The following is a 71,798-nucleotide window of genomic DNA, read 5'->3' as shown; positions in this document are numbered from 1 at the left end:
TCTGCAGGTTGTGTTATTGGAAGGTCAGTAGAGATGCTGACGATTGGTTTCTGCAGGTTGTGTTATTGGGAGGTGAGCGGAGATGCTGAGGATGGGTTTCTACAGGTTGTGTCATTGGAAGGTCAGTAGAGATGCTGAGAATGGGGTTCTGCAGGTTGTGTAATTGGGAGATGAGTGGAGATGCTGAGGATGGGTTTCTGCAGGTTGTGTTATTGGGAGATGAGTGACGATTCTGAGGATGGGTTTCTGCAGGTTGTGTTATTGGGAGATGAGTGACGATTCTGAGGATGGGTTTCTGCAGGTTGTGTTATTGGGAGGTTAGTGAAGATGCTGAGGATGCGTTTCTGCAGGTTGTGTTCTTGGGAGGTGAGTGGAGATGCAGAGGATGGGTTTCTGCAGGTTGTGGTATTGGGAGGTCAGTGCAGATGCTGAGGATGGATTTCTGTAGGTTGTGTTATTGGAATGTGAGTGGAGATGCTGAGGATGGGTTCTGCAGGTGTGTTACTGGGGGGTGAGTGGAGATGCTGAGGATGGGTTTCTGCAGGTTGTGTTATTGGAAGGTGAGTGGAGATGCTGTGGATGGGTTTCTGCAGTTTGTGTTATTGGGAGGTGAGTGGAGATGCTGAGGATGGGTTTCTGCAAGTTGTGTTATTGGGGGGTGAGTGGAGATGCTGACGATGGATTTCTGCAGGTTGTGTTATTGGGAGATGAGTGGAATTGCTGAGAATGGGTATCTGCAGGTTGTGTTATTGGGAGGTTAGGGAAGATGCTGAGAATGGGTTTCTGCAGGTTGTGTTATTGGGAGGTGAGTGGAGATGCTGAGGATGGATTTCTGCAGGTTCTGTTACTGGGAGGTGAGTGGAGATGCTGAGGATGGGTTTCAGCAGGTTGTGTTATATGGAGGTGAGTGAAGATGCTGAGGATGGGTTCCTACAGTTTGTGTTATTGGGAGGTGTGTGGAGATGCTGACGATGGGTTTCTGCAGGTAGTGTTATTGGGAGGTGAGTGGAGATGCTGAGGATGGGTTTCTGCAGGTTGCGTTATTGGGAGGTGAGTGGAGATGCTGAGGATGGGTTTCTGCAGGTTATGTTATTGGAAGGAGATGGAGATGCTGAGGCTGGGTTTCTGCAGGTTGTGTTATTGGGAGGTGAGTGGAGATGCTGAGGATGGGTTTCTGTAGGTTGTGTTATTGGGAGGTGAGTGGAGATGTGGAGGATGGGTTTCTGCAGGTTGTGTTCTTGGAAGGTGAGTGGAGATGCTGAGAATGGGTTTCTGCAGGTTGTGTTATTGGAAGGTGAGTGGAGATGCTGAGGATGGGTTTCTGCAGGTTGTTTTATTGGGAGGTTAGTGAAGATGCTGAGGGTGGGATTCTGCAGATTGTGTTATTGGGAGGTGAGTGGAGATGCTGAGGATGGGCTCTGCAGGTTGTGTTATTGGGAGGTGAGTGAAGATGCTGAGGATGGGTTTCTGCAAGTTGTGTTATTGGGGGGTGAGTGGAGATGCTGACGATGGGTTTCTGCAAGTTGTGTTATTGGGGGGTGAGTGGAGATGCTGACGATGGGTTTGTGCAGGTTGTGTTATTGGGAGATGAGTGGAAATGCTGAGAATGGGTATCTGCAGGTTGTGTTATTGGGAGGTTAGGTAAGATGCTGAGAATGGGTTTCTGCAGGTTGTGTTATTGGGAGGTGAGTGGAGATGCTGAGGATGGGTTTCTGCAGGTTGTGTTATTGGGAGGTGAGGGAAGATGCTGAGAATGGGTTTCTGCAGGTTGTGTTATTGGGAGGTGAGTGGAGATGCTGAGGTTGGATTTCTGCAGGTTCTGTTACTGGGAGGTGAGTGGAGATGCTGAGGATGGGTTTCTGCAGGTTGTGTTATTGGGAGGTGAGTGAAGATGCTGAGGATGGGTTCCTACAGTATGTGCTATTGGGAGGTGTGTGGAGGTGCTGAGGATGGGTTTCTGCAGGTCGTGTTATTGGAAGGTTAGTGAATATGTTTTAGATGGGTTTCTGCAGGTTGTGTTATTGGGTGGTGAGTGGAAATGCTGAGGATGGGTTTCTGCAGGTTGTGTTATTGGGAGGCGAGTGAAGATGCTGAGAATGGGTTCCTGCAGGTTCTGTTATTTGAAGATGAGTGGAGATGCTGAGGATGGGTTTCTGCAGGTTATGTTATTGGGAGGTGAGTGAAGATGCTGAGGATGGGTTTCTGCAGGTTGTGTTATTGGAAGGTGAGTGGAGATGCTGAGGATGGTTTTCTGCAGGTTGTGTTATTGGAAGATTAGTTAAGGGTCTGAGGATGGGTTTCTGCAGGTCGTGTTATTGGGAGGTGAGTGGAGATGCTGAGGATGGGTTTCTGCAGGTTGTGTAATTGGGAGGTGAGTGGAGATGCTGTGGATGGGTTTCTGCAGGTTGTGTTACTGGGAGGTGAGTGGAGATGCTGAGGATGGGTTTCTGCAGGTTGTGTTATTGGGAGGTGAGTGGAGATGCTGAGGATTGGTTTCTGCAGGTTGTGTTATTGGGAGGTGAGTGGAGATGCTGAGGATTGGTTTCTGCAGGTTGTGTTATTGGAAGGTTAGTGAAGATGCTGAGGATGGGATTCTGCAGGTTGTGTTATTGGGAGGTGAGTGGAGATGCTGAGGATGGGTTTCTGCAGGTTGTGTTATTGGAAGGTTAGTGAAGATGCTGAGGATGGGATTCTGCAGGTTGTGTTATTGGGAGGTGAGTGGAGATGCTGAGGAGGGTTTCTGCAGGTTGTGTTATTGGGAGGTGAGTGGAGATGCTGTGGATGGGTTTCTGCAGTTTGTGTTATTGGGAGGTGAGTGGAGATGCTGAGGATGAGTTTCTGCAGGTTGTGTTATTGGGAGGTGAGTGGAGATGCTGAGGATAGGATTCTGCAGGCTGTGTTATTGGGAGGTGAGTGGAGATGCTGAGGATGGGATTCTGGAGGTTGTGTTATTGGGAGGTTAGGGAAGATGCTGAGGATGGGATTCTGCTGGTTGTGTTATTGGGAGGTGAGTGGGGATGCTGTGGATGGGTTTCTGCAGTTTGTGTTATTGGGAGGTGAGTGGAGATGCTGTGGATGGGTTTCTGCAGTTTGTGTTATTGGAATGTTAGTGAAGATGCTGAGGATGGGTTCTGCAGGTGTGTTACTGGGGCGTGAGTGGAGATGCTGAGGATGGGTTTCTGCAGGTTGTGTTATTGGAAGGTGAGTGGAGATGCTGTGGATGGGTTTCTGCAGTTTGTGTTATTGGGAGGTGAGTGGAGATGCTGAGGATGGGTTTCTGCAAGTTGTGTTATTGGGGGGTGAGTGGAGATGCTGACGATGGGTTTCTGCAGGTTGTGTTATTGGGAGGTTAGGGAAGAGGCTAAGAATGGGTTTCTGCAGGTTGTGTTATTGGGAGTTGAGTGGAGATGCTGAGGATGGATTTCTGCAGGTTCTGTTACTGGGAGGTGAGTGGAGATGCTGAGGATGGGTTTCTGCAGGTTGTGTTATATGGTGGTGAGTGAAGATGCTGAGGATGGGTTCCTACAGTTTGTGTTATTGGGAGGTGTCTGGAGATGCTGAGGATGGGTTTCTGCAGGTTATGTTATTGGAAGGAGATGGAGATGCTGAGGCTGGGTTTCTGCAGGTTGTGTTATTGGGAGGTGAGTGGAGATGCTGAGGATGGGATTCTGCAGGTTGTGTTATTGGGAGGTTAGGGAAGATGCTGAGGATGGGATTCTGCTGGTTGTGTTATTGGGAGGTGAGTGGGGAAGCTGTGGATGGGTTTCTGCAGTTTGTGTTATTGGGAGGTGAGTGGAGATGCTGTGGATGGGTATCTGCATTTTGTGTTATTGGAATGTTAGTGAAGATGCTGAGGATGGGTTCTGCAGGTGTGTTACTGGGGGGTGAGTGGAGATGCTGAGGATGGGTTTCTGCAGGTTGTGTTATTGGGAGGTGAGTGGAGATGCTGAGGATGGGTTTCTGCAAGTTGTGTTATTGGGGGGTGAGTGGAGATGCTGAGGATGGGTTTCTGCAGGTTGTGTTATTGGGAGATGAGTGGAAATGCTGAGAATGGGTATCTGCAGGTTGTGTTATTGGGAGGTGAGGGAAGATGCTGAGAATGGGTTCTGCAGGTTGTGTTATTGGGAGGTGAGTGGAGATGCTGAGGATGGATTTCTGCAGGTTCTGTTACTGGGAGGTGAGTGGAGATGCTGAGGATGGGTTTCTGCAGGTTGTGTTATTGGGAGGTGAGTGAAGATGCTGAGGATGGGTTCCTACAGTTTGTGTTATTGGGAGGTGTGTGGAGATGCTGAGGATGGGTTTCTGCAGGTTATGTTATTGGAAGGAGATGGAGATGCTGAGGCTGGCTTTCTGCAGGTTGTGTTATTGGGAGGTGAGTGGAGATGCTGAGGATGGGTTTCTGCAGGTTGTGTTATTGGAGGTGAGTGGAGATACTGAGGATGGGTTTCTGTAGGTTGTGTTATTGGAAGGTGAGTGAAGATGCTGAGGATGGGTTTCTGCAGGTTGTGTTATTGGAAGGTGAGTGGAGATGCTGTTGATGGGTTTCTGCAGGTTGTGTTATTGGGATATTAGTGAAGATGCTGAGGATGGGTTTCTGCAGGTTGTGTTATTCGAAGGTGAGTGGAGATGCTGAGGATGGGTTTCTGCAGGTTGTGTTATTGGAAGGTGAGTGGAGACGCTGAGGATGGGTTTCTGCAGGTTGTGTTATTGGAAGGTTAGTGGAGATGCTGAGGATGGGTTTCTGCAGGTTGTGTTATGGGAAGGTGAGTGGAGATGCTGAGGATAGGTTTCTGCAGGTTGTGTTATTGGAAGGTGAGTGGAGATGCTGAGGGTAGGTTTATAGAACATAGAACATAGAACAATACAGCGCAGTACAGGCCCTTCGGCCCACGATGTTGCACCGAAACAAAAGTCATCTAACCTACACTATGCCATTATCATCCATATGTTTATCCAATAAACTTTTAAATGCCCTCAATGTTGACGAGTTCACTACTGTAGCAGGGAGGGCATTCCACGGCCTCACTACACTTTGCGTAAAGAATCTACCTCTGACCTCTGTCCTATATCTATTACCCCTCAGTTTAAAGTTATGTCCCCTCGTGCTAGCCATTTCCATCCGTGGGAGAAGGCTCTCACTGTCCACCCTATCCAACCCCCTGATCATTTTGTATGCCTCTATTAAGTCTCCTCTCAACCTTCTTCTCTCCAACGAAAATAACCTCAAGTCCATCAGCCTTTCCTCATAAGATTTTCCCTCCATACCAGGCAACATCCTGGTAAATCTCCTCTGCAGCCGCTCCAAAGCCTCCACGTCCTTCCTATAATGCGGTGACCAGAACTGTACGCAATACTCCATATGCGGCCGAGCAAGAGTTCTGTACAGCTGCAACATGACCTCCTGACTCCGGAACTCAATCCCTCTACCAATAAAGATCAACACTCCATAGGCCTTCTTCACAACCCTATCAACCAGGGTGGCAACTTTCAGGGATCTATGTACATGGACACCTAGATCCCTCTGCTCATCCACACTTTCAAGTTCTTTACCATTAGCCAAATATTCCGCATTCCTGTTATTCCTTCCAAAGTGAATCACCTCACACTTCTCTACATTAAACTCCATTTGCCACCTCTCAGCCCAGCTCTGCAGCTTATCTATATCCCTCTGTAACATGCTACATCCTTCCACACGATTGACAACACCACCGACTTTAGTATCGTCTGCAAATTTACTCACCCACCCTTCTGCGCCTTCCTCTAGGTTATTGATAAAAATGACAAACAGCAACGGCCCCAGAACAGATCCTTGTGGTACTCCACTTGTGACTGAACTCCATTCTGAACATTTCCCATCAACCGCCACACTCTGGTTGTGTTATTGGAAGGTTAGTGGAGATGCTGAGGATGGGTTTCTACAGGTTGTGTTATTGGAAGGTTAGTGAAGATGCTGAGGATGGGTTTCTACAGGTTGTGTTATTGGAAGGTGATTGGAGATGCTGAGGATGGGTTTCTGCAGGTTGTGTTATTGGGAGGTGAGTGGAGATGCTGAGGATGGGTTTCTGCAGGTTGTGTTATTGGAAGGTGAGTGGAGTTGCTGAGGATGGGTTTCTGCAGGTTGTGTTATTGGGAGGTGAGTGGAGATGCTGAGGATGGGTTTCTGCAGGTTGTGTTACTGGAAGGTGAGTGAAGATGCTGAGGATGGGTTTCTGCACGTTGTGTTATTAGGGGGTGAGTGGAGATGCTGAGGATGGGTTTCTGCAGGTTGTGTTATTGGGAGGTGAGTGAAGACGCTGAGGATGGGTTTCTGCAGGTTGTGTTATTGGGAAGGTGAGTGGAGATGCTGAGGATGGATTTCTGCAGGTTGTGTTATTGGGAGGCGAGTGGAGATGCTGCGGATCGGTATCTGCAGGTTGTGCTATTGTTAGATTAGAGGAGATGCACAGGATGGGTTTCTGCAGGTTGTGTTATTGGAAGGTGAGTGGAGATGCTGAGGATGGGTTTCTGCAGGTTGTGTTATTGGGAGGTGAGTGGAGATGCTGAGGATGGGTTTCTGCAGGTTGTGTTATTGGGAGGTGTGGAGATGCTGAGGATGGGTTTCTGCAGGTTGTGTTTTTGGGGGGTGAGTGGAGATGCTGAGGATGCGTTTCTGCAGGTTGTGTTATTGGGAGGTGAGTGGAGATGCTGTGGATGGGTTTCTGCAGGTTGTGTTATTGGGGGGTGAGTGGAGATGCTGAGGATGGGTTTCTGCAGGTTGTGTTATTGGGAGGTGAGTGAAGACGCTGTGGATGGGTTTCTGCAGGTTGTGTTATTGGACGATGAATGGAGATGCTGAGGATGGATTTCAACAGGTTGTGTTACTGGAAGGTGAGTGGAGATGCTATGGATGGGTTTTTTCAGGTTGTGTTATTGGGGGGTGAGTGGAGATGCTGAGGATGGGTTTCTGCAGGTTGTGTTATTGGGAGGTGAGTGAAGACGCTGAGGATGGGTTTCTGCAGGTTGTGTTATTGGACGGTGAGTGGAGATGCTGAGGATGGGTTTCTGCAGGTTGATATTGGGAGGCGAGTGGAGAGGCTGCGGATGGGTTTCTGCAGGTTGTGTTATTGGGAGGTGAGTTGAGATGCTGAGGATGGGTTTCTGCAGGTTGTGTTATTGGGAGGTGAGTAGAGATGCTGAGGATGGGTTTCTGCAGGTTGTGTTATTGGGAGGTGAGTGGAGATGCTGAGGATGGGTTTCTGCAGGTTGTGTTATTGGACGGTGAGGGGAGATGCTGAGGATGGATTTATGCAGGTTGTGTTATTGGGAGGTGAGTGGAGATGATGAGGATGGGTTTCTGCAGGTTGTGTTATTGTAAGGTGAGTGGACATGCTGAGGATGGGTTTCTGCGGGTTGTGGTATTGGGAGGTTAGTGAAGATGCTGAGGATGGGTTTCTGCAGGTTGTGTTATTGGGAGGTGAGTAAAGATGCTGAGGATGGGTTTCTGCACGTTGTGTTATTAGGGGGTGAGTGGAGATGCTGAGGATGGGTTTCTGCAGGTTGTGTTATTGGGAGGTGAGTGAAGACGCTGAGGATGGGTTTCTGCAGGTTGTGTTATTGGGAAGGTGAGTGGAGATGCTGAGGATGGATTTCTGCAGGTTGTGTTATTGGGAGGCGAGTGGAGATGCTGAGGATGGGTTTCTGCAGGTTGTGTTATTGGGAGATGAGTGGAGATGCTGAGGATGGGTTTCTGCAGGTTGTGTTATTGGGAGGTGTGGAGATGCTGAGGATGGGTTTCTGCAGGTTGTGTTTTTGGGGGGTGAGTGGAGATGCTGAGGATGCGTTTCTGCAGGTTGTGTTATTGGGAGTTGTGTGGAGATGCTGTGGATGGGTTTCTGCAGGTTGTGTTATTGGGGGGTGAGTGGAGATGCTGAGGATGGGTTTCTGCAGGTTGTGTTATTGGGAGGTGAGTGAAGACGCTGAGGATGGGTTTCTGCAGGTTGTGTTATTGGACGATGAATGGAGATGCTGAGGATGGATTTCAACAGGTTGTGTTACTGGAAGGTGAGTGGAGATGCTATGGATGGGTTTTTTCAGGTTGTGTTATTGGGGGGTGAGTGGAGATGCTGAGGATGGGTTTCTGCAGGTTGTGTTATTGGGAGGTGAGTGAAGACGCTGAGGATGGGTTTCTGCAGGTTGTGTTATTGGACGGTGAGTGTAGATGCTGAGGATGGATTTCTGCAGGTTGTGTTATTGGGAGGCGAGTGGAGAGGCTGCGGATGGGTTTCTGCAGGTTGTGTTATTGGGAGGTGAGTTGAGATGCTGAGGATGGGTTTCTGCAGGTTGTGTTATTGGGAGGTGAGTAGAGATGCTGAGGATGGGTTTCTGCAGGTTGTGTTATTGGGAGGTGAGTGGAGATGCTGAGGATGGGTTTCTGCAGGTTGTGTTATTGGACGGTGAGTGGAGATGCTGAGGATGGATTTATGCAGGTTGTGTTATTGGGAGGTGAGTGGAGATGCTGAGGATGGGTTTCTGCAGGTTTTGTTATTGTAAGGTGAGTGGAGATGCTGAGGATGGGTTTCTGCGGGTTGTGGTATTGGGAGGTTAGTGAAGATGCTGAGGATGGGTTTCTGCAGGTTGTGTTATTGGGAGGTGAGTAAAGATGCTGAGGATGGGTTTCTGCAGGTTGTGTTATTGGGAGGTGAGTGGAGATGCTGAGGATGGGTTTCTGCAGGTTGTGTTATTGGGAGGTGAGTGACGATGCTGAGGATGGGTTTCTGCAGGTTGTGTTATTGGGAGGTTAGTGAAGATGCTGAGGATGGGTTTCTGCAGGTTGTGTTATTGGGAGGTTAGTGAAGATGCTGAGGATGGGTTTCTGCAGGTTGTGTTATTGGGAGGTGAGTGGAGATGCTGCGGATGAGTTTCTGCAATTTGTGTGATTGGGAGGTTAGTGGAGTTGCTGAGGATGGGTTTCTGCAGGTTGTGTTTTTGGGAGGTTAGTGGAGTTGCTGAGGATGGGTTTCTGCAGGTTGTGTTATTGGAAGGTGAGTGGAGATGCTGAGGATGGGTTTCTGCAGGTTGTGTTATTGGAAGGTGAGTGAAGATGCTGAGGACGGGTTTCTGCAGGTTGTGTTATTGGGAGGTGAGTGAAGATGCTGAGGATGGGTTTCTGCAGGTTGTGTTATTGGAAGGTGAGTGAAGATGTGGAGGGTGGGTTTCTGCAAGTTGCGTTATTGGGAGGTGAGTGGAGATGTGGAGGGTGGGTTTCTGCAGGTTGCGTTATTGGGAGGTGAGTGGAAATGCTGAGGATGGGTTTCTGCAGTTTGTGTTATTGGGAGGTGAGTGAAGATGCTGAGGATGAGTTTCTGCAGTTTGTGTTATTGGGAAGTTAGTGAAGATGCTGAGGATGGGTTTCTGCAGGTTGTGTTATTCGAAGGTGAGTGGAGATGCTGAGGATGGGTTTCTGCAGGTTGTGGTATTGGGAGGTCAGTGGAGATGCTGAGGATGGGTTTCTGCAAGTTGCGTTATTGGGAGGTGAGTGGAGATGCTGAGGATGGGTTTCTGCAGTTTGTGTTATTGGGAGGTGAGTGAAGATGCTGAGGATGAGTTTCTGCAGGTTGTGTTATTGGGATATTAGTGAAGATGCTGAGGATGGGTTTCTGCAGGTTGTGTTATTCGAAGGTGAGTGGAGATGCTGAGGATGGGTTTCTGCAGGTTGTGATATTGGAAGGTGAGTGGAGATGCTGAGGATGGGTTTCTGCAGGTTGTGTTATTGGAAGGTTAGTGGAGATGCTGAGGATGGGTTTCTGCAGGTTGTGTTATGGGAAGGTGAGTGGAGATGCTGAGGATGGGTTTCTGCAGGTTGTGATATTGGAAGGTGAGTGGAGATGCTGAGGATGGGTTTCTGCAGGTTGTGTTATTGGAAGGTTAGTGGAGATGCTGAGGATGGGTTTCTGCAGGTTGTGTTATGGGAAGGTGAGTGGAGATGCTGAGGATAGGTTTCTGCAGGTTGTGTTATTGGAAGGTGAGTGGAGATGCTGAGGGTAGGTTTATAGAACATAGAACAATACAGCGCAGTACAGGCCCTTCGGCCCACGATGTTCCACCGAAACAAACGCCATCTAACCTACACTATGCCATTATCATCCATATGTTTCTCCAATAAACTTTTAAATGCCCTCAATGTTGGCGAGTTCACTACTGTAGCAGGTAGGGCATTACACGGCCTCACTACACTTTGCGTAAAGAACCTACCTCTGACCTCTGTCCTATATCTATTACCCCTCAGTTTAAAGTTATGTCCCCTCGTGCCAGCCATTTCCATCCGTGGGAGAAGGCTCTCACTGTCCTCCCTATCCAACCCCCTGATCATTTTGCATGCCTCTATTAAGTCTCCTCTCAACCTTCTTCTCTCCAACGAAAACAACCTCAAGTCCATCAGCCTTTCCTCATAAGATTTTCCCTCCATACCAGGCAACATCCTGGTAAATCTCCTCTGCACCCGCTCCAAAGCCTCCACGTTCTTCTTATAATGCGGTGACCAGAACTGTACGCAATACTCCATATGCGGCCGAGCAAAAGTTCTGTACAGCTGCAACATGACCTCCTGACTCCGGAACTCAATCCCTCTACCAATAAAGGTCAACACTCCATAGGCCTTCTTCACAACCCTATCAACCAGGGTGGCAACTTTCAGGGATCTATGTACATGGACACCTAGATCCCTCTGCTCATCCACACTTTCAAGTTCTGTACCATTAGCCAAATATTCCGCATTCCTGTTATTCCTTCCAAATTGAATCACCTCATACTTCTCTACATTAAACTCCATTTGCCACCTCTCAGCCCAGCTCTGCAGCTTATCTATATCCCTCTGTAACCTGCTACATCCTTCCACACTATCGACAACACCACCGACTTTAGTATCGTCTGCAAATTTACTCACCCACCCTTCTGCGCCTTCCTCTAGGTTATTGATAAAAATGACAAACAGCAACGGCCCCAGAACAGATCCTTGTGGTACTCCACTTGTGACTGAACTCCATTCTGAACATTTCCCATCAACCGCCACCCTCTGGTTGTGTTATTGGAAGGTTAGGGGAGATGCTGAGGATGGGTTTCTACAGGTTGTGTTATTTTAAGGTGATTGGAGATGCTGAGGATGGGTTTCTGCAGGTTGTGTTATTGGGAGGTGAGTGGAGATGCTGAGGATGGGTTTCTGCAGGTTGTGTTATTGGAAGGTGAGTGGAGTTGCTGAGGATGGGTTTCTGCAGGTTGTGTTATTGGGAGGTGAGTGGAGATGCTGAGGATGGGTTTCTGCAGGTTGTGTTACTGGAAGGTGAGTGAAGATGCTGAGGATGGGTTTCTGCAGGTTGTGTTATTAGGGGGTGAGTGGAGATGCTGAGGATGGGTTTCTGCAGGTTGTGTTATTGGGAGGCGAGTGGAGATGCTGAGGATGGGTTTCTGCAGGTTGTGTTATTGGGAGGTGGGGAGATGCTGAGGATGGGTTTCTGCAGGTTGTGTTATTGTGGGGTGAGTGGAGATGCTGAGGATGCGTTTCTGCAGGTTGTGTTATTGGGAGGTAAGTGGAGATGCTGTGGATGGGTTTCTGCAGGTTGTGTTATTGGGAGGTGTGGAGATGCTGAGGATGGGTTTCTGCAGGTTGTGTTATTGGGGGGTGAGTGGAGATGCTGAGGATGGGTTTCTGCAGGTTGTGTTATTGGGAGGTGAGTGAAGACGCTGACGATGGGTTTCTGCAGGTTGTGTTATTGGGAGGTGAGTTGAGATGCTGAGGATGGGTTTCTGCAGGTTGTGTTATTGGGAGGTGAGTAGAGATGCTGAGGATGGGTTTCTGCAGGTTGTGTTATTGGGAGGTGAGTGGAGATGCTGAGGATGGGTTTCTGCAGGTTGTGTTATTGGAAGGTGAGTGGAGATGCTGAGGATGGGTTTCTGCAGGTTGTGTTATTGGAAGGTGGGTGAAGATGCTGAGGATGGGTTTCTGCAGGTTGTGTTATTGGGAGGTGAGTGAAGATGCTGAGGATGGGTTTCTGCAGGTTGTGTTATTGGGAGCTGAGTGAAGATGCTGAGGATGGGTTTCTGCAGGTTGTGTTATTGGAAGGTGAGTGGAGATGCTGAGGATGGGTTTCTGCAGGTTGTGATATTGGGAGGTGAGTGAAGATGCTGAGGATGGGTTTCTGCAGGTTGTGTTATTGGGAGGTGAGTGAAGATGCTGAGGATGGGTTTCTGCAGGTTGTGTTATTGGGAGCTGAGTAAAGATGCTGAGGATGGGTTTCTGCAGGTTGTGTTATGGGAAGGTGAGTGGAGTTGCTGAGGATGTGTTTCTGCAGGTTGTGTTATTGGGAGATGAGTGGAGATGCTGACGATGGGTTTCTGCAGGTTGTGTTACTGGGAGGTGAGTGAAGATGCTGAGGATGGGTTTCTGCAGGTTGTGTTATTGGGAGGTGAGTGGCGATGCTGAGGATGGGTTTCTGCAGGTTGTGTTATTGGGAGGAGAGTGGAGATGCTGAGGATGGGTTTCTGCAGGTTGTGTTATTGGGAGGTGAGTGAAGATGCTGAGGATGGGTTTTCTGCAGGTTGTGTTATTGGGGGGTGAGTGGAGATGCTGAGGATGGGTTTCTGCAAGTTGCGTTATTGGGAGGTGAGTGGAGATGCTGAGAATGGATTTCTGCAGGTTGTGTTATTGGGAGGTGAGTGAAGATGCTGAGGATGGGTTTTCTGCAGGTTGTGTTATTGGGGGGTGAGTGGAGATGCTGAGGATGGGTTTCTGCAGGTTGTGTTATTGGGAGGTAAGTGGAGATGCTGAGGATGGGTTTCTGCAGGTTGTGTTATTGGGAGGTGAGTGGAGATGCTGAGGATGGGTTTCTGCAGGTTGTGTTATTGGGAGGTGAGTGAAGATGCTGAGGATGGGTTTTTGCAGGTTGTGTTATTGGAAGGTGAGTATGAGATGCTGAGGATGGGTTTCTGCAGGTTGTGTTATTGGGAGGTGAGTGGAGATGCTGAGGATGGGTTCCTGCAGGTTGTGTTATTGGGAGGTGAGTGGAGATGCTGAGGATGCGTTTCTGCAGGTTGTGTTATTGGAAGGTTGGTGAAGATGCTGAGGATGGGTTTCTGCAGTTTGTGTTATTGGGAGGTGAGTGAAGATGCTGAGGATGTGTTTCTGCAGGTTGTGTTATTGGGAGGTGAGTGAAGATGCTGAGGATGGGTTTCTGCAGGTTGTGTTATTGGGAGGTGAGTGTAGATGCTGAGGATGGGTTTCTGCAGTTTGTGTTATTGGGAGGTGTGTGGAGATGCTGAGGATGGGTTTCTGCAGGTTGTGTTATTGGGAGGTGAGTGGAGATTCTGAGGATGGGTTTCTGCAGGTTGTGTTATTGGAAGGTGAGTGGAGATGCTGTGGATGGGTTTCTGCATGTTGTGTTATTGGGAGGTGATTGGAGATGCTGAGGATGGGTTCCTACAGTTTGTGTTATTGGGAGGTGTGTGGAGATGCTGAGGATGGGTTTCTGCAGGTTATGTTATTGGAAGGAGATGGAGATGCTGAGGCTGGGTTTCTGCAGGTTGTGTTATTGGGAGGTAAGTGGAGATGCTGAGGATGGGTTTCTGCAGGTTGTGTTATTGGAGGTGAGTGGAGATACTGAGGATGGGTTTCTGTAGGTTGTGTTATTGGAAGGTGAGTGAAGATGCTGAGGATGGGTTTCTGCAGGTTGTGTTATTGGAAGGTGAGTGGAGATGCTGTTGATGGGTTTCTGCAGGTTGTGTTATTGGGATATTAGTGAAGATGCTGAGGATGGGTTTCTGCAGGTTGTGTTATTCGAAGGTGAGTGGAGATGCTGAGGATGGGTTTCTGCAGGTTGTGTTGTTGGAAGGTTAGTGAAGATTCTGAGGATGGGTTTCTGCAGGTTGTGTTATTAGGAGGTGAGTGGAGATGGGGAGGATGGGGTTCTGCAGGTTGTGTTGTTGGAAGGTTAGTGAAGATTCTGAGGGTGGGTTCTGCAGGTTTTATTATTGGAAGGTTAGTGGAGATGCTGAGGATGGTTTTCTGCAGACTGTGTTATTGGAAGGTTGGTGAAGATGCTGAGGATGGGTTTCTGCAGGTTGTGTTATTGGGAGGTGAGTGAAGATGCTGAGGATGTGTTTCTGCAGGTTGTGTTATTGGGAGCTGAGTGAAGATGCTGAGGATGGGTTTCTGCATGTTGTCTTATTGGAAGGTGAGTGGAGATGCTGAGGATGGGTTTCTGCAGGTTGTGTTATTGGGAGGTGAGTGAAGATGCTGAGGATGGGTTTCTGCAGGTTGTGTTATTGGGAGGTGAGTGAAGATGCTCAGGATGGGTTTCTGCAGGTTGTGTTATTGGGAGCTGAGTGAAGATGCTGAGGATGGGTTTCTGCAGGTTGTGTTATGGGAAGGTGAGTGGAGTTGCTGAGGATGTGTTTCTGCAGGTTGTGTTATTGGGAGATGAGTGGAGATGCTGACGATGGGCTTCTGCAGGTTGTGTTACTGGGAGGTGAGTGAAGATTCTGAGGATGGGTTTTCTGCAGGTTGTGTTATTGGGGGGTGAGTGGAGATGCTGAGGATGGGTTTCTGCAGGTTGTGTTATTGGGAGGTAAGTGGAGATGCTGAGGATGGGTTTCTGCAGGTTGTGTTATTGGGAGGTGAGTGGAGATGCTGAGGATGGGTTTCTGCAGGTTGTGTTATTGGGAGGTGAGTGAAGATGCTGAGGATGGGTTTCTGCAGGTTGTGTTATTGGAAGGTGAGTATGAGATGCTGAGGATGGGTTTCTGCAGGTTGTGTTATTGGGAGGTGAGTGGAGATGCTGAGGATGCGTTTGTGCAGGTTGTGTTATTGGAAGGTTGGTGAAGATGCTGAGGATGGGTTTCTGCAGTTTGTGTTATTGGGAGGTGAGTGAAGATGCTGAGGATGTGTTTCTGCAGGTTGTGTTATTGGGAGGTGAGTGAAGATGCTGAGGATGGGTTTCTGCAGGTTGTGTTATTGGGAGGTGAGTGTAGATGCTGAGGATGGGTTTCTGCAGTTTGTGTTATTGGGAGGTGTGTGGAGATGCTGAGGATGGGTTTCTGCAGGTTGTGTTATTGGGAGGTGAGTGGAGATTCTGAGGATGGGTTTCTGCAGGTTGTGTTATTGGAAGGTGAGTGGAGATGCTGTGGATGGGTTTCTGCATGTTGTGTTATTGGGAGGTGATTGGAGATGCTGAGGATGGGTTCCTACAGTTTGTGTTATTGGGAGGTGTGTGGAGATGCTGAGGATGGGTTTCTGCAGGTTATGTTATTGGAAGGAGATGGAGATGCTGAGGCTGGGTTTCTGCAGGATGTGTTATTGGGAGGTGAGTGAAGATGCTGAGGATGGGTTTCTGCAGGTTGTGTTATTGGGAGCTGAGTGAAGATGCTGAGGATGGGTTTCTGCAGGTTGTGTTATGGGAAGGTGAGTGGAGTTGCTGAGGATGTGTTTCTGCAGGTTGTGTTATTGGGAGATGAGTGGAGATGCTGACGATGGGTTTCTGCAGGTTGTGTTACTGGGAGGTGAGTGAAGATGCTGAGGATGGGTTTTCTGCAGGTTGTGTTATTGGGGGGTGAGTGGAGATGCTGAGGATGGGTTTCTGCAGGTTGTGTTATTGGGAGGTAAGTGGAGATGCTGAGGATGGGTTTCTGCAGGTTGTGTTATTGGGAGGTGAGTGGAGATGCTGAGGATGGGTTTCTGCAGGTTGTGTTATTGGGAGGTGAGTGAAGATGCTGAGGATGGGTTTCTGCAGGTTGTGTTATTGGAAGGTGAGTATGAGATGCTGAGGATGGGTTTCTGCAGGTTGTGTTATTGGGAGGTGAGTGGAGATGCTGAGGATGGGTTCCTGCAGGTTGTGTTATTGGGAGGTGAGTGGAGATGCTGAGGATGCGTTTGTGCAGGTTGTGTTATTGGAAGGTTGGTGAAGATGCTGAGGATGGGTTTCTGCAGATGTGTTATTGGGAGGTGAGTGAAGATGCTGAGGATGTGTTTCTGCAGGTTGTGTTATTGGGAGGTGAGTGAAGATGCTGAGGATGGGTTTCTGCAGGTTGTGTTATTGGGAGGTGAGTGTAGATGCTGAGGATGGGTTTCTGCAGTTTGTATTATTGGGAGGTGTGTGGAGATGCTGAGGATGGGTTTCTGCAGGTTGTGTTATTGGGAGGTGAGTGGAGATTCTGAGGATGGGTTTCTGCAGGTTGTGTTATTGGAAGGTGAGTGGAGATGCTGTGGATGGGTTTCTGCATGTTGTGTTATTGGGAGGTGATTGGAGATGCTGAGGATGGGTTCCTACAGTTTGTGTTATTGGGAGGTGTGTGGAGATGCTGAGGATGGGTTTCTGCAGGTTATGTTATTGGAAGGAGATGGAGATGCTGAGGCTGGGTTTCTGCAGGTTGTGTTATTGGGAGGTGAGTGGAGATGCTGAGGATGGGTTTCTGCAGGTTGTGTTATTGGAGGTGAGTGGAGATCCTGAGGATGGGTTTCTGTAGGTTGTGTTATTGGAAGGTGAGTGAAGATGCTGAGGATGGGTTACTGCAGGTTGTGTTATTGGAAGGTGAGTGGAGATGCTGTTGATGGGTTTCTGCAGGTTGTGTTATTGGGATATTAGTGAAGATGCTGAGGATGGGTTTCTGCAGGTTGTGTTATTCGAAGGTGAGTGGAGATGCTGAGGATGGGTTTCTGCAGGTTGTGTTGTTGGAAGGTTAGTGAAGATTCTGAGGATGGGTTTCTGCAGGTTGTGTTATTAGGAGGTGAGTGGAGATGCTGAGGATGGGGTTCTGCAGGTTGTGTTGTTGGAAGGTTAGTGAAGATTCTGAGGGTGGGTTCTGCAGGTTTTATTATTGGAAGGTTAGTGGAGATGCTGAGGATAGTTTTCTGCAGACTGTGTTATTGGAAGGTTGGTGAAGATGCTGAGGATGGCTTTCTGCAGGTTGTGTTATTGGGAGGTGAGTGAAGATGCTGAGGATGGGTTTCTGCAGGTTGTTTTATTGGGAGCTGAGTGAAGATGCTGAGGATGGGTTTCTGCAGGTTGTGTTATGGGAAGGTGAGTGGAGTTGCTGAGGATGTGTTTCTGCAGGTTGTGTTATTGGGAGATGAGTGGAGATGCTGACGATGGGTTTCTGCAGGTTGTGTTACTGGGAGGTGAGTGAAGATGCTGAGGATGGGTTTCTGCAGGTTGTGTTATTGGGAGGTGAGTGGCGATGCTGAGGATGGGTTTCTGCAGGTTGTGTTATTGGGAGGAGAGTGGAGATGCTGAGGATGGGTTTCTGCAGGTTGTGTTATTGGGAGGTGAGTGAAGATGCTGAGGATGGGTTTTCTGCAGGTTGTGTTATTGGGGGGTGAGTGGAGATGCTGAGGATGGGTTTCTGCAAGTCGTGTTATTGGGAGGTGAGTGGAGATGCTGAGGATGGATTTCTGCAGGTTGTGTTATTGGGAGGTGAGTGAAGATGCTGAAGATGGGTTTTCTGCAGGTTGTGTTATTGGGGGGTGAGTGGAGATGCTGAGGATGGGTTTCTGCAGGTTGTGTTATTGGGAGGTAAGTGGAGATGCTGAGGATGGGTTTCTGCAGGTTGTGTTATTGGGAGGTGAGTGGAGATGCTGAGGATGGGTTTCTGCAGGTTGTGTTACTGGGAGGTGAGTGGAGATGCTGAGGATGGGTTTCTGCAGGTTGTGTTATTGGAAGGTGAGTGGAGTTGCTGAGGATGGGTTTCTGCAGGTTGTGTTATTGGGAGGTGAGTGAAGATGCTGAGGATGGGTTTATGCAGGTTGTGTTATTGGGAGGTGAGTGGAGATGCTGAGAATGGGTTTCTGCAGGTTGTGTTATTGGGAGGTGAGTGGAGATGCTGAGGATGGGTTTCTGCAGGTTGTGTTATTGGGAGGTTAGTGGAGATGCTGAGGATGGGTTTCTGCAGGTTGTGTTATTGGGAGGTGAGTGGAGATGCTGAGGATGGGTTTCTGCAGGTTGTGTTACTGGGAGGTGAGTGGAGATGCTGAGGATGGGTTTCTGCAGTTTGTGTTATTGGGAGGTGAGTGAAGATGCTGAGGATGTGTTTCTGCAGGTTGTGTTATTGGGAGGTGAGTGAAGATGCTGAGGATGGGTTTCTGCAGGTTGTGTTATTGGGAGGTGAGTGTAGATGCTGAGGATGGGTTTCTGCAGTTTGTGTTATTGGGAGGTGTGTGGAGATGCTGAGGATGGGTTTCTGCAGGTTGTGTTATTGGGAGGTGAGTGGAGATTCTGAGGATGGGTTTCTGCAGGTTGTGTTATTGGAAGGTGAGTGGAGATGCTGTGGATGGGTTTCTGCATGTTGTGTTATTGGGAGGTGATTGGAGATGCTGAGGATGGGTTCCTACTGTTTGTGTTATTGGGAGGTGTGTGGAGATGCTGAGGATGGGTTTCTGCAGGTTATGTTATTGGAAGGAGATGGAGAAGCTGAGGCTGGGTTTCTGCAGGTTGTGTTATTGGGAGGTGAGTGGAGATGCTGAGGATGGTTTTCTGCAGGTTGTGTTATTGGAGGTGAGTGGAGATACTGAGGATGGGTTTCTGTAGGTTGTGTTATTGGAAGGTGAGTGAAGATGCTGAGGATGGGTTTCTGCAGGTTGTGTTATTGGAAGGTGAGTGGAGATGCTGTTGATGGGTTTCTGCAGGTTGTGTTATTGGGATATTAGTGAAGATGCTGAGGATGGGTTTCTGCAGGTTGTGTTATTCGAAGGTGAGTGGAGATGCTGAGGATGGGTTTCTGCAGGTTGTGTTGTTGGAAGGTTAGTGAAGATTCTGAGGATGGGTTTCTGCAGGTTGTGTTATTAGGAGGTGAGTGGAGATGCTGAGGATGGGGTTCTGCAGGTTGTGTTGTTGGAAGGTTAGTGAAGATTCTGAGGGTGGGTTCTGCAGGTTTTATTATTGGAAGGTTAGTGGAGATGCTGAGGATGGTTTTCTGCAGACTGTGTTATTGGAAGGTTGGTGAAGATGCTGAGGATGGGTTTCTACAGGTTGTGTTATTGGGAGGTGAGTGAAGATGCTGAGGATGTGTTTCTGCAGGTTGTGTTATTGGGAGCTGAGTGAAGATGCTGAGGATGGGTTTCTGCAGGTTGTGTTATTGGAAGGTGAGTGGAGATGCTGAGGATGGGTTTCTGCAGGTTGTGTTATTGGGAGGTGAGTGAAGATGCTGAGGATGGGTTTCTGCAGGTTGTGTTATTGGGAGGTGAGTGAAGATGCAGAGGATGGGTTTCTGCAGGTTGTGTTATTGGGAGCTGAGTGAAGATGCTGAGGATGGGTTTCTGCAGGTTGTGTTATGGGAAGGTGAGTGGAGTTGCTGAGGATGTGTTTCTGCAGATTGTGTTATTGGGAGATGAGTGGAGATGCTGACGATGGGTTTCTGCAGGTTGTGTTACTGGGAGGTGAGTGAAGATGCTGAGGATGGGTTTCTGCAGGTTGTGTTATTGGGAGGTGAGTGGCGATGCTGAGGATGGGTTTCTGCAGGTTGTGTTATTGGGAGGAGAGTGGAGATGCTGAGGATGGGTTTCTGCAGGTTGTGTTATTGGGAGGTGAGTGAAGATGCTGAGGATGGGTTTTCTGCAGGTTGTGTTATTGGGGGGTGAGTGGAGATGCTGAGGATGGGTTTCTGCAAGTCGTGTTATTTGGAGGTGAGTGGAGATGCTGAGGATAGATTTCTGCACGTTGTGTTATTGGGAGGTGAGTGAAGATGCTGAAGATGGGTTTTCTGCAGGTTGTGTTATTGGGGGGTGAGTGGAGATGCTGAGGATGGGTTTCTGCAGGTTGTGTTATTGGGAGGTAAGTGGAGATGCTGAGGATGGGTTTCTGCAGGTTGTGTTATTGGGAGGTGAGTGGAGATGCTGAGGATGGGTTTCTGCAGGTTGTGTTACTGGGTGGTGACTGGAGATGCTGAGGATGGGTTTCTGCAGGTTGTGTTATTGGAAGGTGAGTGGAGTTGCTGTGGATGGGTTTCTGCAGGTTGTGTTATTGGGAGGTGAGTGAAGATGCTGAGGATGGGTTTATGCAGGTTGTGTTATTGGGAGGTGAGTGGAGATGCTGAGAATGGGTTTCTGCAGGTTGTGTTATTGGGAGGTGAGTGGAGATGCTGAGGATGGGTTTCTGCAGGTTGTGATATTGGGAGGTTAGTGGAGATGCTGAGGATGGGTTTCTGCAGGTTGTGTTATTGGGAGGTGAGTGGAGATGCTGAGGATGGGTTTCTGCAGGTTGTGTTATTGGGAGGTGAGTGAAGATGCTGAGGATGGGTTTCTGCAGGTTGTGCTATTGGGAGGTGAGTGGAGATGCTGAGGATGGGTTTCTGCAGGTTGTGTTATTGGGAGGTGAGTGGAGATGCTGAGGATGGGTTTCTGCAGGTTGTAATATTGGGAGGTTAGTGGAGATGCTGAGGATGGGTTTCTGCAGGTTCTGTTATTGGGAGGTGAGTGAAGATGCTGAGGATGGGTTTCTGCAGGTTGTGTTATTGGGAGGTGAATGGAGATGTTGAGGATGGGTTTCTGCAAGTTGTGTTGTTGGGAGGTTAGTGGAGATGCTGAGGATGGTTTTCTGCAGACTGTGTTATTGGAAGGTTAGTGAAGATGCTGAGGATGGGTTTCTGCAGGTTGTGTTATTGGGAGGTGAGTGAAGATGCTGAGGATGGGTTTCTGCAGGTTGTGTTATTGGGAGCTGAGTGAAGATGCTGAGGATGGGTTTCTGCAGTTTGTGTTATTGGGAGGTGATTGGAGATGCTGAGAATGGGTTTCTGCGGGTTGTGTTATGGGAAGGTGAGTGGAGTTGCTGAGGATGGGTTTCTGCAGGTTGTGTTATTGAAAGGTGGGTGAAGATGCTGAGGATGGGTTTCAGCAGGTTGTGTTGTTGGAAGGTTAGTGAAGATTCTGAGGATGGGTTTCTGCAGGTTGTGTTATTGGGAGCTGAGTGAAGACGCTGAGGATGGGTTTCTGCAGGTTGTGTCATTGGAAGGTGAGTGAAGATGCTGAGGATGGGTTTCTGCAGGTTGTGCTATTGGGAGGTGAGTGGAGATGCTGAGGATGGGTTTCTGCAGGTTGTGTTATTGGGAGGTGAGTGGAGATGCTGAGGATGGGTTTCTGCAGGTTGTGATATTGGGAGGTTAGTGGAGATGCTGAGGATGGGGTTCTGCAGGTTGTGTTATTGGGAGGTGAGTGAAGATGCTGAGGATGGGTTTCTGCAGGTTGTGTTATTGGGAGGTGAGTGGAGATGTTGAGGATGGGTTTCTGCAGGTTGTGTTGTTGGGAGGTTAGTGGAGATGCTGAGGATGGGTTTCTGCAGGTTGTGTTATTGGGAGCTGAGTGAAGATGCTGAGGATGGGTTTCTGCAGGTTGTGTTATTGGAAGGTGAGTGAAGATGCTGAGGATGGGTTTCTGCAGGTTGTGCTATTGGGAGGTGAGTGGAGATGCTGAGGATGGGTTTCTGCAGGTTGTGTTATTGGGAGGTGAGTGGAGATGCTGAGGATGGGTTTCTGCAGGTTGTGATATTGGGAGGTGAGTGAAGATGCTGAGGATGGGTTTCTGCAGGTTGTGTTGTTGGGAGGTTAGTGGAGATGCTGAGGATGGTTTTCTGCAGACTGTGTTATTGGAAGGTTAGTGAAGATGCTGAGGATGGGTTTCTGCAGGTTGTGTTATTGGGGGGTGAGTGGAGATGCTGAGGATGGGTTTCTGCAGGTTGTGTTATTGGGAGGTGAGTGAAGATGCTGAGGATGGGTTTCTGCAGGTTGTGTTATTGGGAGCTGAGTGAAGATGCTGAGGATGGGTTACTGCAGGTTGTGTTATTGGGGGGTGAGTGGAGATGCTGAGGATGGGTTTCTGCAGGTTGTGTTATTGGGAGGTGAGTGAAGATGCTGAGGATGGGTTTCTGCAGGTTGTGTTATTGGGAGCTGAGTGAAGATGCTGAGGATGGGTTTCTGCAGGTTGTGTTATTGGGAGGTGATTGGAGATGCTGAGAATGGGTTTCTGCAGGTTGTGTTATGGGAAGGTGAATGGAGTTGCTGAGGATGGGTTTCTGCAGGTTGTGTTATTGGAAGGTGGGTGAAGATGCTGAGGATGGGTTTCTGCAGGTTGTGTTATTGAGAGGTGAGTGAAGATGCTGAGGATGGGTTTCTGCAGGTTGTGTTATTGGGAGCTGAGTGAAGATGCTGAGGATGGGTTTCTGCAGGTTGTGTTTTTGGAAGGTGAGTGTAGATGCTGAGGATGGGTTTCTGCAGGTTGTGTTATTGGGAGGTGAGTGAAGATGCTGAGGATGGGTTTCTGCAGGTTGTGTTATTGGGAGGTGAGTGAAGATGCTGAGGATGGGTTTCTGCAGGTTGTGTTATTGGGAGCTGAGTGAAGATGCTGAGGATGGGTTTCTGCAGGTTGTGTTATGGGAAGGTGAGTGGAGTTGCTGAGGATGTGTTTCTGCAGGTTGTGTTATTGGGAGATGAGTGGAGATGCTGACGATGGGTTTCTGCAGGTTTTTTAACTGGGAGGTGAGTGAAGATGCTGAGGATGGGTTTCTGCAGGTTGTGTTATTGGGGGGTGAGTGGAGATGCTGAGGATGGGTTTCTGCAGGTTGTGTTATTGGGAGGTAAGTGGAGATGCTGAGGATGCGTTTCTGCAGGTTGTGTTATTGGGAGGTGCGTGGAGATGCTGAGGCCGGGTTTCTGCAGGTTGTGTTATTGGGAGGCGAGAGAAGATGTTGAGGATGTGTTTCTGAAGGTTGTGTTATTGGGAGGTGAGTGGAGATGCTGAGGATGGGTTTCTGCAGGTTGTGTTATTGGAAGGTTAGTGGAGATGCTGAGGATGGGTTTCTGCAGGTTGTGTTATTGGGAGGTGAGTGAAGATGCTGAGGATGTGTTTCTGAAGGTTGTGTTATTGGGAGGTGAGTGAAGATGCTGAGGATGGGTTTCTGCAGGTTGTGTTATTGGGAGGTGAGTGGCGATGCTGAGGATGGGTTTCTGCAGATTGTGTTATTGGGAGGTGAGTGAAGATGCTGAGGATGGGTTTCTGCAGGTTGTGCTATTGGGAGGTTAGTGGAGATGCTGAGGATGGGTTTTTGCCGGTTGTGTTGTGAGCTGTTGCAGACATTAAGGGAGAATAGATAATTTGGTGACCCAGATCTGAACGAGATCTGGGGACTGTAGTTACCGTGAATGTGGGTCCGGAACATGACCAACAAATGGAGCAAACGCTGCAATGAGGGAAGAGCCGAACAGATAGAGGAGAATGGTCTCTGTTTTTCAAGGGAATTTCAAGGAGACTTTACCAACCTGCTCCTAACCCAGAAGCAAATTGTGAGGCAAATCTGATAGAACAAGGAGCTGGTTACAGAACGGTGTCGCCTCCTTCAGCACGGCCTGGAGCCTGACACCAGGCTGTGGATGGTCCTGTGAAATCTGATATAACAAGGTGCTGGTTACAGAACGGTGTCGCCTCCTTCAGCACGGCCTGGAGCCTGACACCAGGCTGTTGATGGTCCTGTCAAATCTGATATAACAAGGAGCTGGTTACAGAACGGTGTCGCCTCCTTCAGCACGGCCTGGAGCCTGACACCAGCCTGTGGATGGTCCTGTCAAATCTGATATAACAAGGTGCTGGTTACAGAAAGGTGTCGCCTCCTTCAGCACGGCCTGGAGCCTGACACCAGTCTGTGGATGGTCCTGTCAAATCTGATACAAGAAGGAGCTGGTTACAGAACGGTGTCGCCTCCTTCAGCACGGCCTGGAGCCTGACACCAGGCTGTGGATGGTCCTGTCAAATCTGATATAACAAGGAGCTGGTTACAGAACGGTGTCGCCTCCTTCAGCACGGCCTGGAGTCTGACACCAGGCTGTGGATGGTCCTGTCAAATCTGATATAACAGGAGCTGGTTACAGAACGGTGTCGCCTCCTTCAGCACGGCCTGGAGCCTGACACCAGGCTGTGGATGGTCCTGTCAAATCTGATATAACAAGGAGCTGGTTACAGAACGGTGTCGCCTCCTTCAGCACGGCCTGCAGCCTGACACCAGGCTGTGGATGGTCCTGTCAAATCTGATATAACAAGGAGCTGGTTACAGAACGGTGACACCTCCTTCAGCACGGCCTGGAGCCTGACACCAGGCTGTGGATGGTCCTGTCAAATCTCATCTTTCAAGGAGCTGGTAACAGAACGGTGTCGCCTCCTTCAGCACGGCTTGGAGCCTGACACCAGGCTGTGGATGGCCTGTCAAATCTGATACAACAAGGTGCTGGTTACAGAACGGTGTCGCCTCCTTCAGCACGGCCTGGAGCCTGACACCAGGCTGTGGATTGTCCTGTTAAATCTGATATAACAAGGAGCTGGTTACATAACGGTGTCACCTCCTTCAGCACGGCCTGGAGCCTGACACCAGGCTGTGGATGGTCCTATCAAATCTGATATAACAAGGAGCTGGTTACAGAATGGTGTCGCCTCCTTCAGCACGGCCTGGAGCCTGACACCAGGCTGTGGATGGTCCTGTCAAATCTGATATAACAAGGAGCTGGTTACAGAACGGTGTCGCCTCCTTCAGCACGGCCTGGAGCCTGACACCAGGCTGTGGATGGTCCTGTTAAATCTGATATAACAAGGTGCTGGTTACAGAACGGTGTCACCTCCTTCAGCACGGCCTGGAGCCTGACACCAGGCTGTGGATGCTCCTGTCAAATCTGATATAACAAGGAGCTGGTTACAGAACGGTGTCGCCTCCTTCAGCACGGCCTGGAGCCTGACACCAGGCTGTGGATGGTCCTGTCAAATCTAATATATAAAGGTGCTGATTACAGAACGGTGTCGCCTCCTTCAGCACGGCCTGGAGCCTGACACCAGGCTGTGGATGGTCCTGTCAAATCTGATATAACAAGGAGCTGGTTACAGAACGGTGTCGCCTCCTTCAGCACGGCCTGGAGCCTGACACCAGGCTGTGAATGGTCCTGACAAACTGATACAACAAGGAGCTGCTTACAGAACGGTGTCGCCTCCTTCAGCACGGCCGGCAGCCTGACACCAGGCTGTGGATGCTCCTGTCAAATCTGATACAACAAGGAGCTGGTTACAGAACGGTGTCGCCTCCTTCAGCACGGCCTGGAGCCTGACACCAGACTGTGGATGGTCCTGTCAAATCTGATATAACAAGGAGCTGGTTACAGAACGGTGTCGCCTCCTTCAGCACGGCCGGGAGCCTGACACCAGGCTGTGGATGCTCCTGTCAAATCTGATACAACAAGGAGCTGGTTACAGAACCGTGTCGCCTCCTTCAGCACGGCCTGGAGCCTGACACCAGACTGTGGATGGTCCTGTCAAACCTGATATAACAAGGAGCTGGTTACAGAACGGTGACGCCTCCTTCAGCACGGCCTGGAGCCTGACACCAGGCTGTGGATGGTCCTGTCAAATCTGATATAACAAGGAGCTGGTTACAGAACGGTGTCGCCTCCTTCAGCACGGCCTGGAGCCTGACACCAGGCTGTGGATGGTCCTGTCAAATCTGATATAACAAGGAGCTGGTTACAGAACGGTGTCGCCTCCTTCAGCACGGCCTGGAGCCTGACACCAGGCTGTGGATGGTCCTGTCAAATCTGATATAACAAGGAGCTGGTTACAGAACGGTGTCGCCTCCTTCAGCACGGCCTGGAGCCTGACACCAGGCTGTGGATGGTCCTGTCAAATCTGATATAACAAGGAGCTGGTTACAGAACGGTGTCACATCCTTCAGCACGGCCTGGAGCCTGACACCAGGCTGTGGATGGTCCTGTCAAATCTGATATAACAAGGAGCTGGTTACAGAACGGTGTCGCCTCCTTCAGCACGGCCTGGAGCCTGACACCAGGCTGTGGATGGTCCTGTCAAATCTGATATAACAAGGTGCTGGTTACAGAACGGTATCGCCTCCTTCAGCACGGCTTGGAGCCTGACACCAGGCTGTGGATGGTCCTGTCAAACCTGATACAACAAGGAGCTGGTTACAGAACGGTGACGCCTCCTTCAGCACGGCCTGGAGCCTGACACCAGGCTGTGGATGGTCCTGTCAAATCTGATATAACAAGGAGCTGGTTACAGAACGGTGTCGCCTCCTTCAGCACGGCCTGGAGCCTGACACCAGGCTGTGGATGGTCCTGTCAAATTTGATATAACAAGGAGCTGGTTACAGAACGGTGTCGCCTCCTTCAGCACGGCCTGGAGCCTGACACCAGGCTGTGGATGGTCCTGTCAAATCTGATATAACAAGGAGCTGGTTACAGAACGGTGTCGCCTCCTTCAGCACGGCCTGGAGCCTGACACCAGGCTGTGGATGCTCCTGTCAAATCTGATATAACAAGGAGCTGGTTACAGAACGGTGTCGCCTCCTTCAGCACGGCCTGGAGCCTGACACCAGGCTGTGGATGGTCCTGCCAAATCTAATATATAAATGTGCTGATTACAGAACGGTGTCGCCTCCTTCAGCACGGCCTGGAGCCTGACACCAGGCTGTGGATGGTCCTGTCAAATCTGATATAACAAGGAGCTGGTTACAGAACGGTGTCGCCTCCTTCAGCACGGCCTGGAGCCTGACACCAGGCTGTGGATGGTCCTGTCAAATCTGATATAACAAGGAGCTGGTTACAGAACGGTGTCGCCTCCTTCAGCACGGCCTGGAGCCTGACACCAGGCTGTGGATGGTCCTGTCAAATCTGATATAACAAGGAGCTGGTTACAGAACGGTGTCGCCTCCTTCAGCACGGCCTGGAGCCTGACACCAGGCTGTGGATGGTCCTGTCAAATCTGATATAACAAGGTGCTGGTTACAGAACGGTGTCACCTCCTTCAGCACGGCCTGGAGCCTGACACCAGGCTGTGGATGGTCCTGTCAAATCTGATATAACAAGGAGCTGGTTACAGATCGGTGTCACATCCTTCAGCACGGCCTGGAGCCTGACACCAGGCTGTGGATGGTCCTGTCAAATCTGATATAACAAGGAGCTGGTTACAGAACGGTGTCGCCCCCTTCAGCACGGCCTGGAGCCTGACACCAGGCTGTGGATGGTCCTGTCAAATCTGATATATCAAGGAGCTGGTTACAGAACGGTGTCGCCTCCTTCAGCACGGCCTGGAGCCTGACACCAGGCTGTGGATGGTCCTGTCAAATCTGATATAACAAGGAGCTGGTTACAGAACGGTGTAGCCTCCTTCAGCACGGCCTGGAGCCTGACACCAGGCTGTGGATGCTCCTGTCAAATCTGATATAACAAGGAGCTGGTTACAGAACGGTGTCGCCTCCTTCAGCACGGCCTGGAGCCTGACACCAGGCTGTGGATGGTCCTGCCAAATCTAATATATAAAGGTGCTGATTACAGAACGGTGTCGCCTCCTTCAGCACGGCCTGCAGCCTGACACCAGGCTGTGGATGGTCCTGTCAAATCTGATATAACAAGGAGCTGGTTACAGAACGGTGTCGCCTCCTTCAGCACGGCCTGGAGCCTGACACCAGGCTGTGGATGGTCCTGTCAAATCTGATATAACAAGGAGCTGGTTACAGAACGGTGTCGCCCCCTTCAGCACGGCCTGGAGCCTGACACCAGGCTGTGGATGGTCCTGTCAAATCTGATATATCAAGGAGCTGGTTACAGAACGGTGTCGCCTCCTTCAGCACGGCCTGGAGCCTGACACCAGGCTGTGGATGGTCCTGTCAAATCTGATATAACAAGGAGCTGGTTACAGAACGGTGTAGCCTCCTTCAGCACGGCCTGGAGCCTGACACCTGGCTGTGGATGCTCCTGTCAAATCTGATATAACAAGGAGCTGGTTACAGAACGGTGTCGCCTCCTTCAGCACGGCCTGGAGCCTGACACCAGGCTCTGGATGGTCCTGCCAAATCTAATATATAAAGGTGCTGATTACAGAACGGTGTCGCCTCCTTCAGCACGGCCTGCAGCCTGACACCAGGCTGTGGATGGTCCTGTCAAATCTGATATAACAAGGAGCTGGTTACAGAACGGTGTCGCCTCCTTCAGCACGGCCTGGAGCCTGACACCAGGCTGTGGATGGTCCTGTCAAATCTGATATAACAAGGAGCTGGTTACAGAACGGTGTCGCCTCCTTCAGCACGGCCTGGAGCCTGACACCAGGCTGTGGATGGTCCTGTCAAATCTGATATAACAAGGAGCTGGTTACAGAACGGTGTCGCCTCCTTCAGCACGGCCGGGAGCCTGACACCAGGCTGTGGATGCTCCTGTCAAATCTGATACAACAAGGAGCTGGTTACAGAACGGTGTCGCCTCCTTCAGCACTGACTGGAGCCTGAAACCAGACTGTGGATGGTCCTGTCAAATCTGATATATCAAGGAGCTGGTTACAGAACGCTGTCGCCTCCTTCAGCACGGCCTGGAGCCTGACACCAGGCTGTGGATGGTCCTGTCAAATCTGATATAACAAGGAGCTGGTTACAGAACGGTGTCGCCTCCTTCAGCACGGCCGGGAGCCTGACACAAGGCTGTGGATGCTCCTGTCAAATCTGATACAACAAGGAGCTGTTACAGAACGGTGTCGCCTCCTTCAGCACGGCCTGGAGCCTGACACCAGACTGTGGATGGTCCTGTCAAACCTGATATAACAAGGAGCTGGTTACAGAACGGTGTCGCCTCCTTCAGCATGGCCTGGAGCCTGACACCAGGCTGTGGATGGTCCTGTCAAACCTGATATAACAAGGAGCTGGTTACAGAACGGTGTCGCCTCCTTCAGCATGGCCTGGAGCCTGACACCAGGCTGTGGATGGTCCTGTCAAATCTGATATAACAAGGAGCTGGTTACAGAACGGTGTTGCCTCCTTCAGCACGGCCTGGAGCCTGACACCAGGCTGTGGATGGTCCTGTCAAATCTGATATAACAAGGTGCTGGTTACAGAACGGTGTCACCTCCTTCAGCACGGCCTGGAGCCTGACACCAGGCTGTGGATGGTCCTGACAAACTGATACAACAAGGAGCTGCTTACAGAACGGTGTCGCCTCCTTCAGCACGGCCGGCAGCCTGACACCAGGCTGTGGATGCTCCTGTCAAATCTGATACAACAAGGAGCTGGTTACAGAACGGTGTCGCCTCCTTCAGCACGGCCTGGAGCCTGACACCAGGCTGTGGATGGTCCTGTCAAATCTGATATAACAAGGTGCTGGTTACAGAACGGTATCGCCTCCTTCAGCACGGCTTGGAGCCTGACACCAGGCTGTGGATGGTCCTGTCAAACCTGATACAACAAGGAGCTGGTTACAGAACGGTGACGCCTCCTTCAGCACGGCCTGGAGCCTGACACCAGGCTGTGGATGGTCCTGTCAAATCTGATATAACAAGGAGCTGGTTACAGAACGGTGTCGCCTCCTTCAGCACGGCCTGGAGCCTGACACCAGGCTGTGGATGGTCCTGTCAAATTTGATATAACAAGGAGCTGGTTACAGAACGGTGTCGCCTCCTTCAGCACGGCCTGGAGCCTGACACCAGGCTGTGGATGGTCCTGTCAAATCTGATATAACAAGGAGCTGGTTACAGAACGGTGTCGCCTCCTTCAGCACGGCCTGGAGCCTGACACCAGGCTGTGGATGCTCCTGTCAAATCTGATATAACAAGGAGCTGGTTACAGAACGGTGTCGCCTCCTTCAGCACGGCCTGGAGCCTGAAACCAGGCTGTGGATGGTCCTGCCAAATCTAATATATAAATGTGCTGATTACAGAACGGTGTCGCCTCCTTCAGCACGGCCTGGAGCCTGACACCAGGCTGTGGATGGTCCTGTCAAATCTGATATAACAAGGAGCTGGTTACAGAACGGTGTCGCCTCCTTCAGCACGGCCTGGAGCCTGACACCAGGCTGTGGATGGTCCTGTCAAATCTGATATAACAAGGAGCTGGTTACAGAACGGTGTCGCCTCCTTCAGCACGGCCTGGAGCCTGACACCAGGCTGTGGATGGTCCTGTCAAATCTGATATAACAAGGAGCTGGTTACAGAACGGTGTCGCCTCCTTCAGCACGGCCTGGAGCCTGACACCAGGCTGTGGATGGTCCTGTCACATCTGATATAACAAGGTGCTGGTTACAGAACGGTGTCACCTCCTTCAGCACGGCCTGGAGCCTGACACCAGGCTGTGGATGGTCCTGTCAAATCTGATATAACAAGGAGCTGGTTACAGATCGGTGTCACATCCTTCAGCACGGCCTGGAGCCTGACACCAGGCTGTGGATGGTCCTGTCAAATCTGATATAACAAGGAGCTGGTTACAGAACGGTGTCGCCCCCTTCAGCACGGCCTGGAGCCTGACACCAGGCTGTGGATGGTCCTGTCAAATCTGATATATCAAGGAGCTGGTTACAGAACGGTGTCGCCTCCTTCAGCACGGCCTGGAGCCTTACACCAGGCTGTGGATGGTCCTGTCAAATCTGATATAACAAGGAGCTGGTTACAGAACGGTGTAGCCTCCTTCAGCACGGCCTGGAGCCTGACACCAGGCTGTGGATGCTCCTGTCAAATCTGATATAACAAGGAGCTGGTTACAGAACGGTGTCGCCTCCTTCAGCACGGCCTGGAGCCTGACACCAGGCTGTGGATGGTCCTGCCAAATCTAATATATAAAGGTGCTGATTACAGAACGGTGTCGCCTCCTTCAGCACGGCCTGCAGCCTGACACCAGGCTGTGGATGGTCCTGTCAAATCTGATATAACAAGGAGCTGGTTACAGAACGGTGTCGCCTCCTTCAGCACGGCCTGGAGCCTGACACCAGGCTGTGGATGGTCCTGTCAAATCTGATATAACAAGGAGCTGGTTACAGAACGGTGTCGCCTCCTTCAGCACGGCCTGGAGCCTGACACCAGGCTGTGGATGGTCCTGTCAAATCTGATATAACAAGGAGCTGGTTACAGAACGGTGTCGCCTCCTTCAGCACGGCCGGGAGCCTGACACCAGGCTGTGGATGCTCCTGTCAAATCTGATACAACAAGGAGCTGGTTACAGAACGGTGTCGCCTCCTTCAGGACTGACTGGAGCCTGACACCAGACTGTGGATGGTCCTGTCAAATCTGATATATCAAGGAGCTGGTTACAGAACGCTGTCGCCTCCTTCAGCACGGCCTGGAGCCTGACACCAGGCTGTGGATGGTCCTGTCAAATCTGATATAACAAGGAGCTGGTTACAGAACGGTGTCGCCTCCTTCAGCACGGCCGGGAGCCTGACACAAGGCTGTGGATGCTCCTGTCAAATCTGATACAACAAGGAGCTGTTACAGAACGGTGTCGCCTCCTTCAGCACGGCCTGGAGCCTGACACCAGACTGTGGATGGTCCTGTCAAACCTGATATAACAAGGAGCTGGTTACAGAACGGTGTCGCCTCCTTCAGCATGGCCTGGAGCCTGACACCAGGCTGTGGATGGTCCTGTCAAACCTGATATAACAAGGAGCTGGTTACAGAACGGTGTCGCCTCCTTCAGCATGGCCTGGAGCCTGACACCAGGCTGTGGATGGTCCTGTCAAATCTGATATAACAAGGAGCTGGTTACAGAACGGTGTTGCCTCCTTCAGCACGGCCTGGAGCCTGACACCAGGCTGTGGATGGTCCTGTCAAATCTGATATAACAAGGTGCTGGTTACAGAACGGTGTCACCTCCTTCAGCACGGCCTGGAGCCTGACACCAGACTGTGGATGGTCCTGTCAAATCTGATATAACAAGGAGCTGGTTACAGAACGGTGTCACCTCCTTCAGCACGGCCTGGAGCCTGACACCAGGCTGTGGATGGTCCTGTCAAATCTGATATAACAAGGAGCTGGTTACAGAACGGTGTCGCCTCCTTCAGCACGGCCTGGAGCCTGACACCAGGCTGTGGATGGTCCTGTCAAATCTGATATAACAAGGAGCTGGTTACAGAACGGTGTCGCCTCCTTCAGCACGGCCTGGAGCCTGACACCAGGCTGTGGATGGTCCTGTCAAATTTGATATAACAAGGAGCTGGTTACAGAACGGTGTCGCCTCCTTCAGAACGGCCTGGAGCCTGACACCAGGCTGTGGATGGTCCTGTCAAATCTGATATATCAAGGAGCTGGTTACAGAACGGTGTCGCCTCCTTCAGCACGGCCTGGAGCCTGACACCAGGCTGTGGATGGTCCTGTCAAATCTGATATAACAAGGAGCTGGTTACAGAACGGTGTCGCCTCCTTCAGCACGGCCTGGAGCCTGTCACCAGGCTGTGGATGGTCCTGTCAAATCTGCAACAACAAGGAGCTGGTTACAGAACGGTGTCGCCTCCTTCAGCACGGCCTGGAGCATGACACCAGGCTATGGATGGTCCTGTCAAATCTGAACAACAAGGAGCTGGTTACAGAACCGTGTCGCCTCCTTCAGCACGGCCTGGAGCCTGACACCCGGCTGTGGATGGTCCTGTCAAATCTGATATAACAAGGAGCTGGTTACAGAACGGTGTCGCCTCCTTCAGCACGGCCTGGAGCCTGACACCAGGCTGTGGATGGTCCTGTCAAATCTGCTACAACAAGGAGCTGGTTACAGAACGGTGTCCCCTCCTTCAGCACGGGCTGGAGCCTGATACCAGGCTGTGGATGGTCCTGTCAAACCTGATATAACAAGGTGCTGGTTACAGAACAATGTCGCCTCCTTCAGCACGGCCTGGAGCCTGACACCAGGCTGTGGATGGTCCTGTCAAATCTGATATAACAAGGTGCTGGTTACAGAACGGAGTCGCCTCCTTCAGCACGGCCTGGAGCCTGACACCAGGCTGTGGATGGGCCTGTCAAATCTGATATAACAAGGTCCTGGTTACAGAACGGTGTTGCCTCCTTGAGCATGGCCTGGAGCCTGACACCAAGCTGTGAATGGTCCTGTCAAATCTGATATAACAAGGTCCTGGTTACAGAACGGTGTCACCTCCTTCAGCACGGCCTGGAGCCTGACACCAGGCTGTGGATGGTCCTGTCAAATCTGATATAACAAGGAGCTGGTTACAGAACGGTGTCGCCTCCTTCAGCACGGCCTGGAGCCTGACACCAGGCTGTGGATGGTCCTGACAAATCTGATATAACAAGATGCTGGTTACAGAACGGTGTCACCTCCTTCAGCACGGCCTGGAGCCTGACACCAGGCAGTGGATGGTCCTGTCAAATCTGATACAACAAGGTGCTGGTTACAGAACGGTGTCACCTCCTTCAGCACGGCCTGGAGCCTGACACCAGGCTGTGGATGGTCCTGTGAAATCTGATACAACAAGGTGCTGGTTACAGAACGGTGTCGCCTCCTTCAGCACGGCCTGGAGCCGGACACCAGGCTGTGGATGGTCCTGTCAAATCTGATATAACAAGGAGCTGGTAATAGAACAGTGTCGCCTCCTTCAGCACGGCCTGGAGCCTGACACCAGGCTGTGGATTGTCCTGTCACATCTGATATAACAAGGAGCTGGTTACAGAACGGTGTCGCCTCCTTCAGCACGGCCTGGAGCCTGACACCAGGCTGTGGATGGTCCTGTCAAATCTGCTACAACAAGGAGCTGGTTACAGAACGGTGTCCCCTCCTTCAGCACGGGCTGGAGCCTGATACCAGGCTGTGGATGGTCCAGTCAAACCTGATATAACAAGGTGCTGGTTACAGAACAATGTCGCCTCCTTCAGCACGGCTGGAGCCTGACACCAGGCTGTGGATGGTCCTGTCAAATCTGATATAACAAGGTGCTGGTTACAGAAAGGAGTCGCCTCCTTCAGCACGGCCTGGAGCCTGACACCAGGCTGTGGTTGGGCCTGTCAAATCTGATATAACAAGGTCCTGGTTACAGAACGGTGTCGCCTCCTTGAGCATGGCCTGGAGCCTGACACCAAGCTGTGAATGGTCCTGTCAAATCTGATATAACAAGGTCCTGGTTACAGAACGGTGTCACCTCCTGCAGCACGGCCTGGAGCCTGACACCAGGCTGTGGATGGTCCTATCAAATCTGATATAACAAGGAGCTGGTTACAGAACGGTGTCGCCTCCTTCAGCACGGCCTGGAGCCTGACACCAGGCTGTGGATGGTCCTGACAAATCTGATATAACAAGATGCTGGTTACAGAACAGTGTCACCTCCTTCAGCACGGCCTGGAGCCTGACACCAGGCTGTGGATGGTCCTGTCAAATCTGATACAACAAGGTGCTGGTTACAGAGCGGTGTTACCTCCTTCAGCACGGCCTGGAGCCTGACACCAGGCTGTGGATGGTCCTGTGAAATCTGATACAACAAGGTGCTGGTTACAGAACGGTGTCGCCTCCTTCAGCACGGCCTGGAGCCTGACACCAGGCTGTGGATGGTCCTGTCAAATCTGATATAACAAGGAGCTGGTAACAGAACAGTGTCGCCTCCTTCAGCACGGCCTGGAGCCTGACACCAGGCTGTGGATGGTCCTGTCAAATCTGATATAACAAGGAGCTGGTTACAGAACGATGTCGCCTCCTTCAGCACGGCCGGGAGCCTGACACCAGGCTGTGGATGGTCCTGTCAAATCTGAGATAACAAGGAGCTGGTTACAGAACGGTGTCGCCTCCTTCAGCACGGCCTGGAGCCTGACACCAGGCTGTGGAAAGTCCTGTCAAATCTGATATAACAAGGAGCTGGTTACAGAACGGTGTCGTCTCCTTCAGCACGGCCTGGAGCCTGACACCAGGCTGTGGATGGTCCTGTCAAATCTGATATAACAAGGAGCTGGTTACAGAACGGTGTCGCCTCCTGAAGCACGGCCTGGAGCCTGACACCAGGCTGTTGATGGTCCTGTCAAATCTGATATAACAAGGAGCTGGTTACAGAACGGTGACGCCTCCTTCAGCACGGCCTGGAGCCTGACACCAGGCTGTGGAAAGTCCTGTCAAATCTGATATAACAAGGAGCTGGTTACAGAACGGTGTCGCCTCCTTCAGCACGGCCTGGAGCCTGACACCAGGCTGTGGATGGTCCTGTCAAATCTGATATAACAAGGAGCTGGTTACAGAACGGTGTCGCCTCCTTCAGCACGGCCTGGAGCCTGACACCAGACTGTGGATGGTCCTGTCAAACCTGATATAACAAGGAGATGGTTACAGAACGGTGACGCCTCCTTCAGCACGGCCTGGAGCCTGACACCAGGCTGTGGATGGTCCTGTCAAATCTGATATAACAAGGAGCTGGTTACAGAACGGTGTCGCCTCCTTCAGCACGGCCTGGAGCCTGACACCAGGCTGTGGATGGTCCTGTCAAATCTGATATAACAAGGAGCTGGTTACAGAACGGTGTCGCCTCCTTCAGCACGGCCTGGAGCCTGACACCAGGCTGTGGATGGTCCTGTCAAATCTGATATAACAAGGAGCTGGTTACAGAACGGTGTCGCCTCCTTCAGCACGGCCTGGAGCCTGACACCAGGCTGTGGATGGTCCTGTCAAATCTGATATAACTAGGAGCTGGTTACAGAACGGTCACATCCTTCAGCACGGCCTGGAGCCTGACACCAGGCTGTGGATGGTCCTGTCAAATCTGATATAACAAGGAGCTGGTTACAGAACGGTGTCGCCTCCTTCAGCACGGCCTGGAGCCTGACACCAGGCTGTGGATGGTCATGTCAAATCTGATATAACAAGGTGCTGGTTACAGAACGGTATCGCCTCCTTCAGCACGGCTTGGAGCCTGACACCAGGCTGTGGATGGTCCTGTCAAACCTGATACAACAAGGAGCTGGTTACAGAACGGTGACGCCTCCTTCAGCACGGCCTGGAGCCTGACACCAGGCTGTGGATGGTCCTGTCAAATCTGATATAACAAGGAGCTGGTTACAGAACGGTGTCGCCTCCTTCAGCACGGCCTGGAGCCTGACACCAGGCTGTGGATGGTCCTGTCAAATTTGATATAACAAGGAGCTGGTTACAGAACGGTGTCGCCTCCTTCAGCACGGCCTGGAGCCTGACACCAGGCTGTTGATGGTCCTGTCAAATCTGATATAACAAGGAGCTGGTTACAGAACGGTGTCGCCTCCTTCAGCACGGCCTGGAGCCTGACACCAGGCTGTGGATGCTCCTGTCAAATCTGATATAACAAGGAGCTGGTTACAGAACGGTGTCGCCTCCTTCAGCACGGCCTGGAGCCTGACACCAGGCTGTGGATGGTCCTGTCAAATGTGATATAACAAGGAGCTGGTTACAGAACGGTGTCGCCTCCTTCAGCACGGCCTGGAGCCTGACACCAGGCTGTGGATGGTCCTGCCAAATCTAATATATAAAGGTGCTGATTACAGAACGGTGTTGCCTCCTTCAGCACGGCCTGGAGCCTGACACCAGGCTGTGGATGGTCCTGTCAAATCTGATATAACAAGGTGCTGGTTACAGAACGGTGTCACCTCCTTCAGCACGGCCTGGAGCCTGACACCAGACTGTGGATGGTCCTGTCAAATCTGATATAACAAGGAGCTGGTTACAGAACGGTGTCACCTCCTTCAGCACGGCCTGGAGCCTGACACCAGGCTGTGGATGGTCCTGTCAAATCTGATATAACAAGGAGCTGGTTACAGAACGGTGTCGCCTCCTTCAGCACGGCCTGGAGCCTGACACCAGGCTGTGGATGGTCCTGTCAAATCTGATATAACAAGGAGCTGGTTACAGAACGGTGTCGCCTCCTTCAGCACGGCCTGGAGCCTGACACCAGGCTGTGGATGGTCCTGTCAAATTTGATATAACAAGGAGCTGGTTACAGAACGGTGTCGCCTCCTTCAGAACGGCCTGGAGCCTGACACCAGGCTGTGGATGGTCCTGTCAAATCTGATATATCAAGGAGCTGGTTACAGAACGGTGTCGCCTCCTTCAGCACGGCCTGGAGCCTGACACCAGGCTGTGGATGGTCCTGTCAAATCTGATATAACAAGGAGCTGGATACAGAACGGTGTCGCCTCCTTCAGCACGGCCTGGAGCCTGTCACCAGGCTGTGGATGGTCCTGTCAAATCTGCAACAACAAGGAGCTGGTTACAGAACGGTGTCGCCTCCTTCAGCACGGCCTGGAGCATGACACCAGGCTATGGATGGTCCTGTCAAATCTGATACAACAAGGAGCTGGTTACAGAACCGTGTCGCCTCCTTCAGCACGGCCTGGAGCCTGACACCCGGCTGTGGATGGTCCTGTCAAATCTGATATAACAAGGAGCTGGTTACAGAACGGTGTCGCCTCCTTCAGCACGGCCTGGAGCCTGACACCAGGCTGTGGATGGTCCTGTCAAATCTGCTACAACAAGGAGCTGGTTACAGAACGGTGTCCCCTCCTTCAGCACGGGCTGGAGCCTGATACCAGGCTGTGGATGGTCCTGTCAAACCTGATATAACAAGGTGCTGGTTACAGAACAATGTCGCCTCCTTCAGCACGGCCTGGAGCCTGACACCAGGCTGTGGATGGTCCTGTCAAATCTGATATAACAAGGTGCTGGTTACAGAACGGAGTCGCCTCCTTCAGCACGGCCTGGAGCCTGACACCAGGCTGTGGATGGGCCTGTCAAATCTGATATAACAAGGTCCTGGTTACAGAACGGTGTTGCCTCCTTGAGCATGGCCTGGAGCCTGACACCAAGCTGTGAATGGTCCTGTCAAATCTGGTATAACAAGGTCCTGGTTACAGAACGGTGTCACCTCCTTCAGCACGGCCTGGAGCCTGACACCAGGCTGTGGATGGTCCTGTCAAATCTGATATAACAAGGAGCTGGTTACAGAACGGTGTCGCCTCCTTCAGCACGGCCTGGAGCCTGACACCAGGCTGTGGATGGTCCTGACAAATCTGATATAACAAGATGCTGGTTACAGAACGGTGTCACCTCCTTCAGCACGGCCTGGAGCCTGACACCAGGCAGTGGATGGTCCTGTCAAATCTGATACAACAAGGTGCTGGTTACAGAACGGTGTCACCTCCTTCAGCACGGCCTGGAGCCTGACACCAGGCTGTGGATGGTCCTGTGAAATCTGATACAACATGGTGCTGGTTACAGAACGGTGTCGCCTCCTTCAGCACGGCCTGGAGCCGGACACCAGGCTGTGGATGGTCCTGTCAAATCTGATATAACAAGGAGCTGGTAATAGAACAGTGTCGCCTCCTTCAGCACGGCCTGGAGCCTGACACCAGGCTGTGGATGGTCCTGTCAAATCTGATATAACAAGGAGCTGGTTACAGAACGGTGTCGCCTCCTTCAGCACGGCCTGGAGCCTGACACCAGGCTGTGGATGGTCCTGTCAAATCTGCTACAACAAGGAGCTGGTTACAGAACGGTGTCCCCTCCTTCAGCACGGGCTGGAGCCTGATACCAGGCTGTGGATGGTCCAGTCAAACCTGATATAACAAGGTGCTGGTTACAGACCAATGTCGCCTCCTTCAGCACGGCCTGGAGCCTGACACCAGGCTGTGGATGGTCCTGTCAAATCTGATATAACAAGGTGCTGGTTACAGAAAGGAGTCGCCTCCTTCAGCACGGCCTGGAGCCTGACACCAGGCTGTGGTTGGGCCTGTCAAATCTGATATAACAAGGTCCTGGTTACAGAACGGTGTCGCCTCCTTGAGCATGGCCTGGAGCCTGACACCAAGCTATGAATGGTCCTGTCAAATCTGATATAACAAGGTCCTGGTTACAGAACGGTGTCACCTCCTGCAGCACGGCCTGGAGCCTGACACCAGGCTGTGGATGGTCCTATCAAATCTGATATAACAAGGAGCTGGTTACAGAACGGTGTCGCCTCCTTCAGCACGGCCTGGAGCCTGACACCAGGCTGTGGATGGTCCTGACAAATCTGATATAACAAGATGCTGGTTACAGAACAGTGTCACCTCCTTCAGCACGGCCTGGAGCCTGACACCAGGCTGTGGATGGTCCTGTCAAATCTGATACAACAAGGTGCTGGTTACAGAGCGGTGTCACCTCCTCCAGCACGGCCTGGAGCCTGACACCAGGCTGTGGATGGTCCTGTGAAATCTGATACAACAAGGTGCTGGTTACAGAACGGTGTCGCCTCCTTCAGCACGGCCTGGAGCCTGACACCAGGCTGTGGATGGTCCTGTCAAATCTGATATAACAAGGAGCTGGTAACAGAACAGTGTCGCCTCCTTCAGCACGGCCTGGAGCCTGACACCAGGCTGTGGATGGTCCTGTCAAATCTGATATAACAAGGAGCTGGTTACAGAACGATGTCGCCTCCTTCAGCACGGCCGGGAGCCTGACACCAGGCTGTGGATGGTCCTGTCAAATCTGAGATAACAAGGAGCTGGTTACAGAACGGTGTCGCCTCCTTCAGCACGGCCTGGAGCCTGACACCAGGCTGTGGAAAGTCCTGTCAAATCTGATATAACAAGGAGCTGGTTACAGAACGGAGTCGTCTCCTTCAGCACGGCCTGGAGCCTGACACCAGGCTGTGGATGGTCCTGTCAAATCTGATATAACAAGGAGCTGGTTACAGAACGGTGTCGCCTCCTGAAGCACGGCCTGGAGCCTGACACCAGGCTGTGGATGGTCCTGTCAAATCTGATATAACAAGGAGCTGGTTACAGAACGGTGACGCCTCCTTCAGCACGGCCTGGAGCCTGACACCAGGCTGTGGAAAGTCCTGTCAAATCTGATATAACAAGGAGCTGGTTACAGAACGGTGTCGCCTCCTTCAGCACGTCCTGGAGCCTGACACCAGGCTGTGGATGGTCCTGTCAAATCTGATATAACAAGGAGCTAGTTACAGAACGGTGTCGCCTCCTTCAGCGCGGCCTGGAGCCTGACACCAGACTGTGGATGGTCCTGTCAAACCTGATATAACAAGGAGCTGGTTACAGAACGGTGACGCCTCCTTCAGCACGGCCTGGAGCCTGACACCAGGCTGTGGATGGTCCTGTCAAATCTGATATAACAAGGAGCTGGTTACAGAACGGTGTCGCCTCCTTCAGCACGGCCTGGAGCCTGACACCAGGCTGTGGATGGTCCTGTCAAATCTGATATAACAAGGAGCTGGTTACAGAACGGTGTCGCCTCCTTCAGCACTGCCTGGAGCCTGACACCAGGCTGTGGATGGTCCTGTCAAATCTGATATAACAAGGAGCTGGTTACAGAACGGTGTCGCTTCCTTCAGCACGGCCTGGAGCCTGACACCAGGCTGTGGATGGTCCTGTCAAATCTGATATAACTAGGAGCTGGTTACAGAACGGTCACATCCTTCAGCACGGCCTGGAGCCTGACACCAGGCTGTGGATGGTCCTGTCAAATCTGATATAACAAGGAGCTGGTTACAGAACGGTGTCGCCTCCTTCAGCACGGCCTGGAGCCTGACACCAGGCTGTGGATGGTCATGTCAAATCTGATATAACAAGGTGCTGGTTACAGAACGGTATCGCCTCCTTCAGCACGGCTTGGAGCCTGACACCAGGCTGTGGATGGTCCTGTCAAACCTGATACAACAAGGAGCTGGTTACAGAACGGTGACGCCTCCTTCAGCACGGCCTGGAGCCTGACACCAGGCTGTGGATGGTCCTGTCAAATCTGATATAACAAGGAGCTGGTTACAGAACGGTGTCGCCTCCTTCAGCACGGCCTGGAGCCTGACACCATGCTGTGGATGGTCCTGTCAAATTTGATATAACAAGGAGCTGGTTACAGAACGGTGTCGCCTCCTTCAGCACGGCCTGGAGCCTGACACCAGGCTGTTGATGGTCCTGTCAAATCTGATATAACAAGGAGCTGGTTACAGAACGGTGTCGCCTCCTTCAGCACGGCCTGGAGCCTGACACCAGGCTGTGGATGCTCCTGTCAAATCTGATATAACAAGGAGCTGGTTACAGAACGGTGTCGCCTCCTTCAGCACGGCCTGGAGCCTGACACCAGGCTGTGGATGGTCCTGCCAAATCTAATATATAAATGTGCTGATTACAGAACGGTGTCGCCTCCTTCAGCACGGCCTGGAGCCTGACACCAGGCTGTGGATGGTCCTGTCAAATCTGATATAACAAGGAGCTGGTTACAGAACGGTGTCGCCTCCTTCAGCACGGCCTGGAGCCTGACACCAGGCTGTGGATGGTCCTGTCAAATCTGATATAACAAGGAGCTGGTTACAGAACGGTGTCGCCTCCTTCAGCACGGCCTGGAGCCTGACACCAGGCTGTGAATGGTCCTGTCAAATCTGATATAACAAGGAGCTGGTTACAGAACGGTGTCGCCTCCTTCAGCACGGCCTGGAGCCTGACACCAGGCTGTGGATGGTCCTGTCAAATCTGATATAACAAGGTGCTGGTTACAGAACGGTGTCACCTCCTTCAGCACGGCCTGGAGCCTGACACCAGGCTGTGGATGGTCCTGTCAAATCTGATATAACAAGGAGCTGGTTACAGAACGGTGTCACATCCTTCAGCACGGCCTGGAGCCTGACACCAGGCTGTGGATGGTCCTGTCAAATCTGATATAACAAGGAGCTGGTTACAGAACGGTGTCGCCCCCTTCAGCACTGCCTGGAGCCTGACACCAGGCTGTGGATGGTCCTGTCAAATCTGATATATCAAGGAGCTGGTTACAGAACGGTGTCGCCTCCTTCAGCACGGCCTGGAGCCTGACACCAGGCTGTGGATGGTCCTGTCAAATGTGATATAACAAGGAGCTGGTTACAGAACGGTGTCGCCTCCTTCAGCACGGCCTGGAGCCTGACACCAGGCTGTGGATGGTCCTGCCAAATCTAATATATAAAGGTGCTGATTACAGAACGGTGTCGCCTCCTTCAGCACGGCCTGGAGCCTGACACCAGGCTGTGGATGGTCCTGTCAAATCTGATATAACAAGGAGCTGGTTACAGAACGGTGTCGCCTCCTTCAGCACGGCCTGGAGCCTGACACCAGGCTGTGGATGGTCCTGTCAAATCTGATATAACAAGGAGCTGGTTACAGAACGGTGTCGCCTCCTTCAGCACGGCCTGGAGCCTGACACCAGGCTGTGGATGCTCCTGTCAAATCTGATATAACAAGGAGCTGGTTACAGAACGGTGTCGCCTCCTTCAGCACGGCCTGGAGCCTGACACCAGGCTGTGGATGGTCCTGCCAAATCTAATATATAAATGTGCTGATTACAGAACCGTGTCGCCTCCTTCAGCACGGCCTGGAGCCTGACACCAGGCTGTGGATGGTCCTGTCAAATCTGATATAACAAGGAGCTGGTTACAGAACGGTGTCGCCTCCTTCAGCACGGCCTGGAGCCTGACACCAGGCTGTGGATGGTCCTGTCAAATCTGATATAACAAGGAGCTGGTTACAGAACGGTGTCGCCTCCTTCAGCACGGCCTGGAGCCTGACACCAGGCTGTGAATGGTCCTGTCAAATCTGATATAACAAGGAGCTGGTTACAGAACGGTGTCGCCTCCTTCAGCACGGCCTGGAGCCTGACACCAGGCTGTGGATGGTCCTGTCAAATCTGATATAACAAGGTGCTGGTTACAGAACGGTGTCACCTCCTTCAGCACGGCCTGGAGCCTGACACCAGGCTGTGGATGGTCCTGTCAAATCTGATACAACAAGGAGCTGGTTACAGAACGGTGTCACATCCTTCAGCACGGCCTGGAGCCTGACACCAGGCTGTGGATGGTCCTGTCAAATGTGATATAACAAGGAGCTGGTTACAGAACGGTGTCGCCTCCTTCAGCACGGCCTGGAGCCTGACACCAGGCTGTGGATGGTCCTGCCAAATCTAATATATAAAGGTGCTGATTACAGAACGGTGTCGCCTCCTTCAGCACGGCCTGGAGCCTGACACCAGGCTGTGGATGGTCCTGTCAAATCTGATATAACAAGGAGCTGGTTACAGAACGGTGTCGCCTCCTTCAGCACGGCCTGGAGCCTGACACCAGGCTGTGGATGGTCCTGTCAAATCTGATATAACAAGGAGCTGGTTACAGAACGGTGTCGCCTCCTTCAGCACGGCCGGGAGCCTGACACTAGGCTGTGGATGCTCCTGTCAAATCTGATACAACAAGGAGCTGGTTACAGAACGGTGTCGCCTCCTTCAGCACTGACTGGAGCCTGACACCAGACTGTGGATGGTCCTGTCAAATCTGATATAACAAGGAGCTGGTTACAGAACGCTGTCGCCTCCTTCAGCACGGCCTGGAGCCTGACACCAGGCTGTGGATGGTCCTGTCAAATCTGATATAACAAGGAGCTGGTTACAGAACGGTGTCGCCTCCTTCAGCACGGCCGGGAGCCTGACACAAGGCTGTGGATGCTCCTGTCAAATCTGATACAACAAGGAGCTGGTTACAGAACGGTGTCGCCTCCTTCAGCACGGCCTGGAGCCTGACACCAGACTGTGGATGGTCCTGTCAAACCTGATATAACAAGGAGCTGGTTACAGAACGGTGTCGCCTCCTTCAGCATGGCCTGGAGCCTGACACCAGGCTGTGGATGGTCCTGTCAAACCAGATATAACAAGGAGCTGGTTACAGAACGGTGTCGCCTCCTTCAGCATGGCCTGGAGCCTGACACCAGGCTGTGGATGGTCCTGTCAAATCTGATATAACAAGGAGCTGGTTACAGAACGGTGTTGCCTCCTTCAGCACGGCCTGGAGCCTGACACCAGGCTGTGGATGGTCCTGTCAAATCTGATATAACAAGGTGCTGGTTACAGAACGGTGTCACCTCCTTCAGCACGGCCTGGAGCCTGACACCAGACTGTGGATGGTCCTGTCAAATCTGATATAACAAGGAGCTGGTTACAGAACGGTGTCACCTCCTTCAGCACGGCCTGGAGCCTGACACCAGGCTGTGGATGGTCCTGTCAAATCTGATATAACAAGGAGCTGGTTACAGAACGGTGTCGCCTCCTTCAGCACGGCCTGGAGCCTGACACCAGGCTGTGGATGGTCCTGTCAAATCTGATATAACAAGGAGCTGGTTACAGAACGGTGTCGCCTCCTTCAGCACGGCCTGGAGCCTGACACCAGGCTGTGGATGGTCCTGTCAAATTTGATATAACAAGGTGCTGGTTACAGAACGGTGTCGCCTCCTTCAGCACGGCCTGGAGCCTGACACCAGGCTGTGGATGGTCCTGTCAAATCTGATATATCAAGGAGCTGGTTACAGAACGGTGTCGCCTCCTTCAGCACGGCCTGGAGCCTGACACCAGGCTGTGGATGGTCCTGTCAAATCTGATATAACAAGGAGCTGGTTACAGAACGGTGTCGCCTCCTTCAGCACGGCCTGGAGACTGTCACCAGGCTGTGGATGGTCCTGTCAAATCTGATACAACAAGGAGCTGGTTACAGAACGGTGTCGCCTCCTTCAGCACGGCCTGGAGCATGACACCAGGCTGTGGATGGTCCTGTCAAATCTGATACAACAAGGAGCTGGTTACAGAACCGTGTCGCCTCCTTCAGCACGGCCTGGAGCCTGACACCCGGCTGTGGATGGTCCTGTCAAATCTGATATAACAAGGAGCTGGTTACAGAACGGTGTCGCCTCCTTCAGCACGGCCTGGAGCCTGACACCAGGCTGTGGATGGTCCTGTCAAATCTGCTACAACAAGGAGCTGGTTACAGAACGGTGTCCCCTCCTTCAGCACGGGCTGGAGCCTGATACCAGGCTGTGGATGGTCCTGTCAAATCTGATATAACAAGGTGCTGGTTACAGAACAATGTCGCCTCCTTCAGCACGGCCTGGAGCCTGACACCAGGCTGTGGATGGTCCTGTCAAATCTGATATAACAAGGTGCTGGTTACAGAACGGAGACGCCTCCTTCAGCACGGCCTGGAGCCTGACACCAGGCTGTGGATGGGCCTGTCAAATCTGATATAACAAGGTCCTGGTTACAGAACGGTGTTGCCTACTTGAGCACGGCCTGGAGCCTGACACCAAGCTGTGAATGGTCCTGTCAAATCTGATATAACAAGGTCCTGGTTACAGAACGGTGTCACCTCCTTCAGCAAGGCCTGGAGCCTGACACCAGGCTGTGGATGGTCCTGTCAAATCTGATATAACAAGGAGCTGGTTACAGAACGGTGTCGCCTCCTTCAGCACGGCCTGGAGCCTGACACCAGGCTGTGGATGGTCCTGACAAATCTGATATAACAAGATGCTGGTTACAGAACGGTGTCAACTCCTTCAGCACGGCCTGGAGCCTGACACCAGGCAGTGGATGGTCCTGTCAAATCTGATACAACAAGGTGCTGGTTACAGAACGGTGTCACCTCCTTCAGCACGGCCTGGAGCCTGACACCAGGCTGTGGATGGACCTGTGAAATCTGATACAACAAGGTGCTGGTTACAGAACGGTGTCGCCTCCTTCAGCACGGCCTGGAGCCTGACACCAGGCTGTGGATGGTCCTGTCAAATCTGATATAACAAGGAGCTGGTAATAGAACAGTGTCGCCTCCTTCAGCACGGCCTGGAGCCTGACACCAGGCTGTGGATGGTCCTGTCAAATCTGATATAACAAGGAGCTGGTTACAGAACGGTGTCGCCTCCTTCAGCACGGCCTGGAGCCTGACACCAGGCTGTGGATGGTCCTGTCAAATCTGCTACAACAAGGAGCTGGTTACAGAACGGTGTCCCCTCCTTCAGCACGGGCTGGAGCCTGATACCAGGCTGTGGATGGTCCAGTCAAACCTGATATAACAAGGTGCTGGTTACAGAACAATGTCGCCTCCTTCAGCACGGCCTGGAGCCTGACACCAGGCTGTGGATGGTCCTGTCAAATCTGATATAACAAGGTGCTGGTTACAGAACGGAGTCGCCTCCTTCAGCACGGCCTGGAGCCTGACACCAGGCTGTGGATGGTCCTGTCAAATCTGATATAACAAGCTCCTGGTTACAGAACGGTGTCGCCTCCTTGAGCATGGCCTGGAGCCTGACACGAAGCTGTGAATGGTCCTGTCAAATCTGATATAACAAGGTCCTGGTTACAGAACGGTGTCACCTCCTTCAGCACGGCCTGGAGCCTGACACCAGGCTGTGGATGGTCCTGTCAAATCTGATATAACAAGGAGCTGGTTACAGAACGGTGTCGCCTCCTTCAGCACGGCCTGGAGCCTGACACCAGGCTGTGGATGGTCCTGACAAATCTGATATAACAAGATGCTGGTTACAGAACGGTGTCACCTCCTTCAGCACGGCCTGGAGCCTGACACCAGGCTGTGGATGGTCCTGTCAAATCTGATACAACAAGGTGCTGGTTACAGAGCGGTGTCACCTCCTTCAGCACGGCCTGGAGCCTGACACCAGGCTGTGGATGGTCCTGTGAAATCTGATATAACAAGGAGCTGGTTACAGAACGATGTCGCCTGCTTCAGCACGGCCGGGAGCCTGACACCAGGCTGTGGATGGTCCTGTCAAATCTGAGATAACAAGGAGCTGGTTACAGAACGGTGTCGCCTCCTTCAGCACGGCCTGGAGCCTGACACCAGGCTGTGGATGGTCCTGTCAAATCTGATATAACAAGGAGCTGGTTACAGAACGGTGTCGCCTCCTTCAGCACGGCCTGGAGCCTGACACCAGACTGTGGATGGTCCTGTCAAATCTGATATAACAAGGAGCTGGTTACAGAACGCTGTCGCCTCCTTCAGCACGGCCTGGAGCCTGACACCAGACTGTGGATGGTCCTGTCAAATCTGATATAACAAGGAGCTGGTTACAGAACGGTGTTGCCTCCTTCAGCACGGCCTGGAGCCTGACACCAGGCTGTGGATGGTCCTGTCAAATCTGATATAACAAGGAGCTGGTTACAGAACGGTGTCGCCTCCTTCAGCACGGCCTGGAGCCTGACACCAGGCTGTGGATGGTCCTGTCAAATCTGATATAACAAGGTGCTGGTTACAGAACGGTGTCACCTCCTTCAGCACGGCCTGGAGCCTGACACCAGGCTGTGGGTTGTCCTGTCAAATCTGATATAACAAGGAGCTGGTTACAGAACGGTGTCGCCTCCTTCAGCACGGCCTGGAGCCTGACACCAGGCTGTGGATGGTCCTGACAAATCTGATATAACAAGGTGCTGGTTACAGAACAGTGTCACCTCCTTCAGCACGGCCTGGAGCCTGACACCAGGCTGTGGATGGTCCTGTCAAATCTGATACAACAAGGTGCTGGTTACAGAACGGTGTCACCTCCTTCAGCACGGCCTGGAGCCTGACACCAGGCTGTGGATGGTCCTGTCAAATCTGATACAACAAGATGCTGGTTACAGAACGGTGTCGCCTCCTTCAGCACGGCCTGGAGCCTGACACTAGGCTGTGGATGGTCCTGTCAAATCTGATATAACAAGGAGCTGGTAATAGAACAGTGTCGCCTCCTTCAGCACGGCCTGGAGCCTGACACCAGGCTGTGGATGGTCCTGTCAAATCTGATATAACAAGGAGCTGGTTACAGAACGGTGTCGCCTCCTTCAGCACGGCCTGGAGCCTGACACCAGGCTGTGGATGGTCGTGTCAAATCTGATATAACAAGGAGCTGGTTACAGAACGGTGTCACCTCCTTCAGCACGGCCTGGAGCCTGACACCAGGCTGTGGATGGTCCTGTCAAATCTGATACAACAAGGTGCTGGTTACAGAACGGTGTCACCTCCTTCAGCACGGCCTGGAGCCTGACACCAGGCTGTGGATGGTCCTGTCAAATCTGATATAACAAGGAGCTGGTTACAGAACGGTGTCGCCTCCTTCAGCACGGCCTGGAGCCTGACACCAGGCTGTGGATGGTCCATTCAAATCTGATATAACAAGGTGCTGGTTACAGAACGGTGTCGCATCCTTCAGCACGGCCTGGAGCCTGACACCAGGCTGTGGGTGGTCCTTTCAAATCTGATACAACAAGGAGCTCGTTACAGAACGGTGTCGCCTCCTTCAGCACGGCCTGGAGCCTGACACCAGGCTGTGGATGGTCCTGTCAAATCTGATATATCAAGGTGCTGGTTACAGATCGGTGTTGCATCCTTCAACACGGCCTGGAGCCTGAAACCAGGCTGTGGATGGTCCTGTCAAATCTGATATAACAAGGAGCTGGTTACAGAACGGTGTCGCCTCCTTCAGCACGGCCTGGAGCCTGACACCAGGCTGTGGATGGTCCTGTCAAATCTGATACAACAAGGTGCTGGTTACAGAACGGTGTCGCCTCCATCAGCACGGCCTGGAGCCTGACACCAGGCTGTGGATGGTCCTCTCAAATCTGATACAACAAGGAGCTCGTTACAGAACGGTGTCGCCTCCTTCAGCACGGCCTGGAGCCTGACACCAGGCTGTGGATGGTCCTGTCAAATCTGATATAACAAAGAGCTGGTTACAGAACGGTGTCGCCTCCTACAGCACGGCTTGGAGCCTGACACCAGGCTGTGGATGGTCCATTCAAATCTGATATAACAAGGAGCTGGTTACAGAACGGTGTCGCATCCTTCAGCACGGCCTGGAGCCTGACACCAGGCTGTGGATGGTCCTGTCAAATCTGATATAACAAGGTGCTGGTTACAGAACGGTGTCGCATCCTTCAGCACGGCCTGGAGCCTGACACCAGGCTGTGGATGGTCCTGTCAAATCTGATATAACAAGGAGCTGGTTACAGAACGGTGTCGCCTCCTTCAGCACGGCCTGGAGCCTGACACCAGGCTGTGGATTGTCCTGTCAAATCTGATATAACAAGGAGCTGGTTACAGAACGGTGTCGCCTCCTTCAGCACGGCCTGGAGCCTGACACCAGACTGTGGATGGTCCTGTCAAATCTGATATAACAAGGACCTGGTTACAGAACGGTGTCACTTCCTTCAGCACGGCCTGGAGACTTACACCAGGCTGTGGCTGGTCCTGTCAAATCTGATACAACAAGGAGCTGGTTACAGAACGGTGTCGCTTCCTTCAGCACGGCCTGGAGCCTGACACCAGGCTGTGGATGGTCCTGTCTATTCTGATACAACAAGGAGCTGGTTACAGAACGGTGTCGCCTCCTTCAGCACGGCCTGGAGACTGACACCAGTCTGTGGATGGTCCTGTGAAATCTGATATAACAAGGAGCAGGTTACAGAACGGTGTCGCCTCCTTCAGCACGGCCTGGAGCCTGACACCAGGCTGTGGATGGTCCTGTCAAATCTGATATAACAAGGTGCTGGTTACAGAACGGAGTCGCCTCCTTCAGCACGGCCTGGAGCCTGACACCAGGCTGTGGATGGGCCTGTCAAATCTGATATAACAAGGTCCTGGTTACAGAACGGTGTTGCCTCCTTGAGCATGGCCTGGAGCCTGACACCAAGCTGTGAATGGTCCTGTCAAATCTGATATAACAAGGTCCTGGTTACAGAACGGTGTCACCTCCTTCAGCACGGCCTGGAGCCTGACACCAGGCTGTGGATGGTCCTGACAAATCTGATATAACAAGATGCTGGTTACAGAACGGCATCACCTCCTTCAGCACGGCCTGGAGCCTGACACCCGGCTGGGGATGGTCCTGTCAAATCTGATATAACAAGGAGCTGGTTACAGAACGGTGTCGCCTCCTTCAGCACGGCCTGGAGCCTGACACCAGGCTGTGGATGGTCCTGTCAAATCTGCTACAACAAGGAGCTGGTTACAGAACGGTGTCCCCTCCTTCTGCAATTGCTGGAGCCTGATACCAGGCTGTGGATGGTCCAGTCAAACCTGATATAACAAGGTGCTGGTTACAGAACAATGTCGCCTCCTTCAGCACGGCCTGGAGCCTGACACCAGGCTGTGGATGGTCCTGTCAAATCTGATATAACAAGGTGCTGGTTACAGAACGGAGTCGCCTCCTTCAGCACGGCCTGGAGCCTGACACCAGGCTGTGGTTGGGCCTGTCAAATCTGATATAACAAGGTCCTGGTTACAGAACGGTGTCGCCTCCTTGAGCATGGCCTGGAGCCTGACACCAAGCTGTGAATGGTCCTGTCAAATCTGATATAACAAGGTCCTGGTTACAGAACGGTGTCACCTCCTTCAGCACGGCCTGGAGCCTGACACCAGGCTGTGGATGGTCCTGTCAAATCTGATATAACAAGGAGCTGGTTACAGAACGGTGTCGCCTCCTTCAGCACGGCCTGGAGCCTGACACCAGGCTGTGGATGGTCCTGACAAATCTGATATAACAAGATGCTGGTTACAGAACGGTGTCACCTCCTTCAGCACGGCCTGGAGCCTGACACCAGGCTGTGGATGGTCCTGTCAAATCTGATACAACAAGGTGCTGGTTACAGAGCGGTGTCACCTCCTTCAGCACGGCCTGGAGCCTGACACCAGGCTGTGGATGGTCCTGTCAAATCTGATACAACAAGGTGCTGGTTACAGAACGGTGTCGCCTCCTTCAGCACGGCCTGGAGCCTGACACCAGGCTGTGGATGGTCCTGTCAAATCTGATATAACAAGGAGCTGGTAACAGAACAGTGTCGCCTCCTTCAGAACGGCCTGGAGCCTGACACCAGGCTGTGGATGGTCCTGTCAAATCTGATATAACAAGGAGCTGGTTACAGAACGATGTCGCCTCCTTCAGCACGGCCTGGAGCCTGACACCAGGCTGTGGATGGTCCTGTCAAATCTGAGATAACAAGGAGCTGGTTACAGAACGGTGTCGCCTCCTTCAGCACGGCCTGGAGCCTGACACCAGGCTGTGGATGGTCCTGTCAAATCTGATACAACAAGGTGCTGGTTACAGAACGGTGTCACCTCCTTCAGCACGGCCTGGAGCCTGACACCAGGCTGTGGAAAGTCCTGTCAAATCTGATATAACAAGGAGCTGGTTACAGAACGGTGTCGCCTCCTTCAGCACGGCCTGGAGCCTGACACCAGGCTGTGGATGGTCCTGTCAAATCTGATATAACAAGGAGCTGGTTACAGAACGCTGTCGCCTCCTTCAGCACGGCCTGGAGCCTGACACCAGACTGTGGATGGTCCTGTCAAATCTGATATAACAAGGAGCTGGTTACAGAACGGTGTTGCCTCCTTCAGCACGGCCTGGAGCCTGACAACAGGCTGTGGATGGTCCTGTCAAATCTGATATAACAAGGAGCTGGTTACAGAACGGTGTCGCCTCCTTCAGCACGGCCTGGAGCCTGACACCAGGCTGTGGATGGTCCTGTCAAATCTGATATAACAAGGTGCTGGTTACAGAACGGTGTCACCTCCTTCAGCACGGCCTGGAGCCTGACACCAGGCTGTGGGTTGTCCTGTCAAATCTGATATAACAAGGAGCTGGGTACAGAACGGTGTCGCCTCCTTCAGCACGGCCTGGAGCATGACACCAGGCTGTGGATGGTCCTGTCAAATCTGATGTACCAAGGAGCTGGTTACAGAACGGTGTCGCCTCCTTCAGCACGGCCTGGAGCCTGACACCAGGCTGTGGATGGTCCTGTCAAATCTGATATAACAAGGTGCTGGTTACAGAACGGTGTCACCTCCTTCAGCACGGCCTGGAGCCTGACACCAGGCTGTGGATGGTCCTGTCAAATCTGATATAACAAGGTGCTGGTTACAGAACGGTATCGCCTCCTTCAGCACGGCCTGGAGCCTGACACCAGGCTGTGGATGGTCCTGTCAAATCTGAAATAACAAGGAGCTGGTTACAGAACGGTGTTGCCTCCTTCAGCACGGCCTGGAGCCTGACACCAGGCTGTAGATGGTCCTGTCAAATCTGATATAACAAGGTGCTGGTTACAGAACGGTGTCACCTCCTTCAGCACGGCCTGGAGCCTGACACCAGGCTGTGGATGGTCCTGTCAAATCTGATATAACAAGGTGCTGGTTACAGAACGGTATCACCTCCTTCAGCACGGCCTGGAGCCTGACACCAGGCTGTGGATGGTCCTGTCAAATCTGATATAACAAGGTGCTGGTTACAGAATGGAGTCACCTCCTTGAGCACGGCCTGGAGCCTGACACAAGGCTGTGGATGGTCCTGTCAAATCTGATATATCAAGGAGCTGGTTACAGAACGGTGTCGCCTCCTTCAGTATGGCCTGGAGCATGACACCAGGCTGTGGATGGTCCTGTCAAATCTGATATAACAAGGAGCTGGTTACAGAACGGTGTCGCCTCCTTCCGCACGGCCTGGAGCCTGACACCAGGCTGTGGATGGTCCTGTCAAATCTGCTACAACAAGGAGCTGGTTACAGAACGTTGTCCCCTCCTTCAGCACGGGCTGGAGCCTGATACCAGGCTGTGGATGGTCCTGTCAAACCTGATATAACAAGGTGCTGGTTACAGAACAATGTCGCCTCCTTCAGCACGGCCTGAAGCCTGACACCAGGCTGTGGATGGTCCTGTCAAATCTGATATAACAAGGTGCTGGTTACAGAACGGAGTCGCCTCCTTCAGCACGGCCTGGAGCCTGACACCAGGCTGTGGATGGGCCTGTCAAATCTGATATAACAAGGTCCTGGTTACAGAACGGTGTCGCCTCCTTGAGCATGGCCTGGAGCCTGACACCAAGCTGTGAATGGTCCTGTCAAATCTGATATAACAAGGTCCTGGTTACAGAACGGTGTCACCTCCTTCAGCACGGCCTGGAGCCTGACACCAGGCTGTGGATGGTCCTGTCAAATCTGATATAACAAGGAGCTGGTTACAGAACGGTGTCGCCTCCTAGAGCATGGCCTGGAGCCTGACACCAAGCTGTGAATGGTCCTGTCAAATCTGATATAACAAGGAGCTGGTTACAGAACGGTGTCGCCTCCTTCAGCACGGCCTGGAGCCTGACACCAGGCTGTGGATGGTCGTGTCAAATCTGATATAACAAGGAGCTGGTTACAGAACGGTGTCACCTCCGTCAGCATGGCCTGGAGCCTGACACCTGGCTGTGGATGGTCCTGTCAAATCAAATATAAGAAGGAGCTGGTTACAGAACGGTGTCGCATCCTTAAGCACGGCCTGGAGCCTGACAACAGGCTGTGGATGGTCCTGTCAAATCTGATATAACAAGGTGCTGGTTACAGAACGGTGTCGCCTCCTTCAGCACGGCCTGGAGCCTGACACCAGGCTGTGGATGGTCCATTCAAATCTGATATAACAAGGTGCTGGTTACAGAACGGTGTCGCATCCTTCAGCACGGCCTGGAGCCTGACACCAGGCTGTGGATGGTCCTGTCAAATCTGATATAACAAGGTGCTGGTTACAGAACGGTATCACCTCCTTCAGCACGGCCTGGAGCCTGACACCAGGCTGTGGATGGCCCTGTCAAATCTGATATAACAAGGTGCTGGTTACAGAATGGAGTCACCTCCTTGAGCACGGCCTGGAGCCTGACACAAGGCTGTGGATGGTCCTGTCAAATCTGATATATCAAGGAGCTGGTTACAGAACGGTGTCGCCTCCTTCAGTATGGCCTGGAGCATGACACCAGGCTGTGGATGGTCCTGTCAAATCTGATATAACAAGGAGCTGGTTACAGAACGGTGTCGCCTCCTTCCGCACGGCCTGGAGCCTGACACCAGGCTGTGGATGGTCCTGTCAAATCTGCTACAACAAGGAGCTGGTTACAGAACGTTGTCCCCTCCTTCAGCACGGGCTGGAGCCTGATACCAGGCTGTGGATGGTCCTGTCAAACCTGATATAACAAGGTGCTGGTTACAGAACAATGTCGCCTCCTTCAGCACGGCCTGAAGCCTGACACCAGGCTGTGGATGGTCCTGTCAAATCTGATATAACAAGGTGCTGGTTACAGAACGGAGTCGCCTCCTTCAGCACGGCCTGGAGCCTGACACCAGGCTGTGGATGGGCCTGTCAAATCTGATATAACAAGGTCCTGGTTACAGAACGGTGTCGCCTCCTTGAGCATGGCCTGGAGCCTGACACCAAGCTGTGAATGGTCCTGTCAAATCTGATATAACAAGGTCCTGGTTACAGAACGGTGTCACCTCCTTCAGCACGGCCTGGAGCCTGACACCAGGCTGTGGATGGTCCTGTCAAATCTGATATAACAAGGAGCTGGTTACAGAACGGTGTCGCCTCCTTGAGCATGGCCTGGAGCCTGACACCAAGCTGTGAATGGTCCTGTCAAATCTGATATAACAAGGAGCTGGTTACAGAACGGTGTCGCCTCCTTCAGCACGGCCTGGAGCCTGACACCAGGCTGTGGATGGTCGTGTCAAATCTGATATAACAAGGAGCTGGTTACAGAACGGTGTCACCTCCGTCAGCATGGCCTGGAGCCTGACACCTGGCTGTGGATGGTCCTGTCAAATCAAATATAAGAAGGAGCTGGTTACAGAACGGTGTCGCATCCTTAAGCACGGCCTGGAGCCTGACAACAGGCTGTGGATGGTCCTGTCAAATCTGATATAACAAGGTGCTGGTTACAGAACGGTGTCGCCTCCTTCAGCACGGCCTGGAGCCTGACACCAGGCTGTGGATGGTCCATTCAAATCTGATATAACAAGGTGCTGGTTACAGAACGGTGTCGCATCCTTCAGCACGGCCTGGAGCCTGACACCAGGCTGTGGATGGTCCTGTCAAATCTGATACAACAAGGTGCTGGTTACAGAACGGTGTCACCTCCTTCAGCACGGCCTGGAGCCTGACACCAGGCTGTGGATGGTCCTTTCAAATCTGATACAACAAGGAGCTCGTTACAGAACGGTGTCGCCTCCTTCAGCACGGCCTGGAGCCTGACACCAGGCTGTGGATGGTCCTGTCAAATCTGATATAACAAAGAGCTGGTTCCAGAACGGTGTCGCCTCATCAGCACGGCTTGGAGCCTGACACCAGGCTGTGGATGCTCCATTCAAATCTGATATAACAAGGTGCTGGTTAAAGAACGGTGTCGCATCCTTCAGCACGGCCTGGAGCCTGACACCAGGCTGTGGATGGTCCTGTCAAATCTGATATAACAAGGAGCTGGTTACAGAACGGTGTCGCCTCCTTCAGCACGGCCTGGAGCCTGACACCAGGCTGTGGATGGTCCTGTCAAATCTGATACAACAAGGTGCTGGTTACAGAACGGTGTCACCTCCATCAGCACGGCCTGGAGCCTGACACCAGGCTGTGGATGGTCCTCTCAAATCTGATACAACAAGGAGCTCGTTACAGAACGGTGTCGCCTCCTTCAGCACGGCCTGGAGCCTGACACCAGGCTGTGGATGGTCCTGTCAAATCTGATATAACAAAGAGCTGGTTACAGAACGGTGTCGCCTCCTACAGCACGGCTTGGAGCCTGAAACCAGGCTGTGGATGGTCCATTCAAATCTGATATAACAAGGTGTTGGTTACAGAACGGTGTCGCATCCTTCAGCACGGCCTGGAGCCTGACACCAGGCTGTGGATGGTCCTGTCAAATCTGATATAACAAGGAGCTGGTTACAGAACGGTGTCGCATCCTTCAGCACGGCCTGGAGCCTGACACCAGGCTGTGGATGGTCCTGTCAAATCTGATATAACAAGGAGCTGGTTACAGAACGGTGTCGCGTCCTTCAGCACGGCCTGGAGCCTGACACCAGGCTGTGGATGGTCCTGTCAAATCTGATATAACAAGGAGCTGGTTACAGAACGGTGTCGCCTCCTTCAGCACGGCCTGGAGCCTGACACCAGACAGTGGATGGTCCTGTCAAATCTGATATAACAAGGACCTGGTTACAGAACGGTGTCGCTTCCTTCAGCACGGCCTGGAGCCTGACACCAGGCTGTGGATGGTCCTGTCTATTCTGATACAACAAGGAGCTGGTTACAGAACGGTGTCGCCTCCTTCAGCACGGCCTGGAGCCTGACACCAGGCTGTGGATGGTCCTGTCAAATCTGATATAACAAGGTGCTGGTTACAGAACGGTGTCGCATCCTTCAGCACGGCCTGGAGCCTGACACCAGGCTGTGGATGGTCCTGTCAAATCTGATATAACAAGGTGCTGGTTACAGAACGGTGTCGCCTCCTTCAGCACGGCCTGGGGCCTGACACCAGGCTGTGGATGGTCCTGTCAAATCTGATACAACAAGGTGCTGGTTACAGAACGGTGTCAACACCTTCAGCACGGCCTGGAGCCTGACACCAGGCTGTGGATGGTCCTGTCAAATCTGATACAACAAGGTGCTGGTTACAGAACGGTGTCGCCTCCTTCAGCACGGCCTGGAGCCTGACACCAGGCTGTGGTGGTCCTGTCAAATCTGATATAACAAGGAGCTGGTTACAGAACGGTGTTGCCTCCTTCAGCACGGCCAGGAGCCTGACTCCAGGCTGCGGATGGTCCATTCAAATCTGATATAACAAGGTGCTGGTTACAGAACGGTGTCGCCTCCTTCAGCACGGCCTGGAGCCTGACCCCAGGCTGTGCATGGTCCTGTCAAATCTGATATAACAAAGTACTGGTTACAGAACGGTGTCGCATCCTTCAGCACGGCCTGGAGCCTGACACCAGGCTGTCGATGGTCCTGTCAAATCTGATATAACAAGGAGCTGATTACAGAACGGTGTCGCCTCCTTCAGCACGGCCTGGAGCCTGACACCAGGCTGTGGATGGTCCTGTCAAATCTGATATAACAAGGACCTGGTTACAAAACGGTGTCACCTCCTTCAGCACGGCCTGGAGCCTTAAACCAGGCTGTGGCTGGTCCTGTCAAATCTGATGCAACAGGTAGCTGGTTACAGAACGGTGTCGCCTCCTTCAGCACGGCCTGGAGCCTGACACCAGGCTGTGGATGGTCCTGTCAAATCTGATATAACAAGGAGCTGGTTACAGAACGGTGTCGACTCCTTCAGCACAGCCTGGAGCCTGACACCAGGCTGTGGATGGTCCTGTCAAATCTGATATAACAAGGAGCTGGTTACAGAACGGTGTCACCTCCGTCAGCACGGCCTGGAGCCTGACACCAGGCTGTGGATGGTACTGTCAAATCTGATATAACAAGGTGCTGGTTACAGAACGGTGTCGCCTCCTTCAGCACGGCCTGGAGGCTGACACCAGGCTGTGGATGGTCCTGTCAAATCTGATATAACAAGGAGCTGGTTACAGAACGGTATCACCTCCTTCAGCACGGCCTGGAGCCTGACACCAGGCTGTGGATGGTCCTGTCAAATCTGATATAACAAGGAGCTGGTTATAGAACAGTGTCGCCTCCTTCAGCACGGCCTGGAGCCTGACACCAGGCTGTGGATGGTCCTGTCAAATCTGATATAACAAGGAGCTGGTTACAGAACGGTGTCGCCTCCTTCAGCACGGCCTGGAGCCTGACACCAGGCTGTGGATGGTCCTGTCAAATCTGATATAACAAGGAGCTGGTTACAGAACGGTGTCGCCTCCTTCAGCACGGCCTGGAGCCTGACACCAGGCTGTGGATGGTCCATTCAAATCTGATATAACAAGGTGCTGGTTACAGAACGGTGTCGCATACTTCAGCACGGCCTGGAGCCTGACACCAGGCTGTGGATGGTCCTGTCTAATCTGATACAACAAGGAGCTGGTTACAGAAAGGTGTCGCCTCCTTCAGCACGGCCTGGAGACTGACACCAGTCTGTGGATGGTCCTGTCAAATCTGATATAACAAGGAGCAGGTTACAGAGCGGTGTCGCCTCCTTCAGCACGGCCTGGAGCCTGACACCAGGCTGTGGATGGTCCTGTCAAATCTGATATAACAAGGAGCTGGTTACAGAACGGTGTCACCTCCGTCAGCACGGCCTGGAGCCTGACACCAGGCTGTGGATGGTACTGTCAAATCTGATATAACAAGGTGCTGGTTACAGAACGGTGTCGCCTCCTTCAGCATGGCCTGGAGGCTGACACCAGGCTGTGGATGGTCCAGTCAAATCTGATATAACAAGGAGCTGGTTACAGAACGGTATCACCTCCTTCAGCACGGCCTGGAGCCTGACACCAGGCTGTGGATGGTCCTGTCAAATCTGATATAACAAGGAGCTGGTTATAGAACAGTGTCGCCTCCTTCAGCACGGCCTGGAGCCTGACACCAGGCTGTGGATGGTCCTGTCAAATCTGTTTTAACAAGGTGCTGGTTACAGAACGGTGTCGCATCCTTCAGCACGGCCTGGAGCCTGACACCGGGCTGTGGATGGTCCTGTCAAATCTGATATAACAAGGTGCTGGTTACAGAACGGTATCGCCTCCTTCAGCACGGCCTGGAGCCTGACACCAGGCTGTGGATGGTCCTGTCAAATCTGATACAACAAGGTGCTGGTTACAGAACGGTGTCACCTCCTTCAGCACGGCCTGGAGCCTGACACCAGGCTGTGGATGGTCCTGTCAAATCTGATACAACAAGGTGCTGGTTACAGAACGGTGTCGCCTCCTTCAGCACGGCCTGGAGCCTGACACCAGGCTGTGGATGGTCCTGTCAAATCTGATATAACAAGGAGCTGGTTACAGAACGGTGTCGCCTCCTTCAGCACGGCCAGGAGCCTGACACCAGGCTGCGGATGGTCCATTCAAATCTGATATAACAAGGTGCTGGTTACAGAACGGTGTCGCATCCTTCGGCACGGCCTGGAGCCTGACACCAGGCTGTGGATGGTCCTGTCAAATCTGATATAACAAGGAGCTGGTTACAGAACGGTGTCGCCTCCTTCAGCACGGCCTGGAGCCTGACACCAGGCTGTGGATGGTCCATTCAAATCTGATATAACAAGGTGCTGGTTACAGAACGGTGTCGCATACTTCAGCACGGCCTGGAGCCTGACACCAGGCTGTGGATGGTCCTGTCTAATCTGATACAACAAGGAGCTGGTTACAGAACGGTGTCGCCTCCTTCAGCACGGCCTGGAGACTGACACCAGTCTGTGGATGGTCCTGTCAAATCTGATATAACAAGGTGCTGGTTACAGAACGGTGTCGCCTCCTTCAGCACGGCCTGGACCCTAACACCAGGCTGTGGATGGTCCTGTCAAATCTGATATAACAAGGTTCTGGTTACAGAACGGTGTCGCCTCCTTCAGTACGCCCTGGAGCCTGACTCCAGGCTGTAGATGGTCCTGTCAAATCTGATATAACAAGGAGCTGGTTACAGAACGGTGTCGCCTCCTTCAGCACGGCCTGGAGCCTGACACCAGGCTGTGGATGGTCCTGTCAAATCTGATATAACAAGGACCTGGTTACAGAACGGTGTCGCCTCCTTCAGCACGGCCTGGAGCCTGACACCAGGCTGTGGATGGTCCATTCAAATCTGATATAACAAGGAGCTGGTTACAGAACGGTGTCGCATCCTTCAGCACGGCCTGGAGCCTGACACCAGGCTGTGGATGGTCCTGTCAAATCTGATATAACAAGGTGCTGGTTACAGAACGGTGTTGCATCCTTCAGCACGGCCTGGAGCCTGACACAAGGCTGTGGATGGTCCTGTCAAATCTGATATAACAAGGAGCTGGTTACAGAACGGTGTCGCCTCCTTCAGCACGGCCTGGAGCCTGACACCAGGCTGTGGATGGTCCTGTCAAATCTGATATAACAAGGACCTGGTTACAGAACGGTGTCACCTCCTTCAGCACGGCCTGGAGCCTTACACCAGGCTGTGGATGGTCCTGTCAAATCTGATACAACAAGGTGCTGGTTACAGAACGTTGTCACCTCCTTCAGCACGGCCTGGAGCCAGACACCAGGCTGTGGATGGTCCTGTCAAATCTGATACAACAAGGTGCTGGTTACAGAACGGTGTCGCCCCCTTCAGCACGGCCTGGAGCCTGACCCCAGGCTGTGGATGGTCCTGTCAAATCTGATATAACAAGGAGCAGGTTACAGAACAGTGCCGCCTCCTTCAGCACGGCCTGGAGCCTGACACCAGGCTGTGGATGGTCCTGTCAAATCTGATATAACAAGGTGCTTGTTACAGAACGGTGTCACCTCCTTCAGCACGGCCTGGAGCCTGACACCAGGCTGTGGATGGTCCTGTCAAATCTGATATAACAAGGAGCTGGTTACAGAGCGGTGTCGCCTCCTTCAGCACGGCCTGGAGTCTGACACCAGGCTGTGGATGGTCCTGTCAAATCTGATATAACAAGGAGCTGGTTACAGAACGGTGTCGCCTCCTTCAGCACGGCCTGGGGCCTGACACCAGCCTCTGGATGGTCCTGTCAAATCTGATATAACAAGGAGCTGGTTACAGAACGGTGTCGCCTCCTACAGCACGGCTTGGAGCCTGACACCAGGCTGTGGATGGTCCATTCAAATCTGATATAACATGGAGCTGGTTACAGAACGGTGTCGCATCCTTCAGCACGGCCTGGAGCCTGACACCAGGCTGTGGATGGTCCTGTCAAATCTGATATAACAAGGTGCTGGTTACAGAACGGTGTCGCATCCTTCAGCACGGCCTGGAGCCTGACACCAGGCTGTGGATGGTCCTGTCAAATCTGATATAACAAGGAGCTGGTTACAGAACGGTGTCGCCTCCTTCAGCACGGCCTGGAGCCTGACACCAGGCTGTGGATGGTCCTGTCAAATCTGATATAACAAGGAGCTGGTTACAGAACGGTGTCGCCTCCTTCAGCACGGCCTGGAGCCTGACACCAGACTGTGGATGGTCCTGTCAAATCTGATATAACAAGGACCTGGTTACAGAACGGTGTCACTTCCTTCAGCACGGCCTGGAGACTTACACCAGGCTGTGGCTGGTCCTGTCAAATCTGATACAACAAGGAGCTGGTTACAGAACGGTGTCGCTTCCTTCAGCACGGCCTGGAGCCTGACACCAGGCTGTGGATGGTCCTGTCTATTCTGATACAACAAGGAGCTGGTTACAGAACGGTGTCGCCTCCTTCAGCACGGCCTGGAGACTGACACCAGTCTGTGGATGGTCCTGTCAAATCTGATATAACAAGGAGCAGGTTACAGAACGGTGTCGCCTCCTTCAGCACGGCCTGGAGCCTGACACCAGGCTGTGGATGGTCCTGTCAAATCTGATACAACAAGGTGCTGGTTACAGAACGGTGTCACCTCCATCAGCACGGCCTGGAGCCTGACACCAGGCTGTGGATGGTCCTCTCAAATCTGATACAACAAGGAGCTCGTTACAGAACGGTGTCGCCTCCTTCAGCACGGCCTGGAGCCTGACACCAGGCTGTGGATGGTCCTGTCAAATCTGATATAACAAAGAGCTGGTTACAGAACGGTGTCGCCTCCTACAGCACGGCTTGGAGCCTGAAACCAGGCTGTGGATGGTCCATTCAAATCTGATATAACAAGGTGTTGGTTACAGAACGGTGTCGCATCCTTCAGCACGGCCTGGAGCCTGACACCAGGCTGTGGATGGTCCTGTCAAATCTGATATAACAAGGAGCTGGTTACAGAACGGTGTCGCATCCTTCAGCACGGCCTGGAGCCTGACACCAGGCTGTGGATGGTCCTGTCAAATCTGATATAACAAGGAGCTGGTTACAGAACGGTGTCGCGTCCTTCAGCACGGCCTGGAGCCTGACACCAGGCTGTGGATGGTCCTGTCAAATCTGATATAACAAGGAGCTGGTTACAGAACGGTGTCGCCTCCTTCAGCACGGCCTGGAGCCTGACACCAGACAGTGGATGGTCCTGTCAAATCTGATATAACAAGGACCTGGTTACAGAACGGTGTCGCTTCCTTCAGCACGGCCTGGAGCCTGACACCAGGCTGTGGATGGTCCTGTCTATTCTGATACAACAAGGAGCTGGTTACAGAACGGTGTCGCCTCCTTCAGCACGGCCTGGAGCCTGACACCAGGCTGTGGATGGTCCTGTCAAATCTGATATAACAAGGTGCTGGTTACAGAACGGTGTCGCATCCTTCAGCACGGCCTGGAGCCTGACACCAGGCTGTGGATGGTCCTGTCAAATCTGATATAACAAGGTGCTGGTTACAGAACGGTGTCGCCTCCTTCAGCACGGCCTGGGGCCTGACACCAGGCTGTGGATGGTCCTGTCAAATCTGATACAACAAGGTGCTGGTTACAGAACGGTGTCAACACCTTCAGCACGGCCTGGAGCCTGACACCAGGCTGTGGATGGTCCTGTCAAATCTGATACAACAAGGTGCTGGTTACAGAACGGTGTCGCCTCCTTCAGCACGGCCTGGAGCCTGACACCAGGCTGTGGTGGTCCTGTCAAATCTGATATAACAAGGAGCTGGTTACAGAACGGTGTTGCCTCCTTCAGCACGGCCAGGAGCCTGACTCCAGGCTGCGGATGGTCCATTCAAATCTGATATAACAAGGTGCTGGTTACAGAACGGTGTCGCCTCCTTCAGCACGGCCTGGAGCCTGACCCCAGGCTGTGCATGGTCCTGTCAAATCTGATATAACAAAGTACTGGTTACAGAACGGTGTCGCATCCTTCAGCACGGCCTGGAGCCTGACACCAGGCTGTGGATGGTCCTGTCAAATCTGATATAACAAGGAGCTGATTACAGAACGGTGTCGCCTCCTTCAGCACGGCCTGGAGCCTGACACCAGGCTGTGGATGGTCCTGTCAAATCTGATATAACAAGGACCTGGTTACAAAACGGTGTCACCTCCTTCAGCACGGCCTGGAGCCTTAAACCAGGCTGTGGCTGGTCCTGTCAAATCTGATGCAACAGGTAGCTGGTTACAGAACGGTGTCGCCTCCTTCAGCACGGCCTGGAGCCTGACACCAGGCTGTGGATGGTCCTGTCAAATCTGATATAACAAGGAGCTGGTTACAGAACGGTGTCGACTCCTTCAGCACAGCCTGGAGCCTGACACCAGGCTGTGGATGGTCCTGTCAAATCTGATATAACAAGGAGCTGGTTACAGAACGGTGTCACCTCCGTCAGCACGGCCTGGAGCCTGACACCAGGCTGTGGATGGTACTGTCAAATCTGATATAACAAGGTGCTGGTTACAGAACGGTGTCGCCTCCTTCAGCACGGCCTGGAGGCTGACACCAGGCTGTGGATGGTCCTGTCAAATCTGATATAACAAGGAGCTGGTTACAGAACGGTATCACCTCCTTCAGCACGGCCTGGAGCCTGACACCAGGCTGTGGATGGTCCTGTCAAATCTGATATAACAAGGAGCTGGTTATAGAACAGTGTCGCCTCCTTCAGCACGGCCTGGAGCCTGACACCAGGCTGTGGATGGTCCTGTCAAATCTGATATAACAAGGAGCTGGTTACAGAACGGTGTCGCCTCCTTCAGCACGGCCTGGAGCCTGACACCAGGCTGTGGATGGTCCTGTCTAATCTGATACAACAAGGAGCTGGTTACAGAAAGGTGTCGCCTCCTTCAGCACGGCCTGGAGACTGACACCAGTCTGTGGATGGTCCTGTCAAATCTGATATAACAAGGAGCAGGTTACAGAGCGGTGTCGCCTCCTTCAGCACGGCCTGGAGCCTGACACCAGGCTGTGGATGGTCCTGTCAAATCTGATATAACAAGGAGCTGGTTACAGAACGGTGTCACCTCCGTCAGCACGGCCTGGAGCCTGACACCAGGCTGTGGATGGTCCATTCAAATCTGATATAACAAGGTGCTGGTTACAGAACGGTGTCGCATACTTCAGCACGGCCTGGAGCCTGACACCAGGCTGTGGATGGTCCTGTCTAATCTGATACAACAAGGAGCTGGTTACAGAAAGGTGTCGCCTCCTTCAGCACGGCCTGGAGACTGACACCAGTCTGTGGATGGTCCTGTCAAATCTGATATAACAAGGAGCAGGTTACAGAGCGGTGTCGCCTCCTTCAGCACGGCCTGGAGCCTGACACCAGGCTGTGGATGGTCCTGTCAAATCTGATATAACAAGGAGCTGGTTACAGAACGGTGTCACCTCCGTCAGCACGGCCTGGAGCCTGACACCAGGCTGTGGATGGTACTGTCAAATCTGATATAACAAGGTGCTGGTTACAGAACGGTGTCGCCTCCTTCAGCATGGCCTGGAGGCTGACACCAGGCTGTGGATGGTCCAGTCAAATCTGATATAACAAGGAGCTGGTTACAGAACGGTATCACCTCCTTCAGCACGGCCTGGAGCCTGACACCAGGCTGTGGATGGTCCTGTCAAATCTGATATAACAAGGAGCTGGTTATAGAACAGTGTCGCCTCCTTCAGCACGGCCTGGAGCCTGACACCAGGCTGTGGATGGTCCTGTCAAATCTGTTTTAACAAGGTGCTGGTTACAGAACGGTGTCGCATCCTTCAGCACGGCCTGGAGCCTGACACCGGGCTGTGGATGGTCCTGTCAAATCTGATATAACAAGGTGCTGGTTACAGAACGGTATCGCCTCCTTCAGCACGGCCTGGAGCCTGACACCAGGCTGTGGATGGTCCTGTCAAATCTGATACAACAAGGTGCTGGTTACAGAACGGTGTCACCTCCTTCAGCACGGCCTGGAGCCTGACACCAGGCTGTGGATGGTCCTGTCAAATCTGATACAACAAGGTGCTGGTTACAGAACGGTGTCGCCTCCTTCAGCACGGCCTGGAGCCTGACACCAGGCTGTGGATGGTCCTGTCAAATCTGATATAACAAGGAGCTGGTTACAGAACGGTGTCGCCTCCTTCAGCACGGCCAGGAGCCTGACACCAGGCTGCGGATGGTCCATTCAAATCTGATATAACAAGGTGCTGGTTACAGAACGGTGTCGCATCCTTCGGCACGGCCTGGAGCCTGACACCAGGCTGTGGATGGTCCTGTCAAATCTGATATAACAAGGAGCTGGTTACAGAACGGTGTCGCCTCCTTCAGCACGGCCTGGAGCCTGACACCAGGCTGTGGATGGTCCATTCAAATCTGATATAACAAGGTGCTGGTTACAGAACGGTGTCGCATACTTCAGCACGGCCTGGAGCCTGACACCAGGCTGTGGATGGTCCTGTCTAATCTGATACAACAAGGAGCTGGTTACAGAACGGTGTCGCCTCCTTCAGCACGGCCTGGAGACTGACACCAGTCTGTGGATGGTCCTGTCAAATCTGATATAACAAGGTGCTGGTTACAGAACGGTGTCGCCTCCTTCAGCACGGCCTGGACCCTAACACCAGGCTGTGGATGGTCCTGTCAAATCTGATATAACAAGGTTCTGGTTACAGAACGGTGTCGCCTCCTTCAGTACGCCCTGGAGCCTGACTCCAGGCTGTAGATGGTCCTGTCAAATCTGATATAACAAGGAGCTGGTTACAGAACGGTGTCGCCTCCTTCAGCACGGCCTGGAGCCTGACACCAGGCTGTGGATGGTCCTGTCAAATCTGATATAACAAGGACCTGGTTACAGAACGGTGTCGCCTCCTTCAGCACGGCCTGGAGCCTGACACCAGGCTGTGGATGGTCCATTCAAATCTGATATAACAAGGAGCTGGTTACAGAACGGTGTCGCATCCTTCAGCACGGCCTGGAGCCTGACACCAGGCTGTGGATGGTCCTGTCAAATCTGATATAACAAGGTGCTGGTTACAGAACGGTGTTGCATCCTTCAGCACGGCCTGGAGCCTGACACAAGGCTGTGGATGGTCCTGTCAAATCTGATATAACAAGGAGCTGGTTACAGAACGGTGTCGCCTCCTTCAGCACGGCCTGGAGCCTGACACCAGGCTGTGGATGGTCCTGTCAAATCTGATATAACAAGGACCTGGTTACAGAACGGTGTCACCTCCTTCAGCACGGCCTGGAGCCTTACACCAGGCTGTGGATGGTCCTGTCAAATCTGATACAACAAGGTGCTGGTTACAGAACGTTGTCACCTCCTTCAGCACGGCCTGGAGCCAGACACCAGGCTGTGGATGGTCCTGTCAAATCTGATACAACAAGGTGCTGGTTACAGAACGGTGTCGCCCCCTTCAGCACGGCCTGGAGCCTGACCCCAGGCTGTGGATGGTCCTGTCAAATCTGATATAACAAGGAGCAGGTTACAGAACAGTGCCGCCTCCTTCAGCACGGCCTGGAGCCTGACACCAGGCTGTGGATGGTCCTGTCAAATCTGATATAACAAGGTGCTTGTTACAGAACGGTGTCACCTCCTTCAGCACGGCCTGGAGCCTGACACCAGGCTGTGGATGGTCCTGTCAAATCTGATATAACAAGGAGCTGGTTACAGAGCGGTGTCGCCTCCTTCAGCACGGCCTGGAGTCTGACACCAGGCTGTGGATGGTCCTGTCAAATCTGATATAACAAGGAGCTGGTTACAGAACGGTGTCGCCTCCTTCAGCACGGCCTGGGGCCTGACACCAGCCTCTGGATGGTCCTGTCAAATCTGATATAACAAGGAGCTGGTTACAGAACGGTGTCGCCTCCTACAGCACGGCTTGGAGCCTGACACCAGGCTGTGGATGGTCCATTCAAATCTGATATAACAAGGAGCTGGTTACAGAACGGTGTCGCATCCTTCAGCACGGCCTGGAGCCTGACACCAGGCTGTGGATGGTCCTGTCAAATCTGATATAACAAGGTGCTGGTTACAGAACGGTGTCGCATCCTTCAGCACGGCCTGGAGCCTGACACCAGGCTGCGGATGGTCCTGTCAAATCTGATATAACAAGGAGCTGGTTACAGAACGGTGTCGCCTCCTTCAGCACGGCCTGGAGCCTGACACCAGGCTGTGGATGGTCCTGTCAAATCTGATATAACAAGGAGCTGGTTACAGAACGGTGTCGCCTCCTTCAGCACGGCCTGGAGCCTGACACCAGACTGTGGATGGTCCTGTCAAATCTGATATAACAAGGACCTGGTTACAGAACGGTGTCACTTCCTTCAGCACGGCCTGGAGACTTACACCAGGCTGTGGCTGGTCCTGTCAAATCTGATACAACAAGGAGCTGGTTACAGAACGGTGTCGCTTCCTTCAGCACGGCCTGGAGCCTGACACCAGGCTGTGGATGGTCCTGTCTATTCTGATACAACAAGGAGCTGGTTACAGAACGGTGTCGCCTCCTTCAGCACGGCCTGGAGACTGACACCAGTCTGTGGATGGTCCTGTCAAATCTGATATAACAAGGAGCAGGTTACAGAACGGTGTCGCCTCCTTCAGCACGGCCTGGAGCCTGACACCAGGCTGTGGATGGTCCTGTCAAATCTGATATAACAAGGTGCTGGTTACAGAACGGAGTCGCCTCCTTCAGCACGGCCTGGAGCCTGACACCAGGCTGTGGATGGGCCTGTCAAATCTGATATAACAAGGTCCTGGTTACAGAACGGTGTTGCCTCCTTGAGCATGGCCTGGAGCCTGACACCAAGCTGTGAATGGTCCTGTCAAATCTGATATAACAAGGTCCTGGTTACAGAACGGTGTCACCTCCTTCAGCACGGCCTGGAGCCTGACACCAGGCTGTGGATGGTCCTGACAAATCTGATATAACAAGATGCTGGTTACAGAACGGCATCACCTCCTTCAGCACGGCCTGGAGCCTGACACCAGGCAGTGGATGGTCCTGTCAAATCTGATACAACAAGGTGCTGGTTACAGAACGGTGTCACCTCCTTCAGCACGGCCTGGAGCCTGACACCAGGCTGTGGATGGTCCTGTGAAATCTGATACAACAAGGTGCTGGTTACAGAACGGTGTCGCCTCCTTCAGCACGGCCTGGAGCCTGACACTAGGCTGTGGATGGTCCTGTCAAATCTGATATAACAAGGAGCTGGTAAGAGAACAGTGTCGCCTCCTTCAGCACGGCCTGGAGCCTGACACCCGGCTGGGGATGGTCCTGTCAAATCTGATATAACAAGGAGCTGGTTACAGAACGGTGTCGCCTCCTTCAGCACGGCCTGGAGCCTGACACCAGGCTGTGGATGGTCCTGTCAAATCTGCTACAACAAGGAGCTGGTTACAGAACGGTGTCCCCTCCTTCTGCAATTGCTGGAGCCTGATACCAGGCTGTGGATGGTCCAGTCAAACCTGATATAACAAGGTGCTGGTTACAGAACAATGTCGCCTCCTTCAGCACGGCCTGGAGCCTGACACAAGGCTGTGGATGGTCCTGTCAAATCTGATATAACAAGGTGCTGGTTACAGAACGGAGTCGCCTCCTTCAGCACGGCCTGGAGCCTGACACCAGGCTGTGGTTGGGCCTGTCAAATCTGATATAACAAGGTCCTGGTTACAGAACGGTGTCGCCTCCTTGAGCATGGCCTGGAGCCTGACACCAAGCTGTGAATGGTCCTGTCAAATCTGATATAACAAGGTCCTGGTTACAGAACGGTGTCACCTCCTTCAGCACGGCCTGGAGCCTGACACCAGGCTGTGGATGGTCCTGTCAAATCTGATATAACAAGGAGCTGGTTACAGAACGGTGTCGCCTCCTTCAGCACGGCCTGGAGCCGGACACCAGGCTGTGGATGGTCCTGACAAATCTGATATAACAAGATGCTGGTTACAGAACGGTGTCACCTCCTTCAGCACGGCCTGGAGCCTGACACCAGGCTGTGGATGGTCCTGTCAAATCTGATACAACAAGGTGCTGGTTACAGAGCGGTGTCACCTCCTTCAGCACGGCCTGGAGCCTGACACCAGGCTGTGGATGGTCCTGTCAAATCTGATACAACAAGGTGCTGGTTACAGAACGGTGTCGCCTCCTTCAGCACGGCCTGGAGCCTGACACCAGGCTGTGGATTGTCCTGTCAAATCTGATATAACAAGGAGCTGGTAACAGAACAGTGTCGCCTCCTTCAGCACGGCCTGGAGCCTGACACCAGGCTGTGGATGGTCCTGTCAAATCTGATATAACAAGGAGCTGGTTACAGAACGATGTCGCCTCCTTCAGCACGGCCTGGAGCCTGACACCAGGCTGTGGATGGTCCTGTCAAATCTGAGATAACAAGGTGCTGGTTACAGAACGGTGTCACCTCGTTCAGCACGGCCTGGAGCCTGACACCAGGCTGTGGAAAGTCCTGTCAAATCTGATATAACAAGGAGCTGGTTACTGAACGGTGTCGCCTCCTTCAGCACGGCCTGGAGCCTGACACCAGGCTGTGGATGGTCCTGTCAAATCTGATATAACAAGGAGCTGGTTACAGAACGCTGTCGCCTCCTTCAGCACGGCCTGGAGCCTGACACCAGACTGTGGATGGTCCTGTCAAATCTGATATAACAAGGAGCTGGTTACAGAACGGTGTTGCCTCCTTCAGCACGGCCTGGAGCCTGACACCAGGCTGTGGATGGTCCTGTCAAATCTGATATAACAAGGAGCTGGTTACAGAACGGTGTCGCCTCCTTCAGCACGGCCTGGAGCCTGACACCAGGCTGTGGATGGTCCTGTCAAATCTGATATAACAAGGTGCTGGTTACAGAACGGTGTCACCTCCTTCAGCACGGCCTGGAGCCTGACACCAGGCTGTGGGTTGTCCTGTCAAATCTGATATAACAAGGAGCTGAGTACAGAACGGTGTCGCCTCCTTCAGCACGGCCTGGAGCATGACACCAGGCTGTGGATGGTCCTGTCAAATCTGATGTAACAAGGAGCTGGTTACAGAACGGTGTCGCCTCCTTCAGCACGGCCTGGAGCCTGACACCAGGCTGTGGATGGTCCTGTCAAATCTGATATAACAAGGAGCTGGTTACAGAACGGTGTCACCTCCTTCAGCACGGCCTGGAGCCTGACACCAGGCTGTGGATGGTCCTGTCAAATCTGATATAACAAGGTGCTGGTTACAGAACGGTGTCACCTCCTTCAGCACGGCCTGGAGCCTGACACCAGGCTGTGGATGGTCCTGTCAAATCTGATATAACAAGGTGCTGGTTACAGAACGGTATCGCCTCCTTCAGCACGGCCTGGAGCCTGACACCAGGATGTGGATGGTCCTGTCAAATCTGAAATAACAAGGAGCTGGTTACAGAACGGTGTTGCCTCCTTCAGCACGGCCTGGAGCCTGACACCAGGCTGTAGATGGTCCTGTCAAATCTGATATAACAAGGTGCTGGTTACAGAACGGTGTCACCTCCTTCAGCACGGCCTGGAGCCTGACACCAGGCTGTGGATGGTCCTGTCAAATCTGATATAACAAGGTGCTGGTTACAGAACGGTATCACCTCCTTCAGCACGGCCTGGAGCCTGACACCAGGCTGTGGATGGTCCTGTCAAATCTGATATAACAAGGTGCTGGTTACAGAATGGAGTCACCTCCTTGAGCACGGCCTGGAGCCTGACACAAGGCTGTGGATGGTCCTGTCAAATCTGATATATCAAGGAGCTGGTTACAGAACGGTGTCGCCTCCTTCAGTATGGCCTGGAGCATGACACCAGGCTGTGGATGGTCCTGTCAAATCTGATATAACAAGGAGCTGGTTACAGAACGGTGTCGCCTCCTTCCGCACGGCCTGGAGCCTGACACCAGGCTGTGGATGGTCCTGTCAAATCTGCTACAACAAGGAGCTGGTTACAGAACGTTGTCCCCTCCTTCAGCACGGGCTGGAGCCTGATACCAGGCTGTGGATGGTCCTGTCAAACCTGATATAACAAGGTGCTGGTTACAGAACAATGTCGCCTCCTTCAGCACGGCCTGGAGCCTGACACCAGGCTGTGGATGGTCCTGTCAAATCTGATATAACAAGGTGCTGGTTACAGAACGGAGTCGCCTCCTTCAGCACGGCCTGGAGCCTGACACCAGGCTGTGGATGGGCCTGTCAAATCTGATATAACAAGGTCCTGGTTACAGAACGGTGTCGCCTCCTTGAGCATGGCCTGGAGCCTGACACCAAGCTGTGAATGGTCCTGTCAAATCTGATATAACAAGGTCCTGGTTACAGAACGGTGTCACCTCCTTCAGCACGGCCTGGAGCCTGACACCAGGCTGTGGATGGTCCTGTCAAATCTGATATAACAAGGAGCTGGTTACAGAACGGTGTCGCCTCCTTGAGCATGGCCTGGAGCCTGACACCAAGCTGTGAATGGTCCTGTCAAATCTGATATAACAAGGAGCTGGTTACAGAACGGTGTCGCCTCCTTCAGCACGGCCTGGAGCCTGACACCAGGCTGTGGATGGTCGTGTCAAATCTGATATAACAAGGAGCTGGTTACAGAACGGTGTCACCTCCGTCAGCATGGCCTGGAGCCTGACACCTGGCTGTGTATGGTCCTGTCAAATCAAATATAAGAAGGAGCTGGTTACAGAACGGTGTCGCATCCTTAAGCACGGCCTGGAGCCTGACAACAGGCTGTGGATGGTCCTGTCAAATCTGATATAACAAGGTGCTGGTTACAGAACGGTGTCGCCTCCTTCAGCACGGCCTGGAGCCTGACACCAGGCTGTGGATGGTCCATTCAAATCTGATATAACAAGGTGCTGGTTACAGAACGGTGTCGCAACCTTCAGCACGGCCTGGAGCCTGACACCAGGCTGTGGATGGTCCTGTCAAATCTGATACAACAAGGAGCTCGTTACAGAACGGTGTCGCCTCCTTCAGCACGGCGTGGAGCCTGACACCAGGCTGTGGATGGTCCTGTCAAATCTGATATAACAAAGAGCTGGTTCCAGAACGGTGTCGCCTCATCAGCACGGCTTGGAGCCTGACACCAGGCTGTGGATGCTCCATTCAAATCTGATATAACAAGGTGCTGGTTAAAGAACGGTGTCGCATCCTTCAGCACGGCCTGGAGCCTGACACCAGGCTGTGGATGGTCCTGTCAAATCTGATACAACAAGGTGCTGGTTACAGAACGGTGTCGCCTCCTTCAGCACGGCCTGGAGCCTGACACCAGGCTGTGGATGGTCCTGTCAAATCTGATATATCAAGGTGCTGGTTACAGAACGGTGTTGCATCCTTCAACACGGCCTGGAGCCTGAAACCAGGCTGTGGATGGTCCTGTCAAATCTGATATAACAAGGAGCTGGTTACAGAACGGTGTCGCCTCCTTCAGCACGGCCTGGAGCCTGACACCAGGCTGTGGATGGTCCTGTCAAATCTGATACAAAAAGGTGCTGGTTACAGAACGGTGTCACCTCCATCAGCACGGCCTGGAGCCTGACACCAGGCTGTGGATGGTCCTCTCAAATCTGATACAACAAGG

The sequence above is a fragment of the Scyliorhinus torazame genome, chromosome 5 (genome assembly GCF_047496885.1).
Source record: "Scyliorhinus torazame isolate Kashiwa2021f chromosome 5, sScyTor2.1, whole genome shotgun sequence".
In the NCBI taxonomy this organism is placed as follows: Eukaryota; Metazoa; Chordata; class Chondrichthyes; order Carcharhiniformes; family Scyliorhinidae; genus Scyliorhinus; species Scyliorhinus torazame.
This window is presented reverse-complemented; position numbering follows the sequence as displayed.